This window comes from Pollicipes pollicipes, unplaced genomic scaffold (genome assembly GCF_011947565.3).
Source record: "Pollicipes pollicipes isolate AB1234 unplaced genomic scaffold, Ppol_2.1 Scaffold_6686;HRSCAF=7923_pilon_pilon_pilon, whole genome shotgun sequence".
NCBI lineage: Eukaryota > Metazoa > Arthropoda > Thecostraca > Pollicipedomorpha > Pollicipedidae > Pollicipes > Pollicipes pollicipes.
The window spans coordinates 32591945-32662527 of record NW_023596921.1 but is presented as its reverse complement, the minus strand read 5'-3'; the positions used below and the strand labels follow the sequence as shown (position 1 = coordinate 32662527).

At 50.9% G+C, this 70583-nt stretch overlaps 4 protein-coding genes and 1 long non-coding RNA gene across 5 annotated transcripts; 1 reads left to right on the top strand and 4 right to left on the bottom strand.

Annotated features, from left to right (window-relative positions):
• Nucleotides 1-1473: 1473 nt before the first annotated feature.
• Nucleotides 1474-15183, bottom strand: LOC119107834 (protein SET). Its single transcript, XM_037231393.1, has 5 exons — nt 14833-15183; nt 12325-12514; nt 11727-11988; nt 10799-10872; nt 1474-1854 (listed from the first exon to the last, which is right to left on the bottom strand). The coding sequence occupies exons 1-5, from the start codon at nt 15091-15093 to the stop codon at nt 1814-1816; spliced, it is 828 nt and encodes a 275-aa protein (XP_037087288.1). The 5' UTR covers nt 15094-15183; the 3' UTR covers nt 1474-1813.
• Nucleotides 15184-25373: 10190 nt separating this feature from the next.
• LOC119108203 (Na(+)/H(+) exchange regulatory cofactor NHE-RF1) lies at nt 25374-41803 on the bottom strand. Its single transcript, XM_037231786.1, has 7 exons — nt 41390-41803; nt 28196-28639; nt 26987-27182; nt 26746-26954; nt 26536-26658; nt 25968-26102; nt 25374-25514 (listed from the first exon to the last, which is right to left on the bottom strand). Exons 1-7 carry the CDS (start codon nt 41783-41785, stop codon nt 25374-25376), a joined length of 1644 nt encoding a protein of 547 aa, XP_037087681.1. The 5' UTR covers nt 41786-41803.
• A 9225-nt stretch (nt 41804-51028) lies between these two features.
• Nucleotides 51029-60057, bottom strand: LOC119107915 (ubiquitin-like protein 3). Its single transcript, XM_037231506.1, has 4 exons — nt 59942-60057; nt 59222-59330; nt 54755-54919; nt 51029-52562 (listed from the first exon to the last, which is right to left on the bottom strand). The coding sequence occupies exons 1-4, from the start codon at nt 59987-59989 to the stop codon at nt 52498-52500; spliced, it is 387 nt and encodes a 128-aa protein (XP_037087401.1). The 5' UTR covers nt 59990-60057; the 3' UTR covers nt 51029-52497.
• Nucleotides 60058-60177: 120 nt separating this feature from the next.
• On the bottom strand, nt 60178-63279 carry LOC119107855 (uncharacterized). The gene is made up of 3 exons (XR_005095284.1): nt 63235-63279; nt 62611-62675; nt 60178-60246 (listed from the first exon to the last, which is right to left on the bottom strand). It is a non-coding gene; the product is annotated as an uncharacterized LOC119107855 (long non-coding RNA).
• A 741-nt stretch (nt 63280-64020) lies between these two features.
• LOC119108201 (uncharacterized) lies at nt 64021-67082 on the top strand. The gene is made up of 3 exons (XM_037231776.1): nt 64021-64196; nt 65976-66118; nt 66679-67082. Exons 1-3 carry the CDS (start codon nt 64141-64143, stop codon nt 67080-67082), a joined length of 603 nt encoding a protein of 200 aa, XP_037087671.1. The 5' UTR covers nt 64021-64140.
• Nucleotides 67083-70583: the final 3501 nt, after the last annotated feature.

The window sequence follows — 70583 nt, the reverse complement described above, 5'->3', positions numbered from 1 at the left end:
CCTGGAAGTTGACCTTGTTTAACCTTTTTTGGCCCAAGGTCATGACCTAGGAACCTGCAACTTTGACCTAAGTGAGTTCGCGTACAGGTCAACACACCCCGTAAATTTGGTACCTCTAGCTTCCTTAGTTCCCGAGATCTCAGGGGGTCAAACTGCCCGCCCCCCCCCCCCCCCTCCACCCGAGCGAAGGGCATCTAGCCGGCCACCCGGGCGCGTGTTAATGGGCGTACCTCAGCGTTGAGAATGAGCGTTGAAGATGATTGATGAGCGTTACGGCAACACTGCCGTCCATCAGCGCATAGGCGTATTGATGACATAGCAAACCAAGCCCCTGCTTTACGCATGTTATGAGTGAAGACCAAATGTGTGACTAGACCCAGAAAGTAAATGTCGTGACGACATCCGGTTTTCGTCGCAAGACGCATATCATCTTGGGAGAACGGCACAAGGACGTCACAACGAGCCCCTCGCTCGCGGCCGCTCCGACAGCGGGCAGTGCTCCTGAGGTAACTTACGCATGAAGCGCGGGACACGCTATCCGCTTTCGTGACTCAGCGAGAAGTGACTTCATCGTCTGCGGCGAGGCTTAAATGTGGAAAGACACCGCAGATTACCACGCTGAACACGGCAAATTACTCACCTGGTCGGCGCCAAACAGTGAAAAGAAGTCCCGCCGACAGCAACGCCGCCTATAATGCACCGCACTGCCACCTACGTAAAAGCCGACAAAGCCCGGTCGCGTGATCCTGAACGCAGCACATGGAAGTCCGTCGAAGGTCAGCGATATTTCTCCTGCAAACTCGTTACTGCGAGATGCAGTTGTTGCAGATACAGTAGTTGCGGTTCCTAGCGCGGTACATACTCCTACTTTCGACCACCATGATAGCACAAGAGAAAACGACAGCCGCGGATGGTCACAAGTTTGTTACACTTGCTTTCACCCCACAGGCTTCAAACGGGCTCGCCCCATGTCTCCATGCATCTCAACATATTTTTCAACCCTCGCTACATCTTTTTCCAATCCAGACTTCACTGTGCTTTAGGGAAGCAAGCCTGACCGAACAGCACCGGTCACGGTGATTGGGCTACTGGCCACTACGTCACTTCTAAACGCTTGCGTAAACCTCGCCCATCGGATTGAGATTCTTCTCCCTGGATGGTGGGGTTGCCGTCTTCACAAGTCTGTACTTAGCAGGTTATGAGCCCAATCCATCTCTGCATAGCATTCGAGCAAACGTCAGCAAAACGCCTCACAAGAACAGCTTAGTGCACACTTATTTGCGGCGCCTCCGCAGCCGTCCGCGCCATTACCCGATGCGTTCCAGCTGACGCCGCAGCGCGTGGCACGTGCAGCGCAAGCCAAACGAAATTCCACAAACACGTCAGCACCCACGGCGGGCTAGTCTGGAGCCACACACGCCCATTTCGACCAGGCAGCATTCGGTCGCATCAAAGCCCCAACAGACCACCGAGGAGTACAACTAGCGTTTTGTTTTATTTCCTAGTTGCAACGGTACAGGCGCGACACCCACCCGGGCTCCGGCTGGACGCGTCTGGATGGATTCCGTCGCCAGCACCAGAGCCCTCGGATATTATATAAAAATATCGCCGTCCAAAAACAAACCAACAAAAACGGGCGGGTCGCCAGCAGCTGGAAAGGTACCGCACGACATGACAGTCCTGAGTATGTACAAATGAATTGGCTTTGTCGGTACGCAAGTGTTCAGAAATCGCCGGCGGCACCGTCCCCGCTCCGGCGGCCTGGTCGCCGCGTCCGCGACTGCTCGTCCTCGCTCGTCCCCCGGCGGCTGCCTCACTCGTCGTCAGCCTCGTCCTCCTCGTCCTCCAGACCCTCTGCGGACGGCCGGGCCGTGTCAGGCCGCCGGCGGCGAGCGCGCCACGACGGACGGGGGCACGTCGGCAGCATGTGATGCAGGGGCCAGCAAACGCCAGGTGCATGGGGCGACTTCACGGCACACGTTTTGGACAGCGTTTCGCGTGAAGGGCGGGAGCTCTCAAAAGCAGGTACAGCAAACAGTCCGAGAAAGCAGCAGGTTAACAGTCGGGCGTTAGATGTGGCCCGCATGCATCACGGCGTGCGACCGGACATGACCGCTGTCTGGTCCCGTCTGATACACGTGACGGCATGCCCGGCAGCCGCTGAGCAATAAAAAAAAACATTCGGCGCAAGCAGTGCGCAGGTCTACAGCAACCCACCGCGCCACTCAGCCCAGGTTACCAGAGTAATATTTGTGGGCACCAGTAGATTTGACGCCAGCGAAGCACATACCCTGTTTACATGGGCAGCTGTGGTTCGAATCGAGCAGGGACCCGTCCTCGATCCGAAATACCCGGCCTATGTACACACTCACGCGCCGCTCCACTGATTCGAATCGTGCGCAGGCGGAAATCCCTTCCTGTGAGAGGATCATCCGTTCGGGAAGGGATTTCGTTAGAATTATCGGTGGTCAGCTGTCCGAAAAACTGCCTGGGGCATGCCGTTCTGATCGAAGCCATTTCAGCTTTGTTTGGTGTTGCCGCCTTTCCGCGGATTTTTAGCTATTGCTCAAGACGATCCAAGTTCAATATGGAAAACAAAAAGGGAAAGAAGGTGAAGTTGACACCATGCTGCTAAACGTACTCTAATTATTGAGGGCCTTTAGTGGCTAGTAGCACAGAAATGTCCACATCATTTAACCTTGTTAGGCGCTTGATCTATCCAGACAGCAGGCGTCAGCAGTGTTTGGTGTTATCTTTCCGTCTCAAGGTCAGATCAATTTACATTTGGGGCGGGCTTCATGCTTCCAAAAACCATATGGAGGTAACATGGTCATTTTATATACCTCTGACTCATTCTCACTTTAATTTTTGGATTGCTCTCGAAATTCTTGCAGAGAATGCCTCTAAGTTTCTTTCATTAAGTGAATACCTAAAGGCCCCTCCTCCAATTAGGATGTTGGCTCCTTGTCAGTTTAATTTGCGTGAAAAAGGTAACTTAAAAATTCCTGCATGATACAAAGCATCAACAAATGTAGATCATTGCAATCAGCTCGGAATGTGAACTAGTTTTAATGATAGGACCAAAATTGCCCAATGATGATTTCAAAACATCAAGAAAGCAAATGTGAACACTGGACAAAAATAGCTGTTATCAGTACTCTGCTAAATCTAGGTTTGTTACTTTATGTGGAAGAAAACCATGCACAAATGAAGTAACACTTAACACCAAGGCACGTGCTGCTCAGAGGACATGTCCGTGGTGCATCTTATTACCTGTTTTTGTACTGGTGAGCAGATATGTTACCTTGGTGCTATTTTATGAGTGTCTTTGCAAGCTGTGAGGTATGTAATTCAACTGTTGTCATAATGAATAATTTGTTATGAATTTCGAGATAGGATTGCTGTCGTCATGACACAGGTCTCATGACACATATTATGACCTTTAGACTGCGCAAACACAGCTGTTTGTGTCACCTAGCCATCAGTCCATGTCAGTCTGATGCTGTTGACTGCAAGGATATCAAAGTATTTCAACCCTGGTATGTCAAGAAAGCAAATAGCTGCAATCTGACTTGCCAGTCCATGCCAAGTCTGAATGGCAATGCTGCCTTCAGGTACTGATGCTGCACTGGAGGGGCGAAGACAACATAATTGCACAATTTGCCACTAACTGTGTAGCATTCAGGAGTCATTTCTGTAGCTTAGCCTAAGGTTGCAAGCTGCTCATAAATGCATTATTGTGGGAGTAGGTAATATGTTTCTGGGGCTAGGCAAAGTACGTGACATGATGCTGTGTGGCCCATCAGATCAGAGCGTGGTAAGTTTGCGAGTGCCATTGGCCAATGCAAGAAAATGCTGATTTTGTGCTAGCCCTTGCATGTCAGCAAATATTCAGGTGTCACAGGCTCCAGGTGTATCTTAAATGTCATCCTAAATAATGTTAACCAAAACATCAAGCCATGATCTATATTGCAGAATGGGAAGCAGTAGCCTTGCTTGCACTTTTTGAAGCTCTTGTCATGTATGGATGGTCTAACACATGTTACTTTAACATCATCTCTGCCATTGCCATGAAGCAGCTTATAGTTTTATTTACCAGTTCACTTCCTTGTCATTCTTCATTGCAAACCTGTGATCAAAGAAACTGACTTTAGGAGAAATATATGCTGGAATATCTGTAAATCAGCTTTTCCTGTTTTGTGCGAATTCCTGTGATCGTGCTCTTTGCAATGCACAATGTTCACATGTCTTAGGTCCAATAGCAAAATTTTCATGCCACAGTAACTATGGGGCAGATATGATACTATATGGGCAGTGCTGGCAGGCTAACTATATGGGCAGTGCTGACCATGCAACTTTTGTGTTTTAAATGTTATGGCTTGTGCTGTGGCTGTAAAGCCTATGAGTCGTGGACAGATCGTTTTCCGAACGGAGTCCATCTTCCTCCTCGCCCTCAAACCCGTCTCGCGCCCACCATGGCTCTTGGCATTCGGCATCCATACGCAGAGTACCGGCATTTTTTTCAGTTTGTCACAAAAGCGCAGTTTTCGTCCATAATCCGTTCCCGATTCGAACCAACCGGGATCGAACCATTTACCCTGTTTACATGGGCAGCTGTGATTCGAATTAAGCCGGGACCCGTCCTCGATCCGAACTATCCGGCCCATGTATACATTTACCCTGTTTACATGGGCAGCTGTGATTCGAATTAAGCCGGGACCCGTCCTCGATCCGAACTATCCGGCCCATGTATACACTCACGCGCCGTTCCGCTGATTCGAATCGTGCGCCGGAGGAAATCCCTTCCCGTGAGAGGATCATCCGTTCAGGAAGGGATTTCGTCCGAATTATCGGCCGTCAGCTGTCTAAACAAAAAAAAAAAGAAAAATGCCTGGCGCACGCAGTTCTGTTCATAGCCATTTCAGCTTTGTGCGGTGTTACCGCTTTTCCACGGGTTTTAGCTATTGCTCGAGACGGTTCAAGTCCAAGATGGTAAGGGAAAAGAGAAGGAAGGTGAAGTTGACATCATGCTGCTAAAACTACTCTTATTATTGAGGGCCTTGAGTGGCTAGCAGCACAGAAATGCTCACGTAATTTAGCCTTGCTAGGCGCTTGATCTATGCAGACAGCAGGCGTCGACGGTGTTTGGTGCTATCTTTCCGCCTAAAGGTTAGATTAGCTTACATCTGGGGCAGGCTCCATGCGTCCAAAAGCCAGATGGAGGTAATATGGTTATTTTATATAGCTTTGACTTGTTCTCATTTTAATTTTTGGATTGCTCAAAATTCTTGCAGAGAATGCCTCCAAGTTTCGTTCATTAAGTTAATACCTTAAGTCCCCAGGGGTGTTTTTGCAGATGTTCCTTAAATTAGGATGCTGGTTGCTTGTCAGTTTAATTTGTGTGAGAAAGGTAGCTTAAAAATTGCTGCATGATATGACGGATGAACAAGTATAGATCATTGCAGTCAGCTCGGAATGTGAACTTTTTTAATGGTAGGACCGAAATTGCCCAATGATGGGGTCAAAACAGCAAGAAAGCAAATGTGAACACTGGATGAAAATAGTTGTCATCATTACTCTGCTAAATCCAAGTTTGTGTGTTCCATGTGCAGGAAAACAGTGCATAAACTAACACCTAACACGATGGCACATGCTGCATGGAGAACATGTCTGTGTTGCATATCATCACCTGTTTTTGTGCTGGTGATTAAATATGTCACCTTGGTGCTTTTTTGTGATGGGTGTCTTTGCAGGCCACTAGGTAGGTAATTCAACTGTTCAACAATTCTTGCAGGGAGTACCAATAGTTTCTTTCATTAGGTGAATGCATAAATGCCCCAGGATTGATTTTGCAGACATTCCTCCTGTGACTTGAACATTTGGTTGACCACCTATTGGCAGGAGGGATGTGCTGGATATTGGTGACTGGCTCGTCAAGGAAATATGAAGTTACGTCACACTGGTAGACCAACTGGCAAGGAAGCGGGGGCTGGAATATTTGTTTTTGATGCAATTAGGCTGTTTGTTGCTTGTTGGTTTAATCTGTGTGAGATAGGTAACTCAATAATTCCTGCATGATGCAAAGGATCAACAAATATAGGCAATAGATCATTGCAGTCAGTGCAGAATGTGAACTATTTTTAATGATGGGACCAAAATTGCCCAGTGATGGTTCCAAAATGTCAAGAAAGCAAATGTGAGCACTGGATGAAAATAGCTGTGATCAGTACTCTGTCAAATCCAGGTTTGTGCATTTCATGTGGGAGAAAACAGTGCATAAACTAAGTAAACCCAACATAATGCCACATGATAAGCAGAGAACATCTGTGGTGCACATCATTCCCTGTTTTTGTACTGGTGAGTAAATATGTTACCTTGGTGCTTTTTTGTGACATGTATCTTTGCAAACCATGAGCTGGATAATTGAGCTGTTGTTGTAATTAATCATTTGTTATGAATTTTGAGCCCAGATTGCTTTTGTCATGACAGCTCTGGGGCTGGTTCACATGTTATGATCTTTGGACTGTGCGAACACAGCTGTTTGTGCCACCTAGCCATCAGTCCATATCAGCCAATGCTGTTGACTGCAAGGATATCAAAGCAGTTTTTCAACCCTATTATGTCAAGAAAGCAAATAGCTGCATTCTGACTTGCCAGTCCATGCCAAGTCTAAATGGCAATGCTGCCCTCAGGTACTGATGATGCATTGGATGGGGAAAGACAACATAGTTACACAATTTTTGCCACTAACTATGTAGCATTCATGAGTCATTTCTGTAGCTTAGCTCACTGTTGCAGGCTGCTCATAAATGCATTAGTGTGGGAGTAGGTAATGTGTTTCTTGGGCTGCGCAAAGTAGATGACATGATGCTGGGTGGCATACTGATATGAGTGTGGTAAGTTTGTGAGTGTCATTGGCCAATACAAGAAAATACTGATTTCCTGCTAGCCAAAGTTTCCCGCTAGTAAAAAATTGCATATAACACTGCTTATGTGACAGATTTGGCAGTGCTGACTGCGCAACTCTTGTGTTTCAAGTGTTATGGCTTGTGCTGTAGCTATAAAGCCTATGAGTCCCGCACATATCATTTTTCCAACGGAGTCCATCTTCCTCCTCGCCCTCAAAGCTGTCTCGCGCCCACCATGGCTCGTGACATTCGCCATCCATACGCAGAGTACCTGCTTTTTTCTTCTTGTTTTGTTCAGTTCGCCTCAAAAGCGCAGTTTTCGCCCATAATCCGTTCCTTGATTCGAACTAAGCGGGATCGAACTATCGACCGTTAATCCGACGTAAAGCCGGTTTCGCCCATGTAAACGCCCCTCGCCGAGAGGGTTAACGTCGCATGATCCGTTCCGATCTTAATTCGAATTATCCTCGGCTGCCCATGTAAACCGGGTAACTCACGCGCCGTTCCGCTGATTCGAATCGTGCGCCGGAGGAAATCCCTTCCCGTGAGAGGATCATCCGTTCAGGAAGGGATTTCGTCCGAATTATCGGCCGTCAGCTGTCTAAACAAAAAAAAAAGAAAAATGCCTGGCGCACGCAGTTCTGTTCATAGCCATTTCAGCTTTGTGCGGTGTTACCGCTTTTCCACGGGTTTTTAGCTATTACTCGAGATGGTTCAAGTCCAAGATGGTAAGGGAAAAGAGAAGGAAGGTGAAGTTGACATCATGCTGCTAAAACTACTCTTATTATTGAGGGCCTTGAGTGGCTAGCAGCACAGAAATGCTCACGTAATTTAGCCTTGCTAGGCGCTTGATCTATGCAGACAGCAGGCGTCGACGGTGTTTGGTGCTATCTTTCCGCCTAAAGGTTAGATTAGTTTACATCTGGGGCAGGCTCCATGCGTCCAAAAGCCAGATGGAGGTAATATGGTTATTTTATATAGCTTTGACTTGTTCTCATTTTAGTTTTTGGATTGCTCAAAATTCTTGCAGAGAATGCCTCCAAGTTTCATTCATTAAGTTAATACCTTAAGTCCCCAGGAGTGTTTTTGCAGATGTTCCTTAAATTAGGATGCTGGTTGCTTGTCAGTTTAATTTGTGTGAGAAAGGTAGCTTAAAAATTGCTGCATGATATGACGGATGAACAAATATAGATCATTGCAGTCAGCTCGGAATGTGAACTTTTTTAATGGTAGGACCGAAATTGCCCAATGATGGGGTCAAAACAGCAAGAAAGCAAATGTGAACACTGGATGAAAATAGTTGTCATCATTACTCTGCTAAATCCAAGTTTGTGTGTTCCATGTGCAGGAAAACAGTGCATAAACTAACACCTAACACGATGGCACATGCCGCATGGAGAACACGTCTGTGTTGCATATCATCACCTGTTTTTGTGCTGGTGATTAAATATGTCACCTTGGTGCTTTTTTGTGATGGGTGTCTTTGCAGGCCACTAGGTAGGTAATTCAACTGTTCAACAATTCTTGCAGGGAGTACCAATAGTTTCTTTCATTAGGTGAATACATAAATGCCCCAGGATTGATTTTGCAGACATTCCTCCTGTGACTTGAACATTTGGTTGACCACCTATTGGCAGGAGGGATGTGCTGGATATTGGTGACTGGCTTGTCAAGGAAATATGAAGTTACGTCACACTGGTAGACCAACTGGCAAGGAAGCGGGGGCTGGAATAGTTGTTTTTGATGCAATTAGGCTGTTTGTTGCTTGTCAGTTTAATGTGTGTGAGATAGGTAACTCAATAATTCCTGCATGATGCAAAGAACCAACAAATATAGGCAATAGATCATTGCAGTCAGTGCAGAATGTGAACTATTTTTAATGATGGGACCAAAATTGCCCAGTGATGGTTCCAAAATGTCAAGAAAGCAAATGTGAGCACTGGATGAAATTAGCTGTCATCAGTACTCTGTCAAATCCAGGTTTGTGCATTTCATGTGGAAGAAAACAGTGCATAAACTAAGTAAACCTAACCTAATGCCACATGATGTGCAGAGAACATCTGCAGTGCACATCATTACCTGTTTTTGTACTGGTGAGTAAATACGTTGCCTCGGTGCTTTTTTGTGACATGTATCTTTGCAAACCATGAGGTGGATAATTGAGCTGTTGCTATAATTAATCATTTGTTATGAATTTTGAGCCCAGATTGCTTTTGTCATGACAGCTCTGGGGCTGGTTCACGTCATGATCTTTGGACTGTGCGAACACGGCTGTTTGTGCCACCTAGCCATCAGTCCATATCAGCCAATGCTGTTGACTGCAAGGATATCAAAGCAGTATTTCAACCCTAGTATGTCAAGAAAGCAAATAGCTGCATTCTGACTTGCCAGTCCATGCCAAGTCTAAATGGCAATGCTGCCCTCAGGTACTGATGATGCATTGGATGGGGAAAGACAACATAGTTAAACAATTTTTGCCACTAACTATGTAGCATTCATGAGTCATTTCTGTGGCTTAGCTCACTGTTGCAGGCTGCTCATAAATGCATTGGTGCGGGATTAGGTAATGTGTTTCTTGGGCTGCGCAAAGTAGATGACGTGATGCTGGGTGGCATACTGATGAGTGTGGTAAGTTTGTGAGTGTCATTGGCCAATACAAGAAAATACTGATTTCGTGCTAGCCAGTTTCCTGCTAGTAAAAATTTGCATATAACACTGCTTATGTGACAGATTTGGCAGTGCTGACTGCGCAACTCCTGTGTTTCAAGTGCTATGGCTTGTGCCGTAGCTACAAAGCCTATGAGTCCCGCACAGATCATTTTTCCAACGGAGTCCATCTTCCTCCTCGCCCTCAAAGCTGTCTCGCGCCCACCATGGCTCGTGACATTCGCCATCCATACGCAGAGTACCGGCTTTTTTCTTCTTGTTTTGTTCAGTTCGCCTCAAAAGCGCAGTTTTCGCCCATAACCCGTTCCTTGGTTCGAACTAAGCGGGATCGAACTATCGACCGTTAATCCGACGTAAAGCCGGTTTCGCCCATGTAAACGCCCCTCGCCGAGAGGGTTAACGTCGCATGATCCGTTCCGATCTTAATTCGAATTATCCTCGGCTGCCCATGTAAACCGGGTAATTGACCGTTAATTCGACGTAAAGCCGGTCTCGCCCATGTACACCTCTGCGAGAGGTTTCATGTCGCATGATCCGTTCCGATCTTAATTCGAATTGCCCTCGGCTGCCCATGTTAACAGGGTAACAGATATGAACACACCACAGGAGACCCTACGCTGGTACAGTACTTGTGCAATGTAAGGCATGGCAAGTATGTCAAAGGCAAATAGGATGACCTTACAAAAGTTATGTGCGTGATACTCGTTAAAAATTGCATCCTTGATCATCAAAAATAAAACTTTCTTAATGAATATCGTGTCAATAATTATTGTAATATCATCTTAATTTCCTTGCAATGGGCCAGGACCCTCACATTTGCTATGACAGAATGTGCAACGTCGTGCTGATAACTACGCAATGAGTCACCAAATACCACTGGATGGGGAGGGAAACCAGATTTTCTCACTGCCAGGATTTGTGACTTTGTAGTGATTTTGTTCCTACTGATATTTTAGAGGAGGTATTATGTTCACATACCATTATTGCACCCTGCCCCTCAACATTATGTGTGTGTGGGGGGGGGGAGGGGGGAGCTGTATCCAATATATCTTAAACTTCATGCATGCTGATAACACAACACAAATATAAATTCCAGGCTAATGAGCAGCATCAGAACTGCGTGCATAGTGTTACCTCGCCATTCCCACGCGGAGCAAATGGAAACTGCAACATCAAAATGGTGAACTCTTGCTAATCTAAAGGTTACTGCCAGGCGCGCTCACCCTCATCCTCCTCGTCGCCCTCTCCGTCGTCCTCCTCCTCCTCCATCACCACCACGCTCTCGTCCACGTCGCCCCTGAAACAGGCCGGTCATCATGTCAGAGCACCGTTGCCTTGGCGACCAGTCCGTGGCTAGCTATGACCACCTGCGACTGACTCAAGCCACGGGGACTCGAGGGTCCCGACTGCATGATTCTCTGCCGCCACAAGGCACGCGAGGAGCTTGTTTCGTGGCCCGAGGTGTGGTACATAGTTGACAGAGGATTTGCTGCTGGTCAAAGTCAAAAGGTACTGGATAGCAGCTGCTGTTGAATGCAAGTATCATCTATCACGGAAATGAGTGTTGCAAGCAGTGACAACATAACCTAGCTAGGTATCACAGTTCAGAATAAAAAGCCTTGATTCAAACAAAATCCTATGCATCTGTTTAAGCCAGACCTAATTACCTCTATTACGTCGATCACACCCACTGCCACGTCACTTTTCGAGAAAATATGTCATATTATCACTGAACCGCATCCCCATCACTGGTTCTTTAGCCACAACAGTCAAAATCAAACTACTAGTACCGATTTTCGCAAAACAATTAATGTTTCGAGACCTACATGCGGCCCAGGATGATGCCAGACATGACGTCTCCACCAGGTCCACTCCCATTGGATGTCCGCGGGCCAGCAAGCTGACCGAGCTCAAGGTCACACCAGCCACGACAGCGGGCAGGACCCATACAGAAAATAAGTGCCCACAAAACAGCCACCTTTCTCCTGCTGAAAGACTACCAATGTGTACAGAGAGCAGCTATTCATTGCATGATTTTGACCCACTTTCCAAACACCGCGAATTGTCTGTTAGTTACCTTCTAAAAAGAATGCACCCGCACTACGTCTGCACCATAACCAAGCAAAGCACACCAGTTTGACACAAACTTACTCTTCTTCTTCCTCGACGCCATTCTCCACCTCGATGTCGGGCACGAGGAAATACTGCAGTGGGTTGGGCCACATGTCATCCTTGATGACCTCAGCGATGTCATCTTGGGACGGGTCCTCGTGGTCCTCGAACCAGAGGAAGAAGGACTTGACGTCCAGGCCGCGTTTCCGGCCCTGCTTCACTTTCTCTTGCCGACTCCTGGCATTCTTCACCAGGTTCATGTCCTCGGTCCAGCTGATCTTCGTCGACTCTGACTTCGGATCTGAAAAAGTGGTGTATGTCAGGCACTGCAACAGCAATCAATGGTGATTGGATGGGGTGCAGTAGTCAAGTCAGTGCCGTGAGACCTATGACTGATGGCTATTGACTCTCATCATGTCACATGCCACATCATTCATGTGTGCAGCTCTAGGCATTATTGCTATTGTGAAAGCATTAAGGAGGTAACCTCAGGCTGCAGACAGACACAAACCGACATACAACGCTCAAAGACATGTTTTGGTCCACGCCAAATGCACCACAGTACAAAAAAGCTTTGGCATTATGGCGACGAGAACCATAAAAATCGCGTAACACGCAGACGCGCACAAACAAGTACCTGATGATCCCAGGTGGAATTCTTTCATGAGAATGTCATTTGAAAAATATGGGTTCTTTGAGAAGTGAAATTTAATCCTATACCCCGACTTGATATCTTCAAACTCCTCGACCTCCAACTGTGTCATGAAGTGGAGGCACTCCTCTTCTTCCTCATCTAGCAATGCTGACACTTGTGGGTGGTTGGCGAACTGCAGCTCCAATGTAAGGAACTTGCAGATGGACAAAAACCTCACACAATGATAACATATCATGACACTAACTCAACCAAAATAGGAAGTTTGTGTAGCAGAGGAAATTGTGCTATCAGTATAAATTGCATGATATAGTACTGAACATTAACAACTCGAAAAATGGACTGCTCTCCAAAACGGAATGAAATTAGAGTGTCAGCAAGATCCCAGATGCAACCAGCATCATGCTCAATAACATATCACTGAATGAAAATGCATGAATCACAACTATTCACCATCATAAAATAACCTACTGTTTTCTTTTAATTTACACTTTTGTGATGCTGAGGCTATCAACATTCTTCAAGCCATGTGGAAGATGAGGTTGGCAATACACATACACAATGTTTCATCCACTTTGCTTGTTGAGTGAATGTGCACATGGAAGCAGTAGCTGAAAAGCACAGTAAATTTCCAGTTCTCTGATGTCAAGCATGAGGAACCACACGATACAATCATCAGTGATAAAAAGGGATAAACAAAACTGTGTCACGGATATTATCTCCATACTTGTGTCCAGTTGTCACAATCATGCACAATCATGCACAAACATGGTCATCAAGGGGGAAGTGAATGCTCAGGCTTATGAAGGTGTATTTTTTATTAACAATCAGATATATGCATGCATATGCATGCAAACTACTCTTTTACAATGCAAACTTGCACAACTGTCAGACTGCGGAAGTGTGGTGAACAAGATATGCCATGTTGCTTTGCAAGGCTAGAAAATGTGTGTGAAGGCAGCCATATACAGCTCAGCCCATACATACAGACCAAAGACAATGTAACATCAGCATGCAGAATACATATTTTCATTCCAAGACACCCTATGAATTGGTGTCTCCAGTCATCATCATTTTCAAGATCTCGGGGGTCGGATCAACCCCCATTCAAGTGAGAGGTATTCAACCCCCCACCCAGGCAGCTGCTACATCACACTGGTAAGAAATCACAAATGCTACAATTTCAAACACCTCCTTCCCAATAAATGTCCTCTTATTGATGCCCTACCATAGTTCAAATGCAGAAAGGTCAATGTAGGTTGCTGTGACAGACACTGTCACCACCTTACTGGTGTAGCCGAACACCCACAAACTTTAAACCATATACAATATCCTGGCATGTGCCTAGAGTATGAAAAGGTCCTGGAATCTGATCTTAGGGTCCCATAGCCATGGTACCCTATGTGATTCTGTGCCCACACTTAGGATTCAAGCACATGTCTGCAGTAATAATGGAATACCACAATCAAATTATTGTGAAGTTCAGTCTTACCTAATCCTTTATAAGTCATGCTGGAACATGCAAGGATTAAATTTTTTTATTGTGTCTTTGAAATGTCGAATAGGGTTATCACACTGTCAGGGTTATCTATAGGGGAACAGGTTGTCTACCATAAGCTGCATTCTGCACTACCTATACCCACCAGTAACTAACATAAAATATCATGCTATCTTTTGGGCATTTCTGTCAAAACCCTTCAAATGGTTTGTATGAGTGGTTTGCTGCACCAGGTGCCTACTGCGAACAGCTTGCTGTACATACTCAGAACCCACCACACAAATCATGTGCTCTATCTAAACAGGCTATTTTACCTCCACCATTCCCTGTACAGGTATGTGGAAGGCGCTGTGCACCATACAATGATGCAGCACAGAAGCATGATGTCTAAGTTCATCTTTTTTGGTAGATCCTGGCTTAACTTTCTACTAAAGTGCCCCCTCTGGGACTTGTGCCCAATGTCACACTGACTAAATTGAGTGAATACAATCTTTCTCACAGACCATAAATAATGCTAATACATTGCTCTTTTTGAAAACTTCTTAAGAGCACATGGGTCTTAGTCCCTATTTAACACAAACCCAGGCATCATTCTGTGTTACTAAATGTTGTCCATAACTTGTGGCCTATGCCACTGCACATATATGAATCACAATAGTTCATAAGTCTGGGACCACAGTTGCTTGCCATGGAATAGACAAGTAACACCATAGGTAGCAACTTCAGGCATGTACTTCTCCAATGAAGGACTGCTTCCTGACCTGTACATCACTGACCAACAGTGGTTGGGCAATGAGGGAACATGCATGGCTGGAATAGGTAATTGCATGGATCATTCAATATCTGAAGACCATAGTAAATGTGACAATAGTATTCTTGAAAGTAAAGGAACTAAATGGCATTCACTGCAGGCACCAAATGACTCAACCATTCCCCTTCCACGCTGTATGCAATCATGGCGCAGACACCGGCACCCACGAGGCGCCAAAGGATACAGCAGTCACCCAGAAGTTTGGTATCTTTCGAATGATCTCGTTCCGCTTTTCAAAAAACGGTTTTCGCAGCTTGTTGTACTTTTGCTCCACTTTCAAGATCTCTTCGCTCGCCTTTTCGTTCAGAGCGTCGATTTCATTTTGACAACCGTCGATCTCCTCCAGGGCCTTCTGCGTCTCGACATCAAAGTCTCTGCTCTCTTCGAGATCCCCGGATTCATCTAGCTTCTTCACCTTCTTCTGGGTAGGCCCTTCCGTAGACATATTGCGCAGGTAAAACAAATCCCAATTATATCCACCCCACCTTTCAAACGGGGATTCACACTCCAGCCCCCGCGCGTACAGAGCACCGCGTCTGGGCTATCGATTGATATGATTGGTTCCCGCTGCTTCCCCAACACGCATGCGCAAATGTTTCAGCATATATAAACATTTGGTTTAAAAGACTGCTACATACTCCTCCAACCCGTTTACGAGCCACAGGTGAAAGGAAAAGATAATACTTCTAGTGCACCATTTCAACGCTTAAGGAATACATATTTACACGCCTTTGGGGGTCAACTTGACTGCTCGAAGGTTTTTTTCCCGAAAAAACTTCCGGACTGCTCAGCATTGCCCCGGCAAACTTTGCTGAGCTGTAGCTAATTGAGCAGACAAACGTCCTGTGGCAGGTCAAGGTCAGACAACCCAGGGAATCGCTTTGACTCATACGATAACATAGTGTCAGATGAAGCCATGCATCTCTGGGGCGTTCTTCTGGCAATTGGACAATTGAATGCAGGATAATAACTAGTCTTATTGACCTTTGGCCAGGTATGAAGTTCAGGTTGAGTTCAAAATGAAATCACTTTTTTGCTGAGCACTTTGCCTTGAGGTTGAACACACACATTGACATTTGAACACATAAAGCTTAACAAACGTGCTATTTAAGGTTTACAAAGTTCAGAAGACGTCACTAACATAGGAAACCCCAGCCAACCTTATTTAGAACCAACCTTATCCTTTACGCATCTTGAAATTCAAAAACCGAAACGACCCTGCAGGGTTTTCGTCGGCGTCGCATTCTGAAGGTCAATACGGTCACTAGCCTGGAGTGAACACCAGTGAACTTTTACTTGGCGGAGGCGTCTGGGTCATCAGCACAGGCAGGAGAGGAGGGCACAAGGGGCACGTGCCCCACCCCTCTTATGTTTCGAGGGGCTCGAAGGGCCCGTCAGAGTCCACTATTAAGGGCCCAAAAGGCCAGTTGGAGGTCCCATTCAGGGGCCCTGGCCCGCAGGACTGGGCGCTCCAATGCCAGTCAGAGCGCCCTGCACGCTCATCAGAGGCCCACTGAGTCGATGAGGGCCTATGTTTTGGTCAGACACTACCAGTAAGGCGCAGTCGGCTCCAGGACGACATGAGCCTCAGGGCCCACTTCCCGAGCAGGGCCCGCTTCCCGACATGAGCCTCAGGGACCATTTCCCGAGCCAGCGATTTACATAGCTTGGGACCCCACAGCGTCTAACAGGGGCCCTGTGTTGTCAAAGGGCCCGAGTTGGCCAGACATAGTGTTCGAGGGGGTCCAAAGAGCCTAGAGGGCCAACTGGGTCAGACGATCGAGATTACGATTGGAGTGTCCAAGGGCATAAAGGACTGGTCGGAGTCTTATTCAGGGGCCCCGACCTGGGAACACAGATCCTCAAATAGCGGCCAGAGGGCCATTTCCGCCAATCGGGAAAGCCCTGAGACGATATGGGTCCATATATCGGCCAGGTACCACCGTACCACACAGTCGACTCCGTGTCGGTATGGGCCTGAGGACCCACTTCCCAATCAGCTATAAAGCCGGGCCAGTGATTTACACTGTTCGGGACCTTGTACCCGTCAGGGGCCCACAGCGCCGAACAGAGGGCCCTGTGCTCGCAAGGGCCCCGATCCGACCAAGGGAAATGTTCAATGAGACCTGAGGAGGGGCCGGGCGGCCCACCGGAACCAACGATCAGGGGCCCGGTTGGAGGGTATAAGGGCCCGAAGGACTGACTGCAGGTCACATTAAGGACCGTGGACCCACAGGGCCGTGCTCTCAAATGTCAGTAAGATGATCCCCTGCACTGATAGGAACCCCTGAGACAGAGCGTTCTTCAATTTCGGCCAGAGAACACGAGCGACGAACGGTCGGCTCCGTGTTGGTTTGAGCTCTGGGGACCCATTTCCCAAGCGGGGATAAGGCCGGGCCCGCGATTTACATTGGCTGCGCACCTGTATCGTTCAGGGGCCCACAGTGCCTAACAGGGCATTCTGTGTCAACAAGGGGCCTCGAATCGATCAGTGGAAGATTTGCTCAACAGGGACGGGGACGGGAGTCCGAATGGCAGAGGGTCTCTTGCGTCGGCCGGGGCCCTCTGACAGTTAAAAGAAACAGAAGAACTTATTATGAGTGCTCACAATGAGGCAATGGAAAAGTGCGGTATCAGTCAGGACCCCTAGTTTCGAACGGTGGGCCCTCCAACCCCATTCCAGCATGGGCCCGTTAAGCCCAGTCGGAGCCTATGTGCGACTAATTTGACCACCCACGGCGGGCAGGGATGCTGTTGCGTTAATGGCGGCTCATGCGTCGATTCGGCGTTGACTCCTGCGTCAGGGAGCGGACTGTTGTGATACCATGTATACCTCCAAGGGTCGCCGGATCGGCCAAGGGATGCCGCCCCGTGTCGCCAGAATGACCGCCGGAAAACACGCCGCGGTGGGACAGAATGACCGTTCAGCCCCTGACCGGGAATAACAATGTGCCCTGTAGTGTTGTACTCAAGGGAGCCCCTGTACCGGCAAGGAACAAGGGGTCTCATTGCCCAGATTACACTATGAATGGAATGGATCGAAATGAGTCCAAAACGTACAAGGTCATCTCACGTTTCTCTGAGAACGTTCATTATTTTGCAGAATCGACTAGTGAAACAAACACCATCAAAAGGTTTGATCCTGCGCACCGGGTGAAAATAGTGTAGTGGTGAACGCACCTGCGTTAACCACTGCGCGTCTGGGAAACGACAGGTACGGGATTCAGTACGGGGACAGGGACGGGGTTCCATTCCGCGCGATGCCCGCCCTTCCCGCCAGAGAAAGGCGGAAAGAGTGGGATATATATATATATATATATATATATATATATATATATATATATATATATATAGCCCCAGCAGCTTAGTGCGTCATGGAGCCTCAATGACACGGCCGTAATCTTAGGGGGCAAGGATAGCAAGGATTTGGGTTGCGGTTTTCGTAAAACCGAATGGCGTTGGCCACTGCAAGTAATGCTAGGGGATGGGTGCCGAGCGCGCAACGATGACAATCGTGAAAAATGTTTCTGAATGGCTTTTGAACTTAAGCGCTCAGTTCAGAAATTACACTGGGTAATTTTTTACAACTTTGAGGATGTTCTCTGGAAAGATTTTACCACTTCGCGGTGCTGTAAAGACCAATAGGTTAATGTAATCAATCTAAAAACTGCGCAGGTGAAACACGCGCCCGAAATATCTCTAAAAGTGCGATTTGGTGTCCTAAAGCGTTCAAAGGTACTTCTTTCAGATGCGTCACCATTTTCATCCACCTGTTGGTCACCGTCTAATGTTAGCTACAGTGCCGACGCCGCGCGCTCAAGGAGACTGCAGCTCCTGGCGTCGAACTTTTTGTTGCTAAGATATGCAAGCGAGCATGCTCAGAACTACGCTACATAATTTGTATCACTACTGATATTTGACTGAATGTTGAAAATATCCAGGCAAACATGGCCGAGTCATGTTCATACAAAGGTCGACCCATTTTGATCTTCATTCCACATTCGCGGACTCCTTGCTATCTCCGTACAACCCAGATAGAGACTCTGACAAAGTTTCTGAGTTCTGTCGATTTAAGAAAAGACCACTGGACCATTGTTAAATGAAAAGCGCCGGAGCTTTATTTCATGCAGTCACTTAACGCATGATTTTATCGGATTATATGCTATAAACTACAGGTAGAATTGATCTCGCGGTATCGCGAACTATATTCCAGTTATAGAAGGTAGAAATGTGTAATATATATATATATATATATATATATATATATAAGCATATCTTTAATAACAAATGGACCATACCGGCGGTTTTTGGTAGAGGCCCTTTTGCCATCAGGGGGCCCTTTGTTAACCCTGTGCCCCCCATGCCAAGGTTCTGGCCGCGCCCCTGCTCTGGGTTAAATGTAGTTGCATAAATTCAAGCAAACTTCAGACATAGATCAGGAATTTGACCTTGTTTGACCTTGTTTGACTCGAGTCTCATGGCCAAGGGAGCTCAAATTTTGACAAAGTTGAGTTTATACGTAGGGCTATGTATTCTGTGAATTTGGTATCTCCAGTTCTAAATCTTTTTTTAGATCTCAAGGGGAGCAAGTTGACCCTTCACCCGAGCGGCGTCGTATCCAACCGGCCACCCAAGTGCGTGTTAATCCTTCCGATAAAGCACATTAGGGACATTGTACCTACAACTAGTCGGGATGCCGCCAGTCGGCTCGGTTCCTAAGGCTCTATCTGGGAGCAGCGGATGGGTCCGGAATGCGGGGGGTTACGCCGGAGGCACGTATCCCGAGTCCCCCGCAGGAGAGCCGTTACCCGGGATAAGATCCGGTGCGACCCTCAGCACAGGAGAAGGTAGCGCCAGCATGGGCGTTGCTAGAGCCGGGACGGGATCCTGGACTGGTGGTGACGTCACTGGCCCATCACTGACCTAATTCAGAGATGAGCAGGGGCGCGTTTGAAACACGCGGCCCGGGATAGACACGGTAGCGCCCCCGTACCTGATCGGCGTGTCTGACAACAGTTCTGCCGGCGCTGAGCCCGATGGCGAATTTCACCATACATGCATAGGATTCGACCGAGTACCCTGCTGCACTTCTTCACATCATCCTGGCGATCATCAGCCGATACGTACACCTTGTCGCCCACTGACAGATCCCGTTCACGTGATCCCGTCTGCGGTATGTTTTCTGAGCAGCCTGCCGTTCACGAACGTGCTGGCCTTTATCAGGGTCCATGCGACCTAAAAAAGTACCATGAACAACGTTCTCCCAGAAACAATGCTGCTGGAGAACACAGCGAGGTGCTGTGCGGCATTGAAACAAACACCGGGACATCTTGGTTTACGCGATCCCACCTTATGCTTATCCAGCTCTTTTTTGGCGGCCTGCACTTCCCTCTCTGCCAAGCCGCTTGGTTTTGGTGGCAAGCGCGTTGCAGTCAGCCGACTAATGATATTCCCCTTCAAAATGCTTTGAACTTTTTCGACACAAAACTTGAGCATCACCACCATCATCGCTTCGAGGACAACCCAGTCTGCAAGCAGCATGCGCAGTTTTGCAATGGTGACGTCGGAATCAGACGAGCGTGTTATACAAATATCCATCTACTTAAAGTGAGCGTCGACCAAAATCAGAAACGTTTAACCCTTTGTCGCACGACAATGGAGATGAACCCGCTCCCAGGGCCATGTCGGGCTCTGCCATGGGTGCAGTGGTGTTCCCGGGGCTTGGTCTGTGAGTTCCTGACAGCTTACATCTGACAGCTTACGACGTTTGCATGAGGAGGTCTGGGGACACTTGAGGCATCGATCTGGATTTTGGCTTTTTCTGGATTGCCAGCCATTACCACGATGGGTATTTCCGGGACCCCAACCAATGCATATTACGGGCTCAGGCCTTGCGCCTTTTTGGGAAATGGGCCCCAGGGCGCAGAGCGACACGGAGCCGACTGTTTGGTGTTGGAGGTTTCTGGCCAAAGTACAGGACCACGTTGTCCCAAAGGGTTCTCAGTTGGTGCAATAGGCCTTCTGACTGGCATTTGAGGTTACGGCCCTATGAGACGGGAACCTTAATATGACCTGTAGTCGGCCCTTCGGACCCTGTGGGTCATTCAGCCCTTTAATCGAGCGCTTGATCTTCGGTCCGACTGTTAAACTGTTCGTTACTGTTGGTGCTTGACCGATATGGAGGTCTCTATCGAGTAAGGCGGTCTTCGGTCGACGCAGAGGGTCATCTCTGACAGGCAGTTATTGGTCAGGCTCTGCGGACCGGCCCGCTTAATGATAACTCCGGTGCCAGCCCTTCAGCCCCTGCGGGCCCTCAAATCGGGGCCCAAATCATCAGTAAGTCGAGGGGCCATTCGAGCCCCTTGGGATATAGTGGGGGGGGGGGGGGGGCACGTGCCCCCATGTTCCCTCAGCTTACACCACTGTGAGTCATTCTCTCACCATTAAATCTGGCCATGGGCCATTGCCGCGACTTAACGTGAGCAGAAATCATTGTCAGCGATGGCTTTATCAAGGATGGTTCGGTGGGTCCTGTTGCTCGGTGCTTATGAGTACCGCCCTGGCTGCAACGCGGTGTCCTGCGACGCTCTTAGCAGGCCCTCTCCTGCGGATTCCGCCTCCATTAACGTCTCCGTGCCGGCGTAGACGGCTCATCGGAATAAGCTTTTGGACTCCGCCGGCGTGTGTCCTTAATATTCGATTGTGGACATCCAGAGACCCTGTCCTGTCAGGCGTGTATAAGTGTATTCGTGACGGTGTGTGGGAGCTTACGGCCGATTTCAACCCCGATGTTCAGCCATAGAAGTGTCGAGTGGGACGCTGAGCGCTCGCCAGGGCCGCGTGCGTCGGGAGCACGTGTCATAATCCCGCCGCGAGGCTAAGCTAGCGTGCCAACGTGCACGAGCGGCGTCTAGGATAATTTCGGACGAAGATCCCGGCTCGAACGTACTTATGATGGCAAAAACTGTTCTAAGCAAAAGGCCAATGAGGCCAGTCACCTTATTTGACCTTTATATGGTCAAAGTGACCAAATGGTTAAGAGCTTGTTCCTATTCTGTCATTCGAATAAGCGTCAGGAATTACACTAGGTGGTATGCTCCTGAAAACAGATATTGACCTGGGTCATTTTAGGTTAGATACCTACCCTAACCTCTGAAGTCAATGGGACATGTCTGTTGCGATCCCTGTCATTAATAAATTCGAAATGAGCACCAGAAACCACTCCATAAAACCATGCTCTCGAGTAAAACAGCGGGTTAGTTTTGATCTCGGCATGACTTTAATACGCGACCCTTGGTCAATGAAATTGGTTGTAAGTATGAATTCGATTAGTGTACTGCCTAAGAAACCATATGAAATGTTCATGGCCCCGTATACTTTTCCATTGTTGCGTCACATTTTGAACGATTGCTTAGAAATGTCCTTCGCTGATAGTCATGATCTGACTTTGATCTGCCGTAGGTCAGTGAGCTTGCAAGCCACATCCAATTTTTACATCGATAGATCCACTATTCACTTATCTACATCTGTGCAAAGTTTGGCGCGGATGTGCTGCGCCGTTCGGAAATTATTCTGGAAAACCTCGAGGGGGGGGGGAAATTTGACCGCCCACAGACTGCGTGTTAATATAACTATTGCTGCACTGTAACGTCGTTAAATCAATAATTCCTGGTCTAGTGAGGATCGATAACTCGGCATAAGAATTTGGAAAACTCATAATGCCGTTCTTGTTTGCTTTTCCCGCGTAGTTTAGTTTTCGCTATTTTTTTTAAACTTCGAGTTGCGAGTTCCATCCGCTAGCCTCACTTTAATTTCTGGCTCAACATCAGTGCTGCTGATGGGCACTGATGCGACGTTTGTATGAAACATGTTTTTTCTATCATTTAGATTTGTTCCCTGTCCTTCAAAGTTCATCCACTATAAATTTGAAGAAATACTCAGCTAATCATTACGGCTTTAAATCTACAACACCGCTCACAAAAATGTTTGCAAATTTACAAGCTACGGTGTATACGCATTTGGCTTACATGGCTTTGATACAAGCTCGCTTTTTGAGCTCTGTCCATCTCTGTCCTATCGGAGAGTCCGCCCTGGCGTCACTGGGGCTCTTCGGATATACTTGGAAGTAACGCCAGTCACTTTTCACCCTAACGCAGTTGAGTTAGTGCGTGTTTTGTGACTGTAAATCGGTAAAACCCTTTTGGCAATAACAACAGATCTTTTGAAGGGTTTGGGTGACAGAACAGCTTGGTTTTACTCCTCTAACATGACAGCATGCGGTGAATCATTACGTGTTTCCCAAGTTTGGAGGTGGCCACCCACTCTGCCTTCTTCCGCCACCACTGTCCCCGTCTCCTTGTTTAAAAGATGTTCATGAAGAAGGACATAACCAATAACACAACAATTGGGTGAATTGAATGCAGAGGATTCCCTTGCAGAGGATCTATGACCCTTTAACTTATTTGAAAGTTTGGCACGAGCCACACGGCGCCGCATGGGAAGACAGAAAAACAACTTTTGCATGAATGTAAACCCTTGGCTCACACCGACTTTTATGACATGCGAAGGCCTGCAAACTGTTGCATTTCCTTCGTTTTGTGGAAGTACTTTGTGAATACTTACACCTGCTGACGCCCGGCTTGTGTACGCTAGTGTTGTGTAATGGTGGACATCATCGTGTTAAAAACTACCCAAATACTTGTTTTCAACTATATCATGACAATTCATCGTCATTGACGTCATTGCAATGGTGGCCTCTTCGAAATGTGAGGGTCAAGGTTAATTACCCCAGTTGATGCTTGCATGATGAGATTTGATGATGGTTCGCAGGGTCAAAGTGGTTATGGCAGAGCGTCCGACAGGGCGCTGCGCCAGCAGAGCGACGCCAGACTAGCGGGCCTCCTCCCAGCTAAATAGCGGCCCTCCTCCCAGCGCCCAGACACCTCAGCTGCCGTTCAATTCGGTGTACCAGTCCCCAGCTCGCCACAAGTGCGACGTTGGAGTTCCGCGGTGACCGGGGCAGTCAGTAACCGATCCGTTCCACCCAGGGCGACGGGCATAAACAGCCAGAGCGGTACTTGGATGGTTATGAGGCGCTGCCCTCCGCACGAATACGGTCTCGGGCGGCAGACGGTGTGCTCTCACCACTCTTCTGGTCGATGCGAGCGCGGCAGGACCTTCACGGCATGTCGCTGCCGAAAACGAAAGCTATCCCCAGACGCGAACGGCGGGACGTCATCCTCTCGTATCTGTCGAGCAATTGGGGTGCATGCAAATGGGTTCGGGAGGTTACACGCAGTTACAATAACTGCGTAGTTTGGTGGATTACGCTGTCTGACTGATTCGTCAATCGTAACGCCCGAGTGCTCATCCTTGGTTTTGTTTCATGTCTTTGACGCTTTTTGCCTTAGCACCTGTTCCTAGGACTGGTGACACGTTGGATTTAACGCGAACAAGCAGCAGCCGCGCAGTTGGCAATTTATGCGGTCTACAGCTACCTTTAACGTAACATACCGATGATACACTGAGCTATTTTTCTTCACTGGCCCTTGTGACGTCTAAGTTCATGCACATCACAAGAAAGGTAGTGTCGGATTGTTAACTTTCTTAACTTTCTGTCCAGGCTGTGGACGTTCACCTGTTTTGTTTGCAGCATCACCGACGGACAACGACCGTATATGAATCATGATAGCCCCTCGAACAACAATAAGTTAAGACGCCGTCCGTGCAGGCAACGAACTTTCACAAGTTCCACTCACGGCATTTGCATTCTGCATGCTTGGCATCTAAGCTCATGTCTGGAGCCCCGTTTCCATGGTCGCACTGCATGCAAATATATGCATTAGCTCCTTGCAGTAATGCTAATTAACTTATACGCGGGCGTTAGCTTACGTGTGTTTTGTTCTATCTCGCAGACGTGTAAAAGCTGAAAGCATGTTTCATGAGCTTTTAAAGGTCGCCAACCACTCCGAGTGACGTGGGTAAAAAAGAAATGCCTGTGCCGTCTGGAAGTTGTCACATCCTCAAGCTTTCAGAAGACGACGGCAACATATTTGAATGTATTTATGCGGAAGTGTGAGTAAATGCACGTGCAACTACACCAAGTAACCACATCGTTATTTTTGCCGCAGCGCTGCTCTAAAGGTCGCCCAACAACTTGTTATTTGCATGATACAATGGCCTCGTGACGGCTGCCGCAAATAAACGCGTCGCGATAGCCGTGCCCGGCAGACGTCCGGCGCTGCTGTATGTGGGCTTGGCACACCAGGACCCTGCAGCGGAGGGCTGCATCTCAGCCCGAACACTCGGCCGACAGGATCACAGCACTGACCACGCCGAGAGGAACTCTCCAGCAGAAGTTGTGTGCCACGTGACACTGCATTCCAGCCGCCAGCAACCTACTGGGGTCAATGCATCGGCAACGTGCGTATTGCCTGAGCACCGCTCTCAAACTCTCGGCTGACATCCATGCCGCTTTGTTCAGTCGTCTCCGGCTTCAGCGCCGTGCGTGCCCCATTACACCGCTGACATCCATAGCACTACCAGGCTGGTGGCTTTTCTGGTGGCTTTTAGTCGTAACTTTTCTCCGGAAACATTACCTAAATGAAGGCAACAGGAGACTGTCGAAGAAACACTTTCGAACACTGACGACTCGAATCAGTTCAGCCGCCCTCTCGCCGCTTGTTTCACGCGCACATGGGCGTAAGTTGCGCCAGTTCCCCACGTCTACATGTTGGACACGATCTCGTGGCGGCGCTTGAAAGAGAGGTGGTCGTCTCGGGGGTCGTGGCGCTTCTTGGCTTTCAGCCGCTCGCGCATCTCGGCCACAGTCAGGTTCTTCCACGATTCGTCCTCCAGGGTGCCGCCCTTCGACGGCGCGGCAGGGTCGAGGACAGGGGCGGTAGGGGCGGCGACAGGAGCGGCAGCAGGGGCGGCAGCGGCAGGGGCGGCAGCAGGGGCGGCAGCGGCAGGGGCGGCGGCAGGGGCGGCGGTAGGGACGGCGGCGGCGGCGGCGGCGTCGGCGAGCGCAACCTCCCCAGGCTTGGAAGCGGCGGGGGTCGTCTCCGCCACTTGCACTGGCGTGCTGGGCGAGTCGGCCGTCGCCTCGACGTCGGCCGCCTCGTGTGTCTCGACGGCCGGTGGGACGGGGCTGGCTGACTCGACGGAAGCTTTGTCGGCATGTGGGGAGGAGGTGACGGGCGCAGCCACCGCGGGCGCGGCCGCGGCCGGCACCGGCTCTGGCTCACTGGAGACCGGCTCGGGAGGGCTGGAAACCGGCTCGAGAGGAATGGACACCGCCTCAGGAGGACTACAAATCACCTCGGGAGGAGCGGAGGCCGCCTCGGGAGGACTGGGGGCTGCCTCAGCGGCGACGGATTCGGGCTCAGGAAGCTCGTGCGCGTCCTCGGTGGCGGACTCCGGTGCCGCCATCTCCTTTGTCTGCTCGGTCTCCATCTGAGGGAACACCACGTAAGTTTACTTAGACGTGAGGAGACAAGAAGTATCACACCATGCGCCATAAGCAAAGCATGTGGGGTATCACAATGCTTTCAGATATAGCAGCAACTCAAAGTGAGTGACTGATTTTGCTTGCTGGCGACAAATCGCGCAGAGCGTAAGTTACCTCACGCTGCAGAAATGCGCATGACAATCACGCGTGGCACCTGTTGTTTTTTGTTAAGTGTATGAGTGCACCACTCCACAGTCATATTATTACAGTTTGAGCAGATGTGGGCGTTGTCAGACTGACCACAATAAAATACATTTAATTCCGAACGTTAAAGTCACTCAAATTAATCAGCTCTCTTAATATGTCCATCGCCGCTATCTCAGTTTCATTGCTTATGGGAGGCTGACATAAGAGGACTAGCCTACATAGTGAGCTCACCTGCTTCTCTGGCTCCTGAGTCACATGGTTCACCTCCGGCGTCGGTGCGATGGGTTCAGGCGTGACCTCTGCGATCTCTGGCTCAGATGGCTTCTCTGCCACGCTCTTGGCCGGCTCTGGCGCCTCGGGCGGCGCGGGTGCGTCTGATTCCGCCGGCTCCCGCGGCTCCACCTTCACGTCCGCTGGCGCCGGCTCCGGCTCGGACCTCGCAGGCTCGGGAGCCTGTTCCGGCTCCGCCTCGGCCGGCTCCGGCGTCTTGGCACTGGGCGGCACAGACTCCGACGACACGGGCTCGCTGGTCGCCTCGTCTTCGGTCGAGGCGCTCGGGGCCACCACGAGCTGGTCGGCGGCCGGCGGCGGCTCTGGCGGACTGACCGACTCGACCGTTTCGGCGGCGGTCTCCTGCGCTTCTTTTAGATCTGCCTCCGGAGCTGGCTTGTCAGCTTCAAACACTTCCTCCGATTTAGCGGCTTGGTGGGTTCCGGTGTCTCTTCTGCCTCGGCAGCGGAGGGTTTTTCTTTGGCCACCTCCGCTGGCTGCTGGGAGTCCACTTCCTTTTCCGGTTCTTCTTTCATTTGCGTCGTACTCTCGGGCACGGCTGTTGATGCGGTCGACACCAGGGTCTGGTCTGGATCAGCTTTCTCGTCCTGAAATGTCGAGAGGATGTATCACAGGCCGTGATGTTTCCGACAATGTGCACTGTCTCCAGCACAGCACTCATCTGCCTGCAGTACAGCACCCATCCGTCTCCGGCACACCGCCCATCTGTCTCCAGTACAGCATTCATCTGCCTCCAGTACAGCACCCATCCGTCTCCAGCACACTACCTATCTGTCCCCAGTACAGCGCCCACCTGTCTCAAGTACAGCACCCATCCGTCTCCGGCACAGCACCCGTCTGTCTCCGGCACAGCACTCGTCTGTCTCCGGCACAGCACCAATCTGTCTCCGGCACATTACCCATTTGTCTCCGGCACAGCACCCATCTGTCTCCGGCACACACCCGTCTGTCTCCAGCACAACACCCATCTGTCTCCGACACAGCATCCGTCTGTCTCCGACACAGCACCCATCTGTCTCCGGCACAGCACCCATCTGTCTCCGGCACAGCAGCCATCCAGCCACAGACTACACTCATCTGGTCACATACTGCATCCGGGCGCTGTCTTCAAACGCTCAGACACAAGGCAAAGACACACATGCCGTGTCTTAGGGGGGCTTGCCGCGATGTTGTGCGTGTTTGCTCGATAATGTCACGGCAACCCGCTCTCCCATGCTTGTTAACAATATATAACGAAGCACGCAGTTACCCACACCGTCTGAAATCTTCAGAAATTGCGACATGCCCGCTCACGGCCCAAGAACCAGGCTTCGTTTATGAGCGCTGACTAGTTACTAAATGCCATACCGGTCGGCTGGCACACATTTGCACAATCCACGGGTTTGCAATCACACAACTGACTTAAGCGTTTTACATTGTTGCAGCAGTGCACTTGATGACCATGACAGGCGCCCCGCGTTATCGATGAAAAGTGACATGACGCTTATTCATAACTGCACAATTTGGTGATTTCAAAAATTGTAGCCACATGTTTTTAAGCTACCCGACATGCGCTCCGTGCTGCTCATAGGGCCGAGCGCCCACCCTCCGTTCCACCCACCTGCACTTCGGCTTCGCCGTTCACCTCTACGGTGACCTCCGGCTCTGAACGGCCGTCAGTGACGTCCGCCGCCGGTTTGGGGACCTCTGGTGCGGAATCGGGGACCCCTGGAGCAGGCTCTGACTCCTCCGGCGACTGTTCGGAGGCCGCTGCCGAAGGCTCGGCGACATCGGATGGCGTGTCGGACGCTTGGTCCGACATCTCTGCGCTGTCTGTGGCCTGCTCACTCTTGACTGCAGTGTCTGGGACTGGCTCCGGTGCTTCTGCGGCGACCTCGGCCGCCTGATCAGACTGCGAGTCATCTTTGACGTCATCCTGCTTCTCGGCGTCTCCGTTCGGTGATTTGTCGGGAGTGATTTCTATCTTGGGCGCGACTGGAGGGATGGGAATGACAGGCCTCTTCTTCGCTGGCTTCGCGGGGCTCTTTCCCGGAGACGACTGATCCTGGAACGGCATCAGCGCCAGTCAGAACAAATTCCCTCCAGGAAATACCACTCCTGAAACAGCGCCAGTCAGAACAGATTCCCTCCAGGAAACACCGCTCCCGAAACAGCGCCAGTCAGAACAGATTCCCTCCAGGAAATACCACTCCTGAAACAGCGCCAGTCAGAACAGATTCCCTCCAGGAAACAACGCTCCTGAAACAGCGCCAGTCAGAACAGATTCCCTCCAGGAAGCACCGCTCCTGAAACAGCGCCAGTCAGAACAGATTCCCTCCAGGAAACACCGCTACCGAAACAATGCCGGTCGGAACAGATTCCCTCCAGGAAACCTCGCTCCTCAAACAGCGACAGGACACCTTGGACAGACCACTCATCGATACTGCTCCCGGAGTAGCGCCAGCTAGTGCAGGCCTTGTATGGCACTTGCAATAAGCCGGTGCAAAATCAATCAAGGTTTACCTGGAATACATTTGCTTTCAATGTGACAGTTTGAGCTCATTAGCCAGAGGCCTTCCTCGCATGATATTTCGCATTACGTTTTCGTTTCATGCTTCGGCAGCGACAGGCGTCGTGCCGAAAAGACAGCTGCTGTTGACAGGCGACCGCTGCCGATTAAATCAGGCATGCTCAGGTCCATACTTATTTTGGTGAGATGGCTAATGGAACAGAAGCAATGTCAAAGTGACCAACGCCGGTGGATCTAAATGAGGGATTGCGCGGTCCGTCATTTAAAACCAAAGTGCCCTGAGTGTAAGGAACGGTAAGTGTAAATTGCGGGATCTCGACCGGAATTAGGAACCACTTCCATCAGAGGCGTTCGAATCTCGCAAAACAGCAGACCTTCCAGCGCCTCATCCTGAGCGAGATGTCAGCAAAACGTCGGGGAATGCGGGAGGCATGCCTGCGGGAGGAATGCAGCCGGGCGGCGGGGCGGCGCGCCGCCGGGCCGATCTGCGCAGTGGGGGCTGCGCAGAGGTGACCGGTGACCTTTCGCCGGCAGCGCGCCGGTCTGCCGGTGCTGGCGACGTGCTGAGTACCGGCGGCTTGAGCAGGCATACCGGTCTCGCCTCGGGAAGGACCGTGCAAACAAGCTGGTTATAAATGCAGTGGGTAGAGCTACACTGGCGGCGTGTCAAATAATTGTTTGTGATTCATGTCGGTGATTCGTCAGCCGTGGTTCGTTATCAAACTTGTCTGTGGTTCGGTGATTGTAGAACTAACTACTCCTTGCTGGTCTATTTTCATTCTATTAGGCGAGAATAAAGTTTTCAGGTTTTTGATAGAACAAAGTTCGCTTCCCTGCGTTTCCCATTTGAGCTGCATTCTTGTCCTGTCCACAATTCCAGCTGAGACATCTCGGCCCCACATTGATAGGCCCAACTTTCAGCGGAAGGCCGGCCGTTACAGTCACATTCACTGTACGCAAGCCTTGAAACGTCGGTCACCTGCCCATAATGGCCCGACGCCTGAACTCTACACATTTAAGACATTGGCCTAAAAGCCCCGCTTCACGCAACTCACGGCGTAATCGCGCTCACAAATCTACATTACCCAGAAACATGACTCGGGCTGATTTCTCCTAAATAGCTTCGCGGGAGCGGTATTCTTCAGCCTAGAATACCGACAGCAGTGGTCAAATCGTGTACCGCCGACAGCGCTGAATGTTGACGCCACTTTAGCGTCCCTGGCATCATGCGTGTGCTCGAACCGCCCTACCCGTGCTGGTCTGAGTCGAACCGCCCTACCTATGCTGGTCTGAGAGAGGCGCGAGGGGGGAGGGAGGCAGCAAATCACGTTGCGAAACTCACGCGGTGCGTTTTAGAGCCGACCGGACCCACCAGTGTGCCGTTAAAGTCACTATTGGCGGCCAATGGCGTCCGGATCAGACGCCGAGGCGCGGTCTGTTCTGCGCCGCGCGCGAGGCAGTCGCAGTCGCACGGTAGGGCTGTTTTCTTGGAACGACTTACATGCTCAGGGGCCTGCCTGCCCACGGACGGCGAAGAGAGGACCGGGCCATGCCAATGCACAACTCTTGGAAATTTATGGAATGCTTATGATATGTCTAAATGTCATGCATATATATATATATATATATATATATATATATATATATATATATATATATATGTATATGCGATTTTTTACTCCAAAGAAAAAAACCGGGCGTTACGCTACAGGAATTGTAATGACATGTGACTGCACGGGCTGGAGCGCTAAGAGTTATATTCCACACATGTAACAAATCACGTTTTATCTTGGCCCACCAACCTTTAAATTTACCTATCGCTGCACCAAACACGATTTCGAATGCATAGGTCAACCAATGCATTGAACACTATTGCACCTTAGCACACGATGTACATATATATATATATATATATATACATATATATATATATATATATATATATATATATATATATATATATATATATATGTGTGTGTGTGTGTGTGTGTGTGTGTGTGTGTGTGTGTGTGTGTGTGTGTGTGTGTGTGTGTGTGTGTGAACGTATACATACATGTAACGTATACTCAATATGCAACATACATATTACATACTGAGACAGTCATTTGTACTGCAGAGATTAACCCACACTCAGCGGCAAATGAGCTTAAAGGAGGTAGGCCAGATGAAAATATTGTTTTAGCGATTAACATGTGTATATTATTCGCTGATCCGGTTTCACTTCTAGCATTCGTTTTGCTAGGAATCTTCTCTTAATGCTGTAATTATTTTTGTAAATTTCGCCCTGACAGAGATAAGATGGGAGGTGAGCAGAGCCACGTGCTCTTTCGTCTGATGGCGTTCAGTATTACGCCGCTGCGGTACCCGAGTGGTCTTACACCGTTGCAACGTACTTCTGTAGCGTCACGCCCAGAGACCAAGCATACTAGTGGCAATGTTTCGGCTCCTCGGCATTTGTTGACGATGAGCAGCTGTTTTTCTTTACCTTTGGAGTCAGAGCTCTCTTCCCGCTCTAGCATTTTTTTTTTAGAATCACGCTGGCGAGCGCAGTTGTGCTAACAGTGAGAAGTCAGTGCATTCATGACATCGCAAATTCTAACCGCGAATTTGGAACAGGGAATCGTCAGTGAGACGCAAAATAACCGGGACGTAAAATAACTTCAAGCGCAGCTCTCTGAGTCCGCTGGCAGCAGCTTTCTCACTGACGTCACCGGGTGGCACGTCTCTGATTGCTGATTTTCCGAGTCGGCAGCGCCGCCACTTTCTACAGTGCAGATGGCGAACAGGCCGGCCAGCCGAGGTCACTGGGTGACGATTGCTGCTGTTGCGCCACGCTCTCCGGCGACCGGGGATCCTCGGCTGGCTGGTCCATGACCGCCACATGGCGCCAGTGCCCGATCACGTTTGCAGACGGTCAGTGGTCTCGGATAGTTGGATGCCCAGTGCATACCGGTTAGATAAGCGGAGAAAACGGGGCTTGCGCCAGTTGTGCCGGCGGGTGACATTCTTTCGCTCTACATTTCCATACGTTTTTAACTTCCCCCCTCTCCCTCTCTCTCCCTCTCTCTCCCTCTCTCTCTCTCTCTCTCTCTCTCTCTCTCTCTCTCTCTCTCTCCCTCTCTCTCTCTCCCCCCTCTTCTCTCTCCCTCCCTCTTCTCCTCCTCTTCTCTCTCTCTCTCCCTCTCCCTCTCTCTCTCCCGTTCTCTCCCTCTCTCTCCCTCTTTCTCTCTCGCTCTATCACTATCCGTCATCTGCTTTCCCTTTCCTTACCGGCATAGTGGTCCCCGAAACCCGACCATGGCCCGCTCACCTTGAGTGAGCGACATTAAAACCGGCCCCAAGTCCAGCCCAGGTGAATACTGACGGTCAACCGGTCCCCGCCTGAGGCCACGTGCCCCTGTTCTAGACCATCTGAACGACTGGCGGGATGCTGTGAAGAAAGGCAGATGTTGCGCAGGTCTAAGCAGGTAGGCGAATGCTGCGCAGAAGAGGTAGTGGCGGGCGCGGCAATGCACCAGGTCATGAATAAGGCGAGAGGCTGTTCGAGTGGCTCGTTTGCAGCTCGCGTTTGAAGCAGCCTGGTCACCGCGAGGGTCGCACCAGAGGGTCGTCCTACGGAGGTCGAGCTGACTGAGCCTTTTCGTCAATGGGCCTTGTTTTCAAGCGTGGTGACGCAGCGGAAGCCATCACATACTTCTGCGTCAGCTGGTGTTTGAAATGTTTGCGTCCGGGATGGTGGGGAAATTTGACAACGCATCCAAAAGCTGGAGAGCTCGACCTCCATCGCTGCCAATAACGTGAGCCTCGTAAGCGAGGTGTGAAAACGTCCTCAGCGGTGGCGAGCAGGCACGTCAGTTTGACAGGCACTTCGCGTAACCGGGGTAGAAGCTCGAACCTGACAGCTCAGCCCGTCACGTCAAGCCACAAAGCGCTAGTACCTTATACAGTAACGTCGCGAGTCTTAGCGAAGACTTGATGTTCCTGTTGCCCAACTTATCAAACATTAAGGAAGACGTTATCATGTAAACTTGTCACACACAATCGGTGAATTTGTTTTCAAATATGCTGACGGGGAAGATAATTTAGAGCCGTAACACTTGATTTCAAGTCAACAGTGGGTATTGTAAAACACATACTCCGTGCAATTCGTTGAAGAGAATCGCAGTCACGTGTCTGACATTGAAAACGCCTCCGCAAACCACCAACGGGCACCTTTTCAATCAAAATTTGCGTAAAGTAGTGCAGCCGGCCCAGGCAACAAACACGCTTTCATCAACAGCGGCATTGCTCGCTTTCATTTCTTTATAACGCTCCCATATTGTGCGGGATCTTTTCACGGGATGAAATGGCCAGTGAATGAAATTCCATACACCAGTGATGTATGTGATGGCCAGTAATGGCCAGTGAAAGAAATGAAATTTCATACACCTTCCTTGCTGTATCAATGCAGCTGACCTGTCGTGACCCATAGATCAATAGTTTCGAACTTGATCAATTTCTTTGACTGAAATTGCCAGGCCTGACAGAACCTTTAGCCAGTTCATGGTCAGGTAATGCGATTTGTGAGTCAACGGACCAGCTCGGCATCAGAGCCGGTGCCTGCCAAGCCCTCGTGAAGGAAGGAATTCCAAACAAATTGTCCATATCCATTGGTGTTGGTTCGCGAAAATATGTGGCAGCACTGGCTTAGGATGTGGTATTATCTGCGTTATTTTCACGTCTATCATCACTTATTTGGTCGTACGCCGCACGGGGTGTCTTATCGGTTACCTACACCCCGGCACAAGTAACTGGACTGCTAAGCCTGAAGTAGCTCCTTCGTACTTTGAACGCTCTTACGGGGGTCAAACGTACGTGCGGTTACAAAATCCACCCTTTTTACCCTTTTTCACTGAACATGCCAAATTTTCAGCTTTCCCAATTTCCCTGTATTTTTTAAATTCTTTCCAGCTGTTTGTCTTCTTGGCCTTGATGTGGTACGGTTATGAATTCCGTCGTATTTTGGGCACAAAACGCTGGGCGGTGCTGCTCACCCGCCACTCTCCAAGCGCTACCCAAAAATTGAGCAATATTGTGGCGCTTTTACCGCTCAAGGCCTCCACGTCTATCACATAATTGCTTTACAGCAGAAAATGGTGTCACCCTCCATGCCTATCGCAATATTGCTCTGCAGCATAAAGTGGTGTCATCCAACAGGATTTTAAAAGGTTTTCCAGTCTTACCAAATTCATTGATATTTTAGTACGGGCTGATCTCAAGCCGGCATCAGCTGCGTCCGTCAGCGGTCGTCGCCATCCGGCGCCGACGGCAATTAACAAGCGGAGACTGCGTAGCCATACATAGCTTGATCTAGTGGCCACCGGTGATGACTGACAGGAGACTGACCTGAGGCGGCCTGCGGCGACCATCAACAGGCATGTGGGCGATACGGACAAGGTGGGAGCCCACTACGCTCCTGCAAAATATCCGAAATTTTCTGGGACGGCTGTTGTTTTCACAAGGTAGGCAGCGTAAGCTGTATGCGTGACTTTGAGATGACACATTAAGCCTTTTTTGTTAGAGTTACGTCATTCAAAGACGTGCATTGGTGATACTTTGATCTTTTCTTTCTACAAACTGAGTCCTTTTGAAGTATTTACGGCAAGCGGTATCCAAACATGCGCGTTTCAAAACAGTACTAATGAAATACAAATAATTAAGCAAAGAAACGTGATCAATGAATTAATATACATGATTTGGTTGTTTATTTGCCGACGTTTAGCACCAGTTGAGTGTGGTCACCACTCATGCAATGTATCCTCAGCGTGGTGACAAGCTAGCTGTCTCAGTGGGATTTACTTTCCGGCGAGGGAATAGGTTTTGTGCTACAGCGCAGCCAGCAAATGAAAAAGACGGCTCAGGCACATTCGTGACAAGAGCCCCATCGGAATGACATCACTCTGGTGTAATCTATGTGTACGGAATGACGCCAAACCGGTGCCTCCGTCTACAGATTAAGGCCAAACGAATGGGCTTCTGCGCAGTCCACAGCCAAAAACAGGTGGCGCGCTCCCACCACAGCTCACCCATCCCCGCAGGTGTTTGATAACGCGAAACAGCTATCTCCTCCGCGGCTTTCTGGCATGCGATGCGCCAACGGTAACGATGTCCAGCTCGCGATTGTCCGGCCATCCCCCTCTTTCTTTTCCATTGGGCGCCCCACCGCAGCCATTCTGCGAGACCGCAGGTCCGGGTCTTGACATACGAGCGGTGGCGCTAAAACCGGTCCGGCCGGGCGGCGCGGGCTTTGGCGGTGGCCTGTCGCGCTGGCACACGCCAACATCGGCCGACGTCGCCGCGAGAAGGCCGCGGGCCAGACCACCGCCCGTCTGACGTGTCGTCTCCCGCAACTGATGACTTGCAGTGAGTGAGGAATGACAAAGGGGGCAACGCCCGCCAGAAGGTGGTTTTTCTCGTCTTCTCTGCTACGGAGGTCTCACTGTCCCAAGCTATATAGAAAACTAAGCATTCTGGTATAAAATAGAAAACAGCATTGAATATTGTCAATAAAAGGACAAGGCGTCGACATGTGGCATGTAGCTCTTACAACAATCGGGTTACTTCGGGGCGCATACAACTGCTGTGGTCAATGGGATCGGGACCATCGTGGAAACCAGGCTCAGCAAGGCCACTGCCACTTAACACTGTGCTGGTTCAGGAAGCCTTTGCCGGGCCAAAGCAGGCCACGTGAATAAGGTTTATGCGCTGAGGTTTGGACTACGACTTCCACGACGGACCGGGTCAAAATTTCGGTTGCACCATAACCCCGAGAGCACGAATGTGACCACGCTCCACTCAAAGGTAAACGGTAACCCATGCCAGTGTCCCTTCGAATATGACAACAGGTCAGAGAGCATTACTTGCGTTAGCAGAGCTGTGAGCGGGAACATGGGTAGAAGAGTATTGAACAGCCATTGACGTGATGACACAGGGCGCCGTGCGCGTGTTATCGTTCATAGTGAATAGATGAATGTGAGCCATGACACGTACCAGATTAGGGAAAAAAGGTCAAGTTTAGTGCGCATAGATCCCCTCAATCTCACAAACTATCGTACCATTGGTGAATCATCCTAGAACTGCCTCAAAAGTCTTCTGAGTGTCGCACAGCAGGTCAAACGACATGCGGAGTGCAAACAATGCTCCGCACGCGGCACGTGCAGACGCACCGCGGCGGATATACATACTAATGCATCGTAGCCCAGCAGGACATCACGAACCGTTTAAAGACACCTACAGAAATATGCTCCCGCTTGATAAGATGTCTGATGTGTAGAATCGAGTCAAGCCAGACAAACAGCTTTCCACGAAAAATAATCCATTTCGAACATTTCACCTAGCTTGAACTGATCTTTTAACTGCATTTGACAAAACAGCATGGTCGTCAAAAAGTATGTAAATGCTAGTTTATCAATTGTCGCACAAAAAAACAGTCGAGCCCTTCAAAGTGGGAGCGCCGTGGTCGAGTAGTTGGAGCCCTCAGCTCCCACGTGCGGGTCTCGAACTACGCTCTCGGCTGGGGACTGCCCAGGAGAGCCAGTGCGGACACTGCCGTCGCCGATGCTCCATAACAAGGTCCACAACGCCAAGTGTCGCCTTCCCTTCAAAAAAGGATCACGAACGGTTCAAAACTCTCGCCCTGCGTCCGGGAAAACGGAGCAGCTTGCTTTAGCCTAAAGCATTGCCTGTGGGATATAAATAGCTTTGTCCTAACTTGTGCGCCTGAACCCTTTCATCATGACTGCAAGTTGTGCAGGAGTGGCACATTCCAACGTTGTTGACAAGCTCCTAAGGTCCTGAGGCGTTTGACCTAAACGCCAGCGACGTTCTTGAAAGCGTGCAAAAACGCTCGAGCCCTGCCTTTGTATGTAAAGATGGGATGCCCAGCGCATGCTTAGCAACTTTCAGTCCAGGGTGAGTGCATTGTCGAGGTGAAGCCATGATCAATACCCCTCCCCCTTCCAAGTGTATATAAAAACCCAGCCGAGGCTTGCTTTTTTCGGCAGGACAACGTTTCGTGCGCATTCCTACTGGCGTGACTTTTTCATCTAAACTGCACGGAATTATTTGTTTTCGTCCGGCGGATGACGTCGCACATATTTTCCGCTTGATATCTTCAAACAGCGAGCTTGGCCGGCACGCCATCACCATATTGCGTTTTGCAAGCTGAATGCAGTGTGCCGGCGAAATGACGACTCTTAAAACAGACTGGTGAGAACGGATACAGACTGGTGCGATCTGGTGCGGGCTGTCACAGACTGACGCAAGACAGTGCGGACGATGCTGTTGGAGGCCCGTGGAGAACAGTGCGGACTGACACGGCCTGACATCAACAGGAGAAAGCAGCTTCAGTCTGATGCAGACTGACGCTGCCAGATGCCGCCTGACGTGGACTGACGCCGGCCGATGTCGACCGCTGCGGGCTGCGGCACTCTGATGCGCACTGACGCCGGCCCGCGCACTCTAACGCGAACTGTCGCGTTAGAGTGCGAGTGCTAGAGTTCTCTCGCGGTCTGGAGTGCACACAGCACCGCAAACGGGCCGGCTGTGCGCGTGACCGCGAGCCTGTCACCTGCCCGTGTGATGGCCTGATCACCGAGCCGGCCCTGGTCGCTAATCGCGGGCGGACGTGGCGGCCGATCGGCAGGGCACGCGGCGGCTGATCGGCGCCGAGACGCGACGGCACGCGCCGCCCGCCGCCCTCATGGTTAATGGAGCCGCGCTGCGGTATCTCGGCGCCGCTGGGCACGCGCCGGTGCCGAGACAGCCGAACAATGGACCTGCGGCGGGAGCTGCCGCCGCCGGGGAGGGGAGGGCGCTGCTGCAGGAGCTCGCCCAGGAGGGTGGGATGCGGGGGTCATGACTTGCCCGCTGCCCCCGTGGCAACGGCTGAACGCAGGGAGGGCCGGGGGAGGGGCCGGTGCGGTTGATGATGAAAGGTCGTGTTCATCGAAGTGGGTGAGATTTACCTCGCGCATTGTGCTGCCTGCTTCGTGCGGGACACTCGTGATCTAAAGACGGCAGTAATGTTGGAAATGTTTACCTTGTGCCCCGGGTTTTGCAGAAGACTCCTTGTTGGAATTCAACGTACGCTACTCGAGCTCGGCGATGTATAGGCCAAAAACAAAAAACAAAACAAAGCAAAAAAACAACTGCGAACTGGGACCAAAATCATCTCCAGATTCTAACCTCCTTAAAATTAATTTGATGACATCGTACTGAGCGGAATAATGTCACCTTTAATACATATTGAGAAGACGCATGCGTTATTTGAGGGGTAATTTTTATTTCATCTGACGTAGTGCCTGTAAAACGTACTCTGCACCTCGCATGTGAACTTATCGGCTCCGGGAACGCCATCCGAATCGGCCAGTGCACGTTATAAATAGAGACCGGTTGTGTAACATAGGAGCAGCCAAGGACACAGCAGCTGTATCAAGAGCTGACTAGAGCTCTCAGTGATGTAAACAGCTCACCATTTTTAAAACTCCGATTGTCTGCGTTGCATTCTGCAGGATGAGGTACAAGTCGTTACTGAATAGTAAGCAGTCGAGGAATTGTGCGATGCTGCGCTCCGTTCCCGACCAATGTTGCAAGCCAGATAACGCGTCCCAGCAAGGTGTTGGCTGTGTCATCTTGGATTCCCAACTTATATTGAATAAGAAGTGCGTCCGCGATATTTTTTATAAGAGCCGCTCAAAACAAATAAGTCAGGTTAAATTCCATTTCGTAGGGCATCATCATCAAAAAAGGGTGCAAACGTAGAACTTCTTCAAAATCTCACGATTTGTGTCCGCGTCCTGGCGGTGTGATACTTTTCCAGGTTACATAGCACTAAAGTGCTGTTCTGTCTGCTGAGCGGGTCTGCGAAATCGACGCGATGAAGCAATGAATTTGATTTCAGATCGCCCATCAGCCAGATCACTCAGATATACAGTTTAAATGAAAAAGCATTGGCGAAATATAAGTGTTGAACTCTAAACATACGTCGTGTCTACGTCTTCTGGGGAGCTTTGAACATGTGCACTCGCTGGAAGGATATTTCTACATGCGTGACTTCACCATCGGCTACAACGATTACCCGTGCTTTGACAGGTTTCCTTACGCGTCCGTTCCGCAATCGCTCCTGCGGTAGTAGCGGCACTCCCAAAACACTGCGGCACTCACGGCGTGCTGAGCGCCGGATGTGCGTGAGATGTGGGGATGTTTTGCACCAGCCCTGGCACGCTACCCGTGGAATCGGTTAATTAACTGGTGACTGGACACGCGCGCGAGGACATCGACGTTCTAGAGACTAGCGGTTTGTAAAATTGGGCAAATTCTAAGGTTGCCGTGAGGGCTAATGTGTTGGAGAAATCCAATTATCCTTGGCTCGGGCCTGGCCAACAAAACAATCGCGGAAAGTGGTCAGAACAGACCGTTTAAGCGTCTTTCCTTCAAGCTTAAGCGTCGCGAGCTTAGGCGCCTTAGAAGACGGTTACGCAAGTACAAACTCGCCGCAAGCTCCGCGTGGCATTCACTACATTGTTGAGGTTTTAGACTGCTGAGCATCACTGAGCAGCCTTGTTAGCCCGTGGAGTAGTCAATCAGCTACGGCGGCGCCTGAGATGCCAGGCCACAAGACCGCTCTCAGCTCAGTCCGACGTCTGAGCCGGCCAGGTTAAGGCAAGCAGGCTTTTCGACCGCCTCTCTGGTCAAGGGCTGCAGAGGTGTAGCAGGGCGGTGTGGCTGCACAGCAGTTTGGTAGTAATCCAAATTAAAAAAGACAGCCCGGTGCGAAAGGCTGTGAGGTCGTCGTTGCCTGCAGAGAAAAATCAATGGCACAAACGGATTTGATGGTGTTCACCCAAAAGTGGACTTGATGGCCGAAGGGCTGATAGATGCCGTGGGTTTACCAGCGAGAGTGGCTCCACATCGCGCAGACTTAAGCGGGCCAATCGAAGTGCACAGTTACGGTGGTTCGAAGTAGAATATTCAGTGATAGACGCAGCTCGGCCGTGTGATGTCGGTTGCCACACTCGGACCGCCCCGAGTACGCCGCCGTCCCCTGACGAGTGCAGCGCCCGCCATGCTGGAGAGACCCGATTTGCCATGGTAATTGGGCGGATTGCTATCGTGTACCGGTTCCCGGCGTCTGACCCGGACCGTCCCTGGCCTACCCGGCTCGGGCGGCACGTTCGGCACCGGCCTGACCGCGGCCGGCAGCCCCCTCTGTGCATCGGGGCTCGGTGAAAGTGACACGGCGAACCCCGTGTGTTGTTGGGACGCTCAGGCCCAGGCTCAGGACGCCCCATCCCCGAGGTGTTGTCGCGCAGCGTTTGGTCAGAGACGTTTTCTGGTGATCAAACATGACAAATTTTCTTCTCCCATGTTCTATATGATATGGCTCCGAGACGTCGCAAGGAGACATGATGCGCGTGGTTACGTGCCATGTGACGTGATGACGAAACATGCATACAAAACATATGAAGTGTTGAAACAGGATACAATACACTCCGATGGAAATGGTAACACCTCCAATCACGAAAAGCTAATGTAACGGTGTTTCCAGTGCAAATGTGCTGGAAAAACAGCAGTGCTTTATCCACGGTAGTTTTTCGCTGGAGCTTTTGCGCCAAGACTATGGAAGGGATTAAATGGATAGATTTAAGCCTGATGGATGTCCTTCAGGCCCCTAGTGAAAAGGTTACGAGAAAGCAATAGAGCTAGACGCAACCCATACTGAGGGGGCCAATTAAAGACAAATAGCATCTTAACCTTTAAGGATCTCAATAAGATCATATGCATTCACATCTTACTCAGGTCCTGTAACTCAGGTGAGCAACGGGTCCAACATGCCAGATAGATATACCGACCGATAGATATGTACCAGTAAACAAACGAATCTCCTCAAAGGGAAACGAAGACTGATGCTTTCCACCATCTCCAGACCTAATCCCATGCTGAGTTTTTATTCTCAGCGTGAGCTCTGAACAACTCCGACTCACATTCCCTCGTCACGATCATCAGTCAAAGCACATCCAACTACGGCTATCGAGACCAGGAGATGCTGCGACACCTGCCCAGAGGCTCAGAGACGGTAGCCGCTGGCTCTCGGCCGCGGTCTCCGGTGCTCGGAGCAGATGCCGCCGCCTCCCCGATCCCTGCGGCCGCGTCGCTCGCTGCCCTGCGGCCGCCGTCCCCAGCACCTGGGAAACCTCACCGCACGCACACCGCCGGGAAGACCCGGGCCGCGTGCCGTCGTCTCACCTGCGCGGCGCCGGCAGGCTCGCGCCCGGCAGCCGACGTCACCAGCACGCCCGGCATGGTGCCGGTGATGGTGACGTCGCGGCTGGCGTAGTACTCGGCCGTCGTCTCGTCCACCACCAGCAGGCTGACGCGCTCCGGGTCGGCCTTGATGCCGTCCACCACCTGCGTGTGGCCCCAACCGGCGATCGCGGCGCCGTTCACCTCCAGGATGCGGTCGCCCTCGCGCAGGCCACACGCCTCGGCCGGCGAGCCGGCGTCCACGATACCGATGTGCTGGCCGGGCCGCGCCTTCTCCGTGTGCAGGCTGAAGCCGTAGCCCTGGAAGCTGGACCATTTGACGAGGCGGCAGAGGCGCGGCGCCGGCGCCTCCTCCGCGGCGGGGCTGACGGACGTCATTCTCGTGTCACCGGCGGCGCGTCGGACACGGGACTGGGACGGCGACGGCCGGTCGGCGGGACGCGACGCTGGCGCCGCCCGGCGGCTGGGGGGCGAGGCAGCAGACAAGCACGTGAGGCGGCGAAATGGTGACGGGCTTGTCAGCCAGGCTTCGCTCTCTTTGAGATCACAGAGGACAGAAGCTAGGGCTTGCTACTGGAGTCTGTTGCGTGCCAGGATTTACGTGTTGAAATTTATGTATTCTAGTTCGATTGATCTCATTTTCGGTATAGTTATAGTACCGTCGCTAGGTCTCGCAAAACGCACTATCACAGAGCCCCGTTAAGGTCCACAAGACGTCGCGTATGTCAAACGTACCAGTACACCGGCCGCAGATGACGGCAGGAGTTGTCTCAGTCTGCAGATGTGTGTGGTCTCACAGAATGAGGTCTCCAGTTCGTCCCGTCCCGCCATCAGATGGCTGGCACACAAAAAATGAGCCCGTCACCATTTCTGAGTAGTGGCATTTGGACAACAGCTGGGGACTTTGGCTTGACGGCGTCCATTCTGTAAAAGGCATATTTCCCGTTCCCTTATAAGGCTTGTTCTAAATACAGTGCCGCCAGTATTACCACACAACGAGCCGGGTTGCCAAGGTCACCACAAAAACCTTTGACCAACCTTAGGCTGGAGCGCATTTCCAGCAGCGACCTGTTACCACCATGTTTGCAGTCCGGCTCTAGCGTGCATTGTCACGTAGAGATGCTGCTGGATGCCTTAGTTCGCCTGCCTTGATCCCTGGCCTTTCTTTGAAGTGTCTAGACAACTTTTTGTTGGCCTGCGTTGAAGCACCGCTGGGACCTCGGCCTTCGCATGACGCTGCGCTCCTTTGGCCTCACCTTGACACCCTACCTCTGCTCTGGCGGTAAAAAACTCGTCCATCTGAGTCCTAACATATTTGTCATCTTCTCCTAGTTCTGACAGAAGGATGCAAGCAGCTGGTGCGGTGAGCAACACATGGCCCAAACCGCTACCGTTACAGACCGGTGTGAAAAGTCTAAATAAGGTGGACAAAACAGCGACCGAGCTGGGCCACACTGCACCAGGTGTCACCTGATTTGCGTGTAAGGCAAAAACGGCTTCAGGGATATGCAATATCAGGTCGCTGCACTTCCTGCATAGGTGCGTGGTACTACGTGGTACGAGGTAATAGGTACCCCCGCGTATCGTAATGTGGTAAGCTCATCTGATTACCATTGCCCTTTTCACGGTGATTTTATTATGGACAGAAACCTACTTCGATGCCAAATAAGATGTGCTCAAAAAGGCTAAGTAGGGACGAAACACATCGCGTACCGTCAGTTCTATCAATATAGCCGGCACGTGGTGCTTCGCGTGCGTTTTTGTTTCATCGCGTACCTTTTCATCATTTTACGCCTGAGAACTTGGTACCATGAGACCAAATCATAAGGTGCGGAACACGTGAAGTGACAAAAAGTGCATAATGACGAAGCACAAACGCTTGTGCAGTAAAGTGGATCACCGATTTTGATAAACTCGACAACATTTGATGGGGTTACCTCTTGTTTTACTAGTGTTCGTGCTTTTCAGATTTGGCAAATCTGATCAGATCAGATTTTCAGATTTGGCAAAGGTGAGTATTATGCCAATGCTGACGTGAATGTTAGGGTGAAAAGGGCTATTGTATACCATATGCCCTATCCTACACCTCACCGCTCATCACTACCGCACGCAGACACTATAACTCATCCTATTTTTCACCTGATTAGTGCGCGTCGTGTCACAGTTACCCCATAGACCGGCCTGCAAACAGCGAGTGCACGGGCCGTGTCTATATACAGATCTCGACTTATCTATTTGTCAGGGCCATTAGGCAGATTACACTGTCGATTGGTCCCGCGCTTAGCGCCAGATGTCACGCAAGCCCAGCCTCGCCCAAAACACCAGCGGCTAGAATATGGCGTGAAATATACAGTTACATATACGTATATATGCATGATTATATATATATATATATATATATATATATATTCATCTATCGAGTTCCTCTTCACTCTGGATACGAGCGTTGCCAAAGTGGCTGTCATCAATGGGTTTGCGGTAGTTGCCTGTCAGCATATATATATATATATATATATATATATATATATATATATATATATATATATTCATCTATCGAGTTCCTCTTCACTCTGGATACGAGCATTGCCAAAGTGGCTGTCATCAATGGGTTTGCGGTAGTAGCCTGTCAGCAATGTTGTTGTCTCCTGTGTTCGTAGCACCGAGACCCGTCGCATCGTAGCTGTACCAAACGCTTGGCACTGGCTGATGCGCCGAGGTACGCGTGCAGCCATCATTTCTGGGTCTGTATGCGGCCGTCATTGCGGCAGAACAGAGGCGTCGCAACGGGGATATTTCCTTTCCACTTGCGGAAATGTTTGACACCACCCTTTCGGTAAAGCACCACTGAAAGTACATTTACCCCTCTTCTCACAAATTAAGTCATCGCTGATATATATATATATATATATATATATATATATAGATATATATATATAGATATATATATATATATATATATAGAAGAAAATATATAAGAAAAATCCTTCGCGGCAGAGTGAGCAATTATAGGTATATATATATATATATATATATATATATATATATATATATATATATATATATACCTATAATTGCTCACTCTGCCGCGAAGGATTTTTCTTATATATTTTCTTATACTTAGAGACCGTAAGCGTTATAGGTACCACACATTCAGGAGCGTGGGTGAGAAGCGGCGTTTCATGCAGTCAGCAAGCCCGGGAAAGCCACGCGCAATCAAACATCGGCATCTTATGATGTTCTCGCCTTGGAGACGCTTGGCGCACATCCATGCGCCGTCTCTCCTTGGCTTGGCTGTCAGATCCCAGTGGAAATGCCGCGGACCCCATTTGTATGGTTGGTGATATCTCAGAAGAACCTTCAAAACCATTCCTACAGAATTCGTTCGACCGTGGACCCAAGAAGCCGTGGGTATGACTCAATGTAAGTACTGGATTTTTACCTGCTTACAAGTCACCCGAGGAGGGAGGGGGGGGGGTGGTTGACAGTGAACCCAATATTCGTAACACTGCAGTTGAGCGCACCATACTGTAATGGAACGATTCTGCCAAACATTTTGTACCAGCTGCGCAGGCGGCATGTTTCCCTAGTGACCTGGTACCACTTGAAAATCTGTACTTTGCTGGCATCGAAACATGTTTCACACAATAAACCATAAAAGTGCATTTCTTTGATTGTTGTGTATGTAGATGTAGATGGACCACGTTCAAATTGGCCTTCCCATTTATCAATTCACCGGCGGAAATTCTGCGCGCGCGGCGGCGCTCGACGACCAAGGTCGGCGCGAGAGCTAATAAATAATGACTGATGTTGGGCAGCCGTCATCTGATATGGCTTCTAACGTCACGGGACCTTGCAAAATGTGTGCTTCCATCATGGCAGATAAAACCTGGATGCCCGAACGGAGCTAGACTGAAGCAGACGTAGCCATGAAATGAAATGGAATGCACATGATCTGTTTCGGACTAGAACTTTGTAAGTAAGCCTGTTCAGCCAGCTTGTAAAGTGAGATATCTACAAACTACACACACAAGTATAAATCTGTTCGTGGTAAACAGCAGGGTCGTCTCAGATGAATCTTTGCATGGAACGGGAGTGACACAATGATAAGACATCCACGTTTGGCTATGTTAAAGGGATATTTGAAGATTTTGAAGCAAGCATCAGATATGATGAATTAGGCTCTCTTATTCATATGCATACTATTATTGTTGTACTTTTTAAGTGGAACGGACTGCTCTATACAAAACAATTTCATTGTTTTGTAAATATGCCCATCAATACATCATTGTTTGATCACTTGATCGTACATCATACAACATTTAAAAGTCCCCACGAATTAGTCTGCACATCTTCGCATGGGCGTAGCTCAGAAACTAGAGGGACTTGGACTTAAGAAGACCATGGCTGCGAACTGCAACGAATGATCTTCTAGATGGCTATTTTAGTTCAGAACTCCATAGAAATGTGGAAGACTACATTTTAAACCGCAGCAAGGCTAGATTGCTCGGTCTTCTTTTTCCTCAGCATGGAAGAAAACGTGGAGAGAAATCACCTAATACAACTGTCAGTAATGCCACAATAATACAAATACCATTATGCATTTGTTTCTCACTGTAGTAGTGCATCGTAGAGAAGGTAATGCGGCCTTGATAAATGACGAAATAATTTCGGTGAGATCGGGGACAAACGCGATTTGCGTGTCGTATATGTCCATTCACCGCCATAGAGCTAACGCTAAATATTGCCGGAAGCCGGGAGGGGGAGGGGGGGGGATAGCTCCCCTGCCCACGAATTCACCCCCCCCCCCCCCCCGCCACCTACAGGGATCCTGATGGGAAGTGCTATTATGGAATATGCCTGGTTACTGCACGACACGACTCAGCGCTAGCGCCACAGCGCCTTAGTGGTAAAAGGGATATGAGGATGCTTACTTAGTTCTCTTCGCTGACGAGGGTTGGCTAGGAATGGTCGTACGGTCTGGCACACGCGAGCTGACAGGTGTGAATCTGCGGTGGGTTTAGTTATGAATACTCATGTTCAGATTATGTCACAGCTGATAGTCATTTCCGAAGGGAACTCCGGGGGAAAAGCTTTTGGTATCGTCGCGATAGTTTCGTGCCTTTTACGAAATTGCATTGTCGCATGTGTACGTTGGTTGAAAACTTTGGCTCGTTGTCACAGCTGATCGCCATTTTCGAAGGAAAATCCGGGGGAAAAGCTTCTTGTATCGTCGCCACAGTTTTGCGCCTCTTTTAATTTACTACCGATATTCCTTTCGATAACGGCACTAAGCCGGAATATCACAACTATCCCTCCATTCTCCTGATTGTTTTACGAGGAATAAGGCTATTAATGCTGTTCCATCTATATTGTCTAAGCTTTTGTTGATTACGCCCGAGACGTAATTTACTAGTAGATTTTCTTTTTGTTGGTATGACAAAATATGAGTGCTACGTGCTAACAAGTCGCGCCAAAACACTGAGGTATAACATGTGATGTTATTTGTCCACGTTATGACCATTCTCACTCGTGTGGTAGTGTGAAACTTTGCGTATGAGCTGAAGTGCAGGCATACAAACAGAAATTGCCCTGAGTGCAAACGGTCATTTGTTACGTAGTCGTGGGCGCAAAGGTTATAAGATGCCAGCACATAAGCTGGTCAACATCTGCACCAAACCTATTTGCAAGCCGCATTTTGTGGTAAGTGTTTCAGTTTGCCATTTGCCGTAAAAAGAGCCCAACTGGGAGCAGCCTAAAATGAGTCACAAATAGCCTGTTTGGAAACAAAACCATTCTAGCGCTGGACATTTTCCAAATGCGGTTGTACTGTCTTACACCGCAGGGCTGGTGGAGCCAGACGAGAACCTTGCAGCAGAACCAATTACTGAATGGAAAGATGGCGTTCCAAACGGGAGCGTCTTCTTTCCTTAACCGACGGCCGGGGGGCGCGCGTAATGCGTTTACGTGCACGCGGGAGACAAAATTCACTGCCCACTTAAAGTTCAACAAGAAAATCTACCCCTACGAAGAGGGTGTATTAAACGGGTCACCCTGCCTTAGCTTCTACGGAGCTGCACTTTTTTGTTGCTGAGGAATTCACGGTAGTACGGCCTCTGCGAGGAAACAAGGTTGCCACAAAGCGTGACGGGCGGACTTGGCACATGACGCCTGAGTTCCCCAAATTGACGTCAAGGCGAGGAGGAGCCCCAACATTTCTCGCTTAGTCGCCTTGATACGAGCATGTCTTACGGCCCAACTCACAGATTCTTCGAACCCCTCACTGTTATGATCACATTGATCTGATGCTGAGCGAGCGGCAAGAGCAAAGACAAGTAGCAATATCACCAAACCACGTTATTGATACAGCGCCCACGCAAGTACCGGCAGATTCCACCAAACATCCCCCCCCCCCTCACAGTTTCTTGGCGCTTTTCCGCCCTTGTCTGTCCCAGGCCAAACGTTGCCCCAGAATTCCCCAACACCGCCCTAGCACCCTGCAGGGCCGAATCTCGCATTTCGCTCCAGCACCGTCCGATCGCCCCCCCCCCCCCCCGCCATCTCCCCCATATTGTGAGCATCCGTGCATCCGTGCACAGGCCGGGCCGCTGGCGAACTGGGCTGGATCCAGGCGGCGTGCCAGTCTGGACCAGTCGGTATCCTTTGGAGAGCCCACACCGCCGTCCAAACGCGGCTCTGGAGTGGCGCGCTGGGCGGCCGAAATTATCTTACATCATGTTGTCTGGCATATGGGAGTAAATCGCCGATTTGGCCCAACGGCTGGCCAGCGTCCAGTTTTCTGCAGACACCATCGCGCTTAAGTGCCCTAGCAAGTTAATTCATAAGCTGGCTCGGGAGTATGGTAAACTAAAAGCCTTCGGCTAAGGCTTTCTGTTCAGTTGGAATGAGTCTGTTGGGTGTTCAAAAAGCGCCATGGGCTTTGCAGCACGCTGTTCTCATCATGCACTCGAGTCCCGAAGCCGGCCATGATGCACTGTTACGGAAGGCTGGAAGAGCCGGGTCCTGAGTGCTTAAGGAAGATGAGTTTTATAGCAAGGATCATTCACTCGTCTGGAGTGAGGATCAGAGTCCCTGCTAAGCACTGCTGGTGACGTGGGCAATGAGCATCGACGACGGCAGCCGATAGGCCCGAAATTTAGGATAGCTTTGTCTCGGTCCATTGGACATCAGTCACACAACGCTGGGGACTTTTTAACGTGCCTTATGTAACCGTGGCACGACTGTCCGGCATTGCCGTAGTTTTCCACCCTTGCTCTAAAATGTGATTCCTTAGGTGGTAATCGAGTTCACAGAACCTGCCCCTCGCCTCATACCGAGACTGGCGCTCCAGCTCCCACGCCATGTATCGCAACGCATGGTGCAGTGGTGCCCTGTCTATGCATCGCTTTGATGTAATGTACGCGATATGGTTTTTCTATAAGCCAGAGTATCATCACAGGCACGCTTTGAAGATACTTTACCGCGCCAAAACATGTTCCAACAAAATGGATTACATGTCCGTGAAAAGGTAATACATACTTCACACAGTATTACGCTACAGCGATAGTTCGTATTTATACATGAGCGTTCACAGGTCAATCCATTTTGCTAAAAATCTCCAAGGTATGACAAGAATTACGCAACAAACACGCTTTCCATTAAGCATCCCATCGCCAGATACTTTACTATAGTTGTATGGCCGTGCACTTGTATCCCTTCCATTTGCTGGAAACCAGAGCCGGGCTGGTGGAAAACAATAAGCTTTGGTACGTCAATAAGTCCTTTCACTGAACCCAGAGATGTGTGTAATCAAATGACTGCACATCTGCGAATACAGCGGGGGTTCCGCATTGCTACTCACATCAATATTCGCAGTTCAACCGGTTAGCATGCAAACTTTCCCGCACTTTGGTGCACGCCAAATAGGGCCAAGATGAAATGGCATAGGTGAGCTCTGTTCACCCACTAAATGTCTGACAGTTCTATACCAGCTTGAATCATGTAAACTTGTCCTAACACGACAGCAGTAGCGCGATAGCGCCACTTTTTCTATACTTTGTATTGCTGTAAACACTGCGACGACGTACAAGACACGAATTCTTTTTTCATTAAAAACAACACTGCTGACGGACCGGGCCTGTCAAAAGTTTCAGTGACACAGTCTCCTGCGCACGGGGCGCGCCAAAACGTCCTGTCACTGAGTGTTAGCCATGCGCTGTCGTGCAGAGTCCAGCGCGGGAGCATATCGCGACACCGGTCCGGCAACACGGACCCGTCTGTCTAGATCGAGCACGCAACTCGCCGCGACGGTTATAACGGTCCGGGCGATGGAATGCCTGGGATGGCCATGAGCGTCTGACAATGGCGCGGGGCCGACGACGGGGCTGGGAGGGCAAGGACGTGCCTTTGGTATTCCACGGAAAGAAGCCTAGACGTCATGGAGGACTGTGCCCTCGCCGCTGGCGGGGCCCTCCTGTCAGACACGTCCGCCGAGAGTGCCCGCCTGAAGCCCCTGCCCACCGGCGCTGCGATCGTCGAGGGCTCGCGACAGACGGCATTACCGCGCCGATTTGGCCGGTGGCTTTAAGGCACGCCTTGCGCGGCACGGTACGGGACAGTGCGGCCGCATACAACGAGCTGACAGCCCGCACGGCAACCGCCGAGCACGCGAGGCGTGTTAAAGAGTGTCCTCCACACGGGCAGTGTAGGGGTGTTTGCTTCAAGCCCAGTTGAAGCAAATATGACTGGTTCAAGCCCAGTTGAAGCAAACATGACTGGTTCAAGCCCAGTTGAAGCAAACATGACCGGTTCAAGCCCAGTTGAAGCAAACATGACTGGTTCAAGCCCAGCTGAAGCAGTCATTTCCGACAAATATCAGCGCATGACCGTGCGAGACAGACCAGCCACTAAGGCCGAGTTTCCGGGGCCGGCGAAGCATGCGACCTATCCCGCAATGCCTGCTGATGTCGGAAACGCGAGCAGAGGCTACGAGAAGGGCTCTGACCGTGCAGAGGAGAAACGTCGTTATAGATGTCCACCTGCGAGGAAATATTGCATCCTGTCCCTGAGTGGTTCTCCCCAAATATCAATTTCCGTTGCAGGTGGCGAATACTGCACTCAAACCGACATCGCCTATTTGTATCGCCGTTACAGTAGTGCCAGTGACAACGGTGCACCCAGCGCCCAGGAATGCACGAAGGAGAGGACGGGGGGGGGGGGGGGGGGACGAACGCACCCTCGTTACTGAGGAATGGTTAGTTATTGCGCCTTGCTTGTAGATGGCTTGATGTAGAAGGCTTTCGGTGACATTGGCGCTTGCATAAGGTGGTTGGATGACTATAATATGCGCTTCAGGCGGGAGGTGGCACGGCTCTGAGACCCCTCGCCAGCACCCGTCGACGGCGTAAGAATCCCCCGCCTCCGGTGCGGTGTTCGCAGACGCCGTCCACGGCCGAATGTGGGCCCGCTCCTGCCCGACACACGGCGGCACCTGTCGGCTGTGACGCCGGCCCGGAACCCAAGGTCAGCCGGCCAACGGCGCGCGCGCCCGTTTTTATGGCGGCGCCTCGGCACGGATCCACGTGAGCGCCCGACCGAGCCGCGCCGGCTGAGAAACGGCAACACCACGGTACAATAAGTCTATTTACGCCTATCACCTCGCTCAAACAACAAACCTTAAAAGCGAACGCGGAGCCTCCGAGACTGCGACGCGCGGGCGCTGCTCGGTCGGCGCCCTGGCGGCGCGGCCCTCCACAGTCGGCGCGTCAGCTGAGTATTCGAGCATGGCCATGCACGGGCTGCGCCGCGGCCCGCCGGCCACCGCAGGGGGGCGCTCTGGACGGCGGCGGCCGCCCGCCTCAGGTGGGAGTGCCGGGGTTCACCACGACATGGGACCGGACGCGCCGCAGATCACCGTCACGTGGCGACATGGCGTCTCAGGCCACGAGCGGTGCTCACACATGACGGGAGCGCGCGGAGCTTGCGTCGCCGCTCGATGGAAACGCACGCCCTCAGACAGCGCACCGGCCTCAGATCCACACATGACGGGAACGCGGTGGTCTCAGGCCCCCACATGGCGAAAATGAGGTGGCCTCAGATCATCACAAGGGGAAACTTGTCAGCCTCACGGACGCGGCACACCGCAGTACATGGGGACGCCATGCACCGCTGGTGGATACCGACCAGCAATCTAACGTACAGTGAGAAAGCACTGGCTAGCAATAGACACAAGCATATTTGGACAGATTCGAGAGGTTATGCTATCATCGTATGTGAGCTGAATAACAAGACAATGCTCACTGAAAGAACACCTCACAAACCATCCAGGGCGTCATGATCGGATCTCAGAGCCCGGCATTCTCAAAAAGGAACTTTTAACGATGGGATTCGCACATCAGGCAGCACATTCACCGGCAATTGAACAACGCTACGTAAATTTAAAACACCGTCCGTGCCCGAAAGGCTAGGCAAGCACACCTGTAAACACTAGCCAGCGATCTACTAACTACAAGTTCCCATTCAAGATCACAGATGGCGGGACAGCCAACGAGCTTCTAGGTGCGTTCACACCGTGGAATGTCGGCGCGCGCGCCTAGATCCACCAGCCGATCCTTGTCCGTCGTAGACTCGTTCGACGCCGGCAGCGCACTAGGTTAAAAGAAAAGGAGGTGCGAACGCAAGCACGCAACACCAAAACGCACACTTCGGTCACGCTACACAACACATCATGGGAATGAACCTCCGTACGGGGCCTGCTGAGAAGCACGCAACATCCGCGCCTTTGCCCCGCTGGCGAGTGGCCGCCACCCCTCTGGCGGCGGCAGCGCCCGGTGCGCTCCTGCGGCCCGCCGCCACCGCGTCCGCCGGCACACTCGCACCGGTCCTCACACCCGCGGCGCACGCGGCGCCGGCGGACCCCGGCGGCAGTCCCTTCTCACGCGCCGCGGTCCGAGGCCCCCCGCCGGCAGCCGGCGCCGTGCTCCGCGGCCGTCTTCGGCACCGGCGTCGTCCCTCGGGCGCGACCGGAGCTCGGTGCGGGTCAGGAGCCGGACAGGAGCCGCACCGCACGCCGAGAGCGGCGGGAGCCAGGACGGCTACGATAGCACGCAGGGCGACGAGCAGCAGCCGCGGGAACCCGCCTTGCTCTTCTGGTGCTCGTCTGTAAGGGAGCCAAGAGGTCAGCGGTGCCAGAGGAAAGCGGTGTCAGAGGTCAACGGTGTCAGAGGTCAGCGGTGTCAGAGGTCAGCGGTGTCAGACGTCAGAGGTGTCGGAGGTCAGCGGTGCCGGTGGCCAGCAGTCAGTGGTCAGTAGTGTCGGCGGCCAACAGTCAGTGATTAGCGGTGTCAGAGGTCAGCAGTATCAGTGGCCATCAGTGTCAGAGGTCAGCGGTGTCAGAGGTCAGCGGTGTCAGAGGTCAGAGGTGTCAGAGGTCAGAGGTGTCAGAGGTCAGCAGTATCAGTGGCCATCAGTGTCAGAGGTCAGCGTGTCAGAGGTCAGCAGTGTTCGTAGTCAGCCGTGTCAGAGGTCAGAGGTGCCAGATCTAAACAGAGTCGTGGTCAACAACACCGGAGGTCAGGCTAGCGGTGCCGAGAAGCCCAAGCAGTCGACAGTCCATCGGGTCGAGTTCAAGCTGTTTGGGAGTGCCTGGCTCACGGCGTCACAAGGCGACAGGCAGAACAGGTGTGACTAGTTCAATACGGAAAGCAGGCGCGCTGCCGGTTTGTCAGAGCTTCTCCGTCGTCAGGCGCATACGTTTCGAGGACGGCTACCCGCAGCGAGTACAAAATACAACAATCATTGGGTTGCCAAAAAGGGCGTGTATGCTCTGAGCAAAGGAAAGGCGAATCACGACTAACTGCTTCACGTTTCCAGCGCGGAAACTGCATGGCCACGTGATAGCGCAACCCCTGCCAATAATGGCTTAGGGCCAATAGCTGTCCCTCAAAAGTACGTTCCCTTTTTTGTCTGCGACATAAGACGGTACCATAGAAAATGCAGGTGTGATCTCAACCCTAATCACAAGTTTCAGTAAGGTCACACGGCACGTATTTGGGAACACTGGTCACACATGCCAGCCAAGGAATCGGTCAGTGCAGTTGCAATTCAACCATTCTTTCTAATTTTCCACGAATCGTTCATCAACAAACTACTAGATTCTGCACAAAAATGTTTAATAAGGGCTTAGTAGCAGGGTGCGATATTTTATAACAAATTTTACGAGATTAGGAACGACAATGCAACTACACAAGGGCAACATGAGCATGCCACGAATATTTCAGCATACCACAAATATACGACTATGCACATGAGCATGCCACAGAGCCTGAAAATCACAGCAGGGAAATATAAACCAAAGGCGAATAACTAACCTCCGACCAGACAATACATGTGTGATTAACTGTAAAAATGGACCTGAGCACGGCGCCAACCCATTGGCTTTGGGCGTGTAATTGCAAAGCTATTGGTGGTGCATATGCCATACTTCCTGCCCTACAGATCAATGCCACGACACGAGCGATGGAACCGGTTGCAGTCACAGCATGAACAGACAGTACTCGTGATTCATCCACTGCACTACTTCGGCTCCCCTTTGCAATCGATGGCGGGGAAAACATGTGGTTTAAAGCATATCTGAACGTGCATCTATTATACACAAGGCAGTACTTGTGACGCAGCCGCGAACGCAAGCGAAAACCTGATTAACGCCCAATACTCTGCAGTATAACAATTTGAAAAGGCCAGTCCGCAAAGCCACGGGAGGCGCAGGGGCGTGAATGGCGCTGAATGTCAGTTCACGCCCCGCGCGTGACCTGACATTCAGGTGAGGGTGACAGCGCGTGAACAGGCGCCGTCGCCGGTGACAGCGTTCGCTCCACACCGCGTCATCGAGCCGTTCTCCATGGGGCGCGCGCCGCGTCAATATTGCCGGCCGGTCACGGGAAACACCGGTCGATGGTCGTGCCTCGCGCTATTGCCTACAGCGACCCCGGCAGACACCGGCACGGCATAGCACGTACGCACGTACTCATACACATGCACACCCACACGCACGCATGCACGCACGCACGCACGCACGCACGCACGCACGCACGCACGCACACCCACTCACACCCACAGACACGACCACCGCGACCATCCCATCCCACGTCCCGGACGCAGTCGTGGATTGATCGCGACTCTGCACTCGGGCCCCGCGGAGCACACTTGGCTTATCCCCTGCCCGCCGCCCAGGTCGATACCCTTGTTCCACGGAGGCACGTAGTCACGTATTCTAATATTACTGCCCGCCGGCTCTACTTGGACGCGACGTCACTCTGGATAGTCCGGCGCCAGCGCCAGCACACCACTCACCCTGTGAATTGGGCTCGGGCAGACTCTCGCGCGGCACCAGGTGCATGACGGTGGTCTTGCCGAGCGGCAGGCCCAGCGCGGCCAGCGTCACGTTGTTGTGCAGGAAGCGGCCCTGGTAGATCAGCCGCAGCACCTCGGCCTGGCTCACCGCCTCCTCACTCCATTCTGCGGCGCGGCCCAGATGGGGTGAGCAAAAGGTCCGCTGCATCCAGCGGCAGGTCAGAAGTCAGCAGGTCTGCTGCACCCAGCGGCAGGTCAGCAGTCAACAGGTCCGCTGCACCCAGTGACAGATCAGCAGTCAACAGGTCCGCTGCACCCAGCGGCAGGTGTCGGCAGTGATGCTGACCAAACACTCACGCAGCCGCTCACACGGCAAAATCATGGTCATGACCATGTGCTCTCCGAAAGTCTCAGCTACACATACGAAGCACCGTCGCCGAAAACAGAGAGGAAACGCACGCCTTGCAGCACAAGCCTTAACTGCCTTGGCTTCCTGCCTGCCCACAACTGGCCACAACACATACGGACATTGGAAGTGAACAGCAGTACAGGATGTTGTCAGGTGAGTATGTTACAAACCGCAGCTTTTATTTGGAGCGCTTCACACCACACTCGCCAACCAGAAGTGTTCAAGATCATTCGGCAAAATACCCGCGTGCATTCCTGCACTAATCAGCGGGTCTTTGCCATGGGCGACAAACGACTATGCAGGTGGCGTCCCAGGAACACCGGCGCCGTTCGATACAGTGCACGCGCCACGATGATGATGATTGGTATGATGGAGCGCATCGGCTACTGAGGCCACTTTGCGGTCTCCTCACATTTTAATTACGCGGCGACTTGAGGGTGCTATTGCGGTGAGTATATCACGCGGATAAAACTCACAATAACTGCATCGATGTCCGGCATGCGACGGCACAAAGACCAGAGCCCGACAGCCGGGAGGTACATCAGGACAGTATGGGCGCAAGGCCCCGGGACCTTCCACACGGCGGCGGCGGCGCCGACACCACACACTCCGCCCAGAGGCCTCACAAGGCCCCGGCACCCTCCACACTCCGCCCAGAGGCCTCACAAGGCCCCGGGACCTTCCACACGGCAGCGGCGGCACCGACACCGCACACTGCGCCCAGAGGCCTCACAAGGCCCCGGCACCTTCCACACTCCGCCCAGAGGTCTCACAGGCCGGTCTCTGCCAAAGCCTTCATTACCGTCCCGCTCCGTCTTGCACAATCACTGTCGGAGGCGCCCAATCACAGCCGCTTTCCGCCCACACAGCGCCGCAGCCCGCGCTCGGATCGTCACCGCCCACACGGCCGGCTCGGCTCGCCCACCGATATGGCGGAGCCGCGCGCGGCGGACAGGCCACGGCAGCTCAAACGCCGCCTAAACGCGCGTCTCTGCACGCGTGTGCGCCACACTGGTAAACAGCTATTCGCCCGGCGTTCAAGCCGCCACATTCACGTCACGAGCTTTGATGCATGACGCACCGAAGTGTGGGAGAAACTGGGTGACGCCCGCCCGGCCCGGCTGTTAGGCACGGGAGAGAAGGCGCGGTCGCGCAACGGCCGTTTTGTCGACACGCTTTGGTCCCACACTGTGAGCGGTGCTGCGCTCTGTTATTCACCAAGGCAGGACCGATCTTGTGAAGACGACGGTGTTGTATAGGACACGCCACTGATTGTGGTGGGCCGGGAAGCACTCACGCAATGCGCCAGGCAGGAGACAAAGCAACGCACTCTTTTCTACTTGGAGTATGTATATATATATATATATATATATATATATATATATATATATATATATATATATATATATACGCATATATGATGTAAATTCGTGAAGCCGGTAATGTATGAAACTGCGTAACGCCTGTTATGTAAGGCGTCGCGCGATTAAACTGCATACGCGTCTAAAATTTCGCCCTTCGGTTGACAAAATTGACATTAATCCGTCATTTATTTTCTTATGTATTCTTTGCAAAGCTCACAGGCGTACGGCAGACGCCGAAGTAGCACCATCCGGTGATCGTGATCCAGTCCGCGGGCTTAAGGTGAGCGAGCGAACACGCCACACCGGGCTAATGGTCTTAAACCGCGCTACAACTAAGAGGCACTAGCAATAATTTTTGGTATAGTTATTTTCCTTTTTTTGGTATAGCCCTTCTCCTACAATAAGATGATACGTCGAATAATCAGATAAAAAACCACATAGGTCGTCGCCTTCTTCAGCTACAGCCTGGCAATTAAGCTACAGCCTGGCAATCAAAACATGCGTCCCCCACAATCGTTCACTAACCGAGGAACCGACGAACGGGCGCTCGCGGCGTTACAAGACTACCGTCCCACGGAGGCAAATAACCTGCCATGCCGGGGTGGAACGCTTATCGTTGTTCGTGCAAGACACAGCCAGGAGCACTTCTCTTGGAATGACTGCTCATTGGTAGCTGAAGCGAAGGTGGGATGCAATCATAACAATGCATTGACAGTCGGCCGCTCCCCCTTTTCGAAATGCAAGAAGTACGATAATAGTAACTACAATAACATCTTTAGTATGAAATAGTTGAATAGTATGTTGAATAGTATGAAATTATGTTGTTGAAATTAGTTGAATAGTATGAAATAGTTGAATAACTGGATGAGCATATGTGTCTCGTCCATTTGCCTTTCCATTTTTGTACCAACTGTTACGAGACAAGCTTGTGGCCGAAACATCCCTGTATAGCTATTTCCTCCCCCTTTTCGACTAGCACCGAAGAATAAGGTCAACAGATGTGCTCTTATGCACATGCCATGTTCAACGCAGGTACACTGAACAGCTTAAGATATAGTCAGTACGTATGACAAGTTAATGTCAAATCCCGCCAAGTCGGGGCCAATGGCGCATTGTCCATTTACTAAATACCTAGTGGATCAACTTTAAAAAAGTACTTCGATCCATTGCGCCCTTTTAGGCGTTGGCGCACCTTTTGAAACGCGGAGCACGATACACGCAGAGCGTGTGTGCCTCGGGCTATTTTTTGCGCTGCTTCCTGTAAGTTACTGGAGACCAGGTCCCCCGCCTCGCTCTCAGTGAACAATGTCGACGCCGCCGATGCCTGTATTGGCGGCAGCGGTGTTTACTGCCGATGCTATTCTTGGAAAGGGTTCGTCCAGGGCGGACAGCACACTCGGCTCCCGACAGCGCTCCCCTCCACCCCACGCTTGGCCCCACCGTGCCACACATTTACCCGCCGGCCGCAGGCTGCCGACGCCAAATTCCAAACCTAGAAGACGGTCGCAACGAGCAGGCATACAGAATGTTCTCGAAACGTCAGTTTTTCACGGAAACGTTTTGCTTGCTCCTCGCCTCCCGACTCCGCTCCTGCGGAAACTTAATTTCAAAAGTCGTAAACTGAAAACACCATCGATGAGACTATTCACGGGCCGATCCGTCAATTACATCCAAACACAACACTACATTCAAACTCAAAGGTTCCGTGTCCCCAAAATGTCTTCTCATCATAGATCCAGGCACCGGTGTACGCTCGTGAACAGAGTTATGCCAACACGGTTTGAACGCGGCGCACACGCCCCGTCGGGCCAATGGCCTGACTAATCGGGGACCCCATAAGAAATCCAACCGGCCTCACTGGCCTTCACTTCCACCTCGCCGTCAAGTTACAACCAACCGCGGTCACTGTCCACGTTGACAACCGAGCCCAGCGCCAGCCCCCCCCCCCCCCGCGCAGTAGCTACCCGTGCACCGTGCATTGGGCGAATGGTTGGCACCTTGGACTCCCACGTGGGGAGCTCGGGCCCGTATCCTGGCTGCGCCATGGCCCATGGGTGCTACTATGGCCAACGCAGTCGCTGGCGCTCCCAAAAAGGGGTGTCACGACGCGGGTTGCGCTTCTCCAGTCGCACTCCGTGCGCTGACCACGCCACCAGTCCCTGTCGCCACTCGCCCATTCACCGCATTTACCAGCCAAGTCGGGTCCAATGGAGCATTGTCCATTTACTACATACCTAGTGGACAAACTTTAAAAAGTACTTCAACCTATTGCGCCCCTTTACGCGCTGGCGCACCTTTTGAAACGCGGAGCACGATACACGCAGAGCGTGTGTGCTCCAGCCTATTTTGTGCACTGCTGCCCATAAGTTACTGGAGACCAGGTCCCCTAGCTCGCTCCCAGTGAACAATGTCGACGCCGCCGATGCCTGTATTGGCGGCAGCGGTGTTTACTACCGATGCTATTCTTGGAAAGGGTTCGTCCAGGGCGGACAGCACACTCGGCTCCCGACAGCGCTCCCCTCCACCCCGCACTTGGCCCCACTGTGCCACACATTCACCCGCCGACCGCGGGCTGCCGACGCCGACGCTGTCGCCACTTCCCCACACCCAGTGACCGCCCGCCCAGTCCGCGCCACCACCCACCGGCGCTGACCTTCTCCACGCGCTGGCCGCCGCCGGACGGCCGACACTCACCCTCGGGCCACGTGTCGAACACGAACTGTGCGATGTCGCCGGCCGAGTCCGAGCTGTCGAACAGGTACTCCCGGCTCTGGCCGCTCACCAGGATCAGCCGCAGGTTGATCTGCAACGCCACGCGCGCAGCGGGCTCAGCCTCGCACACGCTCGGGGAGGGCTATCTCAGTGGACGGGAGCGTCGCCGGCGACGGTGGGGAAGCCAGGAGTCACGTGGAAGGGAGTGGAGACTGAGCAGTCCCACAGGTGGCATGCCCGGTATAACGCCCATAGCGCGATCGTGGGTACGTCGGATGTGATGAGACGTTGGCAGTCTATAGAAAGAGGGCAGTTGCTTCTAGGGAAAACGGGCGCTTTGTACAGCTGCATCGATTTCGCTGCAGCAGGGGAGATGCATTGGTAGAGCACTGGCGTCCACGAATGGATCTCAGTCGTCAGCTGACACTGATTGCGAAAGCGAGGACGAGGGAAAAGCGAGTTGCACTTCACGATTGAAATTTCCAGTTCGCAGTGGCCCCGCTCCTAGTGTACATCACTTTCTACTCAAAGGTAATCAATATCGACGTTTTCCCGCACCATCCTACGCTTTGTCCACAAAAACTTACGAAACCCATCCCCACAGACTGCCATGTCCACACAGGCCGAGGAACAAAACGTCGCACCGCCCGGGGAGCGAGACAGCCGCCCAAATCCGCCAGCCCCGCAGTGCGCGGGCCTCACCTTGTCCGCCGGCACGTGTTTGTTGCGCGCGGCCACGGCCCGCGACATGACGTCCAGCGGGACCCGGGCCGGGCCCGGCGCGTCACCGGCCGCCGTGTTCTCGGCGCTGCCGCTCCCCGGCCGACTCCGCCTCCCGGCCGGAGCGTGCGCAGCGGGCGGCCCGCCTGGACCCCACGCCGGCGCGCCGGCGGCTCGGGCCGCTGCTCGGCGTCGCCGCGCCGCCCGTCGACGGCGGCGTACAGTCGGTGGCGTCCCGCTCCGACGCGCACGCCTCACATGGCGTGAGTCACCGGCGGCGGCGGCACCTGCGGCACGACACGCGTCACACGCGAACCGCCGCCACCGCCCGCTCGACGGCGCCGCGACACGGCCGCACGCCGACGGCAGGGCGGCTGCCGCCGTAGGCCGGGACCCGGCCCGCCGCCCGCCCGCCGCGGGCCGGGGACCCGCCGCCGCCCGCCGCCCCGGGCCGGGACCCGCCGCCGCCCGCCGCCCCGGGCCGGGACCCGTCGCCGCGGCGCTCCGGCGGACGTCGTCGGGACTGTTGGGAGAACTTAGGTATCTGTTGGTCTTCTAAACATAACATCAGTCGTGAGCGCGTACTTGCGGCTGAGCGAAGCAGACAGGAACTAAAGTCTGAAGAACGGAAAGTTGAAAGCAGTGCTGACTATGATTTAGGTATGGGATGTTGACCTGTGACAGATGACATACCAAACCGAAGGCTGTCTCTTTCCATATGTACTGTGGGAAAACTTAAAGTAGACAGTTTAATTCAACTGACAACAGCACACAAAATGAATTTTCAAAAACAGTAACCCTGTTCTATACATTATCTATGATGAGTGAAGACAACATTTTATCCTGTGACCTGAGTGGTTAGCTTCAGGTCTAAGGATTTCTTATGGAACCAGTGATGCTGTCTAAAGCAACATTTCATATGTTATGCAGAGTAGCCTTGAATAAATTTCACATGGCATACTAAATACTTTTGTCTAATTTGAACTCAAATGCACTAATGAGCCACAAAGTTAAAGGAGTGCTGCTCCAGTGCATCCAAGATCATACTGTTTCATATGAATTTCATTTCAATATTTACTTGCTGACAGAGCTATTCCTGAGGCCTGCTAGTGCTCAATACTTTCTTAAGTTATTGTCCAACTGATAAAACACCATCTTAAGTGTAATATTCCACCTTCTAATGGTTTGTTTTCTCTGAGGTTTCTAAGCCCACTGAGCTTTCTCAACTATGCATCAGACCAAAGGGACTCATCAAAAGTCAACATCAGGCAACAGCTGCAGCAGTTGCTTTCAAATCTAGAACACATTTGCAGGTAAGGGACCATTATGTCCATTATCAAGCTTTTGTGATGGCATCTCCCTGATGGTTTCCAGGTCTGTATTTGGTTCAATAATCACTTTTGCACAATTCTTTTGCACAGATATCAGCCTCCTTTTTCCATTTACTTTTTTCTGCTTTAAAATTGTGCTGCATCCTATTGGATCACATATACATCCAAGCCCCAACCACTGTTCCATTTTTTGTGGCACCAAATCTTGTGGCATTCATATCTGGAACACAAATCAAGGGGAAGGGATATCAAGACAAGCAGGATGATCCCTTGCCCATATCATAGGAATCTTATCACTTCTCAGCATATTGGCTATTATTCCTTAATCCCTGGATGCATACACCATGAACATGATGAAAGCTGGTGTGGCACAACTACCAAAACAGCTATTATTATACATAAAGTTAAAACACAACCATTAGTGGAAGTTCATATGCCTGTTGCCCCTCTCATTCCCCACATATGGTACATGCTTGTAAATAAAGCTAGAAATATAGGCTTGTAGAAACTTAGTGTGACATAACAAAAAGGTTGGTACATTAAAGATGCCAAAAACCACTAATTTAGCTAGATAGTTTGATGGTGCTACATTTTTCAGTTTTCACAAATCTGAACAAAATGTCAAAATTGTTGGATCTCTAGCATTTAATGGAACCATATGCATGGTGACAAAGAAATGGAAAAGGAAATTGGCAGACATTTATAGATCAATATTTACTACTGTGGGTCAAACACTAGACTCCCAATATCCTTACAAACTAGGCCATACCAGACTGTACATTTGAAGCTTAAATATACCTGAGATTATCCTCATCATTAAGCATAGCAGAAAAATGAGGCCAAATAAATCAGAAAGGTATAGAGAAATATGTTTGAGCATCATAATGCACACAAAAAATAGATGGCATAACCTTCACAACAGTGGCACAGGCATTGCATGAAACTATCCATCACTAAGTCTTCTTGGGTCTGAAGATAATCATAATATACTATATTATATATATATATATATATATATATACTACAATGATTGATTACTAACAACATGATCATGGCATTCTTGGAGGTAAGTGGAATGATACTGATACCATAATTTAGTTATTGACATTCATGCATGACACATCTTTTAACTCCTTTTATTTTGAGCTATATGATTTTGAAATGATGATTTGAGCTGACATAGTATATTTGAATTTTAGTAAGGGTTTGCTAATGTTTAGACATAATACAGCAGAGATTGGGGGAATGGAATGATTTTAAAATATACAAAAGGCTGAACAGTTAAAAAAAAACTTGCAAAAGCTTTTCTAAGAAACTTACCCACAGGCACTTAGTTAATTATTTTAAGACAATCTGGATATCAAAATAGTGCAGATAATTACTCCCTGAAAATAGAAATATCCTATTAATCCTTAAAGATGCAGGGAGCTAGCAAAACATAAATACAGGGATGTTTATGTACCTGTAACCTTACTCGTTTCCCAAACATGCTACATGCTTGTACAGAGAGGAGGATGGGGGGAAGCAGAACATAAATACTCTTGCATCTCCTTGTTACACTTTACTTTATGTCTGTATGAAGCAAATCAATCATTGACCAATAAATAATGTTTCTCCATCCACATGTGCATGAGGCAAGCACACAAAACAACCTTTAACACTAAAGTGCAGTTAAATGCACTTCATTTGTGGATGCTTAGATGGCAAAGAGCTATCATGATACACGGTGGTTGAAACTCATTGGAAGGAACGTTCGGAGGCCTTTTGCTTATTCTGAAAGGGCACACAATCATCACTTTTGTAACACTCAACAACGGCTTCCCGCCAAGTACTATTATCTTTACATACAATTAAAAAAATGCTAGCCCTGGATTTGATCCGTTAAAAAGTAAATAAGCAACTGCATAAAAGCACGCAGCGCCTGCGTATCGGTTTCTCAATTACCGACTCCAGATGCTGCACCCAACCCCGCCGTCCACCAGCGTCGACTGACACTGATAACATTGATGACAGACGGTGGATACATCTATGAGAAACATGATACAAATGCGCCAGTTCTTTGCAACAGCTGGCGCAGCTATTTCAGCTGGCTAAATACCAAATCCTAACGCAATGTTCGCATTCAATGCTTGACGTCATCAATAACAGATTGACAACAAATACGAAAGGGCTCCCCAGCAGCCCCTCTGTGTGACTCTGCACACCCACACCATACGAACCACACGACCTCCAATAATTCAAAAGGGAGGGAACAATGGGTGTCTTAATTTCGTACCTTGCATTGTCTTGGTACCAGAACCAAGGGCATAGCGACCAGGAGAGGCTGAATTGGGCCAAGGATGCCATTCCAGCCAAGGCCATGTCTTTCCTGTCAACGCCCATAGGGCAGAACCAGGGTTAAATACTCCTGAACCTCTGTTTTTTATATTTTTTGATCAGCAATTATTTGCGACCCATGTAATGACAAACAATAGGGCGTTTCTGCAAAAACAGTTACATAACGTAGGCTGCCCTAACATCTATTTTTTGAGAACTGGAAAGTTTGTGAAGTGATTCAAACCTCTTGGATGGAGACAACTTTACGTTTCACTTAATTATTGCGTGCTGTAAAGAAATTTGGGTGGGGACGGAGCTCCGCGCAAGCCAATTCGTCACTGCCTTGTGATTGGTGCATTTCACACTTCAGCATTAAGGACAGCTGACTCAAGACACCATGTTGGAAGTGAAAGGCCAGCCTTGGGCGCTCCAGTACAAAGGCGATTCAAATCTGGCACTAGGGCGTTGGCGCAGCGTTTGGTGGTGTTGGTTGTGCGACTTGGGACCGTTTAGTGTTTTACATTGTTAACCAACATGACGACGACAGAACTGACAATCGGTTTGGGTGGTTCTGAACGAATCTCTAGCAGGTTGGTAGTTTTCGCGTTGTGTGACAGTCAGAGTTCGTAAGTTTTTCAGTTGTCTTCAGTCTTATTGCTATCATGCCATTTTATTTTCAGTCAACATTGACATGCTCATGTTGGGTCACTAAATCGGAAAAATTCAGCATGTTTTTTGGTGGCTCAAGCCTTGTCTGCAAACTGGGCCCAGTTGGCAAATAATCCATTCACTGTTAGGATGAGTTGGCGTTTGAGTTTTTTTGTGTGGCAGCTTGGTTTGGACATCATCTTTAGGAGATGGGAAGCCACAGATTGAATGCAGAGTACTTTTAGGATGCAATGATGTTTACCTTGCCAGAAATAAAATGTTGACCTGTCAGCAAATGATGGCAGATCAGTTGACATGTTGCTTGGGTAGTTTCAATCCTGCCCTAAGTAAGAATTTGACCTGTCATGCCATTTTCAGCTGTGTAGGGTGTTGTTGATTTTCCTCATGATCTTATTAACAGTCATTGATTACTCATACTGCTCTGCTTTTGGTGGGCTAGAATTACACAAAACTTTTCCCAAAGATTTCCATTGCACCTTTGCATCACTAAAGCTAGAACATTTAGAAATGCATCAAACATTTTACAGCTCAAACTTTAAAGTTTAAAATCATCTGCACTTACACTGTCCTTTATGGCATGTTTTTTGCAGCTGAGTTACCCATTCAGCACAGACACAGCAGGTGGCACCAGCAAAATGTGTAGTGCTCTTGAAATCTTTGTCATTGTACAGGGGCTTTAATTTAGTTGATCGATGTATGGAGACAAGGGTGTTGCCCAAGCGGTCACCCCAGGGGCAGAGAGGATGATATGGCATTTGTTTGATTTTGGTTTGATTCAGGTCTTCCCCTTTCTGCACTTCTTGAGTCTCATGACATCCAGGTTGTGCTAACAATGCTCTTTGTGATTAATGAGCAACAACTGGTATTAACCATGTAATGCTATAATCAGGAAAAGGTATTATGGTGGGCATTGGCACTTGTATCATGCATATCCATGCTGTATTGCTCAGACTTGTCATCAATATGTGGTGACATGGGAGGGAATAGTAATGCCTGAAGTACAAATGCAAGCTTTTTTCTATTTCTTGTCATCTGTTTTTGTTTTTTAAATTTTTCAAAGTGACACCTAATGCAATGTTGAGGCACTTAATGCCAGCAGAGTTCATTAGCTTTACAGACGTGTTGTTTTATTAAGAACATTGCATTGCAGGGGTCACGGTTAAGGCACTAGCTGCATTCGATACCCACAGCACCTCTGGCACAGAAAACATGTGGGACACGCAGTGTCACTCAGTCGCTAAGATGGGCACAGAATGCATACAGCCAAATATTAGTGGTGGTACATTTTATGAGATCTAAATCAGATCAAAATTGATAAGTCAAGTGAAAAACTGCTACTTTGTTGTGTAAGACTTGTGTGCCTCTGTGTGCACGAGATGCCTCGGGGCATGCTCCATGGTGGAGTCATATATGCTTTTCACACAGTGGATGACCCAGCATCATACAGCAAGTTTGTATGGAATCAGAATGTTGTGTGCACAAAAATAGATTTGCATAGACAGTGTTTAGTGTTCAATGCAAAGTACATCCTCAGCCATCCAGATGTTACATCACTGGGTTCAGCACTCATGCCCCTGACCCAAGCATACATATATGTCCTTATCAAACTGGTCCAGCGACCACGCCCATCGCGTGCATCAGCAGTCCACCTACCGACCAAAAAAGGCGGGCATACTGACCGTCGCGTGCGCATGCCACAGGGTGCTGAAGCCCCCCGGCGGTGGCTCGTCCAACATTTTCGGCCCGCCGGATGACGCCCCAGTGCCGTCCCGGCCGCGCCACTCCGCCTCGAGCGCGTCCATCGGCGACGCGCCGGCCGCCGAGTCGGCGCCCCCGGCCGAAGGTCAGCGCCGTGGCCCCCGGCCAAGCACGCGCCGGCCGCCAGCGGGGGCAGGGGTTGGCCCGCGCGAGCCGCGCTTGTGAGCGCGGCCGCGCTTGTTGGGTTTTGCGTGCTGATTTAGCCCGTTGCTATTTGTCAGCGTCTCTGCTTCTGCGGGTTTCGCGGGAGGACTGGCTTTAGTATGGCCTTGGCGATGCGATGATGGCTTCGCTTTGTAAACAAACTCGGTAAACAAACAATCATCATTACCAGTGAACGGGGTGCCTGGAAGGGCAGCTCCTGGAAGTACCCTGCTTTTCTTGGCACTCGCGATGAGGCTGCCCTGATGCATCTGATAATGGAATGAGTGGTATGCGTATGCGTATCAGGCTTTTGGTGATATTTCTGTGGAACCTGACATCAGAGTATGTCAGTATCGTTAGTGCCAAATCCAAGCAAACTACCAGCAGGTCTCACTCGGCCCACTTCACTCGGACACGACCATCGCCGCGTCATTCGAGCCTCGCCGCACGCCTGCCGCGGCGAATGTCACCCCGTCATCGTGCTCTCACTCGCGTCCGCAGAGCCGGCCGACCCTGCGGCGCAGGAGGACGACGCCGACAACCGACGAGACCGAGGCTGGTGCCGACGACTCGGAGAACTGCGAGGACGGCGGCGTGGACCCCGCCTCGGCCGGCGACGGCGCCGAGCCGGCCGCGACGCCGCCGGCCGAGAAGCCGGAGCCGGCGCCGGCGCCGGCGCGCGGCCGCGTGCCACCCGGCGGCTTCTCCACGCCGCTCTGGTGAGCGCCGCCGCCGCCGCCGCTGCCGCCCGATCCACTGCTACACATGCCTTTCAGTGTGCCGATCTCGCCGCTCGCCGGCCGCCGGCGGCCGTGCAGCTAGCTGTAGACGTGGAAGTGGCGCTTGCCGGACACCGCTCGCGGGGCTGGGGCGCCCTCGAGGCCAGCCCGGCGCATGCGGTATGACATTCCTTCTTCTTCAATACAGATCTGTTCGCGATCCGCTGTTTTGTTCACGCTGAGCGGCTGGCATCAGCTGCTGGTGCGTGTGGTGTGAGGACTGGGCGAAAAGGCCGAGTCCTAACGATGAGCGCGACGTCAATGCGGCAATCTTGCTTCAAGGCTTTAGAATCTCTGATCGGGTATTGGTGTGCCGCGTCGCCCCTGCGGACTTCATGGATATTCACCTATTAATGATAGGTGATATGCGGCTTCATTGCATGGTCTAATATGCAATACGATCCTGTATTATTCACTGCGGGGCGAGTCTTCCCGCATCAGCGGCACGGCTGCTCGCAGGGCATGCCCGTGCCGTCCGGAGCGAAGCCGCGCTCGCGGACTGGACCTGAAACGGGCTGCTTCTGATGCGTGACCAAACCAGGCATGAGCGGGTTTTTATCCCCGTTAGTACCAGCAGGCGATGCCGCCGCCCCCGGCGCGGGCTCGCGCGGCCCGATGTACGGGGTGAGTCACAGGTGCTCGGGCGGCAGCGGACGCGGTGATAAATGTGCGGTAATCTGGCGGTCGGTCTGCCAACACTCGCCGCTAATGCCGTCTGATCGTCTGCACCGAGCCGGTAAGCCGTAGCGCTGTGATAGATTTATCAACTGGTGACCGCTGGGTCGTGCAGTCGGGACCCGATGCGCTCCGTGCGTGGTTGTGGGAACGGGGGTCTCGGTGCCATGACGCTTTCATTTTCCCGCGACTGCTGTTCATTGAAGCTATGGCGACCCATGGAAAGAATCTGCAAAAAATGGGTATTATACCCGCCCATTATACGACATTCCTTCAACTGGGACTCCATGTCTCGGTAGATGCGATTTGGTTGGGGATAGTGACGATATTGAGCAAAGCAGCTTTATGTATCGCCTGATGTCCCGAGGTGGTCACATGCATTGCGCTGGAGTCTGTGAATGTGAATCCGTCAATATTGGCCGCCGAGAAGGCCGTCGAAGGCCAATATTGGCGAATCCACATAAGTCACAAGTAGTATCCGGTTTTTGTTTTCTATGCGCGCCCTGCGTCGATGTAAAACAGGTCTGTTGGTTAAGTTTGTCACTGTTTTATCCCATGCCAAAGTGCTTCTCCATATTGGCATCACAATATGCATTTACCTGATATGATTAGCAGGATATCGTGGTTGCTCCCTTTTGAAGCGAAGGTAGACTATTTTCGATGCAATCCGTGGTTTGGTGTAAAGACGCCGGGCTCATTATCCAGCGGCGTGAGGTGCGTGCCGTTGCCGCTAACAATTTTTTCATGTTAGTCATTTTTCCATGGTATATTTGTCTCACGTGGCAAGAAAAGGTCAGTCGATGCTCAACTCTGGCTCGGAGAGATCGTGCCCCAACATTGGGCGATTTGTCCAGTCTTCCACCGCCCTGTCCGGCAAAGGGGCGGAGCAAACACGGTATGTCGAAATGAAACGCATAACTTCGGCGATGAACTTTATGTGTCTTACATAGTTGTACATAGTGCTTGTTGTGTTGAGTTGTGCGGAGCACGTAGTCAGATGCCAGGATGCGAATAGAGCGACATCTATCCCAGCTTCCGGGTATAGGTGGCGGTGCTGTGCCCGGGGTTGTGTCACGTCGCTTTTTCATCCTGATAGGTGATCGAAATCTGCATCACGATTGGCGTTGGTCCCTTAGCATGAAGTCCGGCGAACAAGACCTGGAATTACTTTCATTTACAATAGTGAAAATGTTTTCTAAAATTTCTAACAGAGTCTGCTCCGACCTATCTCCAGGCGCCCGCTGGTGCGTCACGCGTTGAACTCTGTTTGGCTGATAACCCCGTAAAGCCCGGGACATGCGCGTGTTGGCCGACGCGTTGCACCGAGATAACCTCACGCCCGTCCGTCTCTGGGGAGCCTTATCGCGGCTGTACCCCGCGATCACCGATAGCGGTGTGGGCGCGCCCGCCGCCGCGGCCGGTATCTGTCGAGGGTCGGCGGGGACTCGATCTGGGGAGGTCGAGTGGCATGACGTTCGAGCCGTGCCGACGGGGCCGAGAGTGGGAGCACCGCCGCGTCCCATGAGCTTCGCCGGCGTCCAACAGGGATCTTCTGGTCAAACGCACTGATATGGCGGCCATGGCGGCCACCCCACGCCGCTTCTATGACAACCGAGACACTTCTATGCATTTAATGCCCCCCCCCCCCCCTAAATCAGTCGTTGCCTGCTGGAAGGACGTATAATCTCGGGATCCCGGGTTGAAATACTCCCGAATTCCAATTAACCCTGGGAATAGTAGCGAGCGGGATTTAAGGATCCCCACTTAGTCTTTCCCATACTGAAGCATTGTTTAGAAGGCGTCGCTGATAGTTGTAGAAAACGGCTATGAACATAACTATGTTTACGCGTAAAAGTTAAGACATGGTGTGGTCTCTGTCCAAAAATCGTATTGCACGTTATGAATTCTCGTAGAGCCAGGTGCATCCTACAAGCATGAGCTGTGCTGGGCATCGTTTCACACCGTGTCAGGCTCTGAACTCCAGCTCGTTTCTGGCGCGCCGTCTCCTCGCGCGGGCGTTACAACAGGTCATATTCCCCGGGGGTACGGACTATCGAGTCTGAGCAGGTCAGGCGTCGTATGTGTGGACGAACATGTTCTGGGGTACAGTTACAGGTTGTACCTTGTTTCCGAGTGAACCATGAGGCGAGCCGGGCGCCCTGGGCATCCTTAGTGAATGGTATGCATGTTTAAGAAGCCAACGCTGCTAAACATGTCTGATTTTATGGAATTTAAAGAAAGCGCAGCGTGAGGTACCTCTGAGACACACTGCAAAGTGTCGTCTCTGAAAAAAAAACCGCTGAGAATATCCAGATGGTACACAAATTCTTAATGTCCACCGCAAGAGTAAGCATGGCGGCATTGGTGCTGCTGTGCCATCCCGATCCAGGGAGACACCTCAGGACGAGTCCGGTGAAAGTCATGGTGAGGGCTCCAGGCGTGGGGCACTGTCTCTGAAAGGAATTGGGACCTTGGATTTTCACTACGTGTAGAAAATGAGCGACGATCTGGATGCTATCCTAGCAAGAATGTGCGCGAGATGAGGTATTTTAGGATAATCCTGCAATTGTCGGTATCTTTATAAAACTACCGCTCATTTCCGGGATTCGGGATATCCCAGAATACATCCTCACAAAATCTCGGGGTCCCGAGATTGCTAAAAGTTCTGTAGTTACCAGCACTTCCTGTTGGTGAGGTTGTGTCAGTTTTGAATCAGTTCAATCAATCAGAAACCAGAAATCAGTTTTGAGTCGATTATATGGAATGTTAAGGCGCACTCTCCCAGCTCTTATGGCATCTTTCATTCTACTTTTGCAGGATTTTTTATGTCTGGACATTTTGGTTTGGAGGTTTGCGCAATACCTTCATTTACTCTTTCAAAGAATGCTGTTACCGCCTCCTGGTATTTTTATCTTTGCAGTGTTTCAGTAAATGAAATGGTAAGTGCACACG

Excerpts from the sequence above, each read along its gene's own strand:
- LOC119107915 (XM_037231506.1), bottom strand. The coding sequence starts at position 59,989 with ATGTCGCGGGCCGTGGCCGCGCGCAACAAACACGTGCCGGCGGACAAG. Across the intron at positions 54,920-59,221 it reads GTTCGACACGTGGCCCGAGG|AATGGAGTGAGGAGGCGGTG; the intron begins GTGAGTGTCGGC and ends GCCGCGCCGCAG. Across the intron at positions 52,563-54,754 it reads GCCCGAGCCCAATTCACAGG|ACGAGCACCAGAAGAGCAAG; the intron begins GTGAGTGGTGTG and ends GCTCCCTTACAG.
- LOC119107834 (XM_037231393.1), bottom strand. The coding sequence starts at position 15,093 with ATGTCTACGGAAGGGCCTACCCAGAAGAAGGTGAAGAAGCTAGATGAA. Across the intron at positions 12,515-14,832 it reads CAAACTTCTGGGTGACTGCT|TTCGCCAACCACCCACAAGT; the intron begins GTATCCTTTGGC and ends TTGGAGCTGCAG. Across the intron at positions 10,873-11,726 it reads GGCGTCGAGGAAGAAGAAGA|GGGCGACGTGGACGAGAGCG; the intron begins GTAAGTTTGTGT and ends GGCCTGTTTCAG.
- LOC119108201 (XM_037231776.1), top strand. The coding sequence starts at position 64,141 with ATGACGACGACAGAACTGACAATCGGTTTGGGTGGTTCTGAACGAATC. Across the intron at positions 64,197-65,975 it reads TCTGAACGAATCTCTAGCAG|GGTGCTGAAGCCCCCCGGCG; the intron begins GTTGGTAGTTTT and ends CGCATGCCACAG. Across the intron at positions 66,119-66,678 it reads GTCGGCGCCCCCGGCCGAAG|AGCCGGCCGACCCTGCGGCG; the intron begins GTCAGCGCCGTG and ends TCGCGTCCGCAG.
- LOC119108203 (XM_037231786.1), bottom strand. The coding sequence starts at position 41,785 with ATGACGTCCGTCAGCCCCGCCGCGGAGGAGGCGCCGGCGCCGCGCCTC. Across the intron at positions 26,955-26,986 it reads GCCGCTAAATCGGAGGAAGT|ATCTAAAAGAAGCGCAGGAG; the intron begins GTTTGAAGCTGA and ends CTCCGGAGGCAG. Across the intron at positions 26,659-26,745 it reads CGGAACAGGCTCCCGAGCCT|GCGCCAGAGCCGGCCAAGAG; the intron begins GCGAGGTCCGAG and ends GCGCCGCCCGAG.